Source organism: Neoarius graeffei, chromosome 1 (assembly GCF_027579695.1).
Source record: "Neoarius graeffei isolate fNeoGra1 chromosome 1, fNeoGra1.pri, whole genome shotgun sequence".
In the NCBI taxonomy this organism is placed as follows: domain Eukaryota; kingdom Metazoa; phylum Chordata; class Actinopteri; order Siluriformes; family Ariidae; genus Neoarius; species Neoarius graeffei.
In genome coordinates, this window is record NC_083569.1 from 97,608,900 (window position 1) to 97,673,325 (window position 64,426).

The window sequence follows — 64,426 nt, forward strand, 5'->3', positions numbered from 1 at the left end:
CTATTCATAATTAAGTCTAGATCTTCCGAACTTTAATGTATCATGGTGAAGAAAAAACTGTGATTTCCTGGCAACAAAATTGTGGCTAGTGAAAAGGCTGAATGGCTAGTGACTCGGGAAAACCACTAGCCACAGTGGCCGGTGAGCAAAAAAGTTAATGTAAAGCCCTGGTGCTTAGGGTTGTTGTCTTGCTGCATGACCCACCTTCTCTTGAGATTCAGTTCATGGACCGATGTCCTGACATTTTTCCTTTAGAATTCGCTGGTATAATTCAGAATTCATTGTTCCATCAATGATGGCAAGCGGTCCTGGCTCAGATGCAGCAAAACAGGCCCAAGCCATGATATTACCACCACCATGTTTCACAGATGGGATAATTGGTTCTTATGCTGGAATGCAGTTTTTCCTTTCTCCAAATATAACACTTCTCATTTAAACCAAAAAGTTCTATTTTAGTCTCATCCATTCACAAAACATTTTTCCAATAGCCTTCTGGCTTGTCCACGTCATCTTTAGCAAACTGCAGACGAGCAGCAATGTTCTTTTTGGAGAGCAGTGGCTTTCTCCTTGCAGCCCTGCCATGCACACCATTGTTGTTCAGTGTTCTCCTGATGGTGGACTCATGAACAGTAGCATTAGCCAATGTGAGAGAGGCCTTCAGTTGCTTAAAAGTTATGCTGGGGTCCTTTGTGACCTCGCTGACTATTACACGCCTTGCTCTTGGAGTGATCTTTGTTGGTCGACCACTCCTGGGGAGGGTAACAATGGTCTTGAATTTCCTCCATTTGTACACAATCTGTCTGACTGTGGATTGGTGGAGTCCAAACTCTTTAGAGGTGGTTTTGTAACATTTTCCATCTTGATGTGCATCAACAATGTTTTTTCTGAGGTCCTCAGAAATCTCCTTTGTTCGTGTCATGATACACTTCCACAAACATGTGCTGTGAAGATCAGACTTTGATAGATCCCTGTTCTTTAAATTAAACAAGGTGCCCACTCACACCTGATTGTCATCCCATTGATTGAAAACACCTGACTCGAATTTCACCTTCAAATTAACTGCTAATCCTAGAGGTTCACATACTTTTGCCACTCACAGATATGTAATATTGGATCATTTTCCTCAATAAATAAATGACCTAGTATAATATTTTTGTCTCATTGTTTAACTGGGTTCTCTTTATCTACTTTTAGGACTTGTGTGAAAATATGATGATGTTTTAGGTCATATTATGCAGAAATATAGAAAATTCTAAAGGGTTCACAAACTTTCACGCACCACTGTACATTATATGCATGGATGGGTATATACAGATATTTGTAGATAAGCCGGTATGTTGTACATTACCTTATTATATACTATATTATTATATACTGTTATAATGTACCTACTTAAATATTATACATACTGCTACTGTATATTTATATACTAACTTAATAATATATATTGTATATCACACTATTACATATACTATATGTACTGATATATACTTTAACTATGCCTATCATGTAATATACTATGCTTTTTATCTACCATATACCACTGAACACACTGCACATGTATGTAACTGTCCACAAAGTATTTGCACTGCTCATTACACTCTTATTTGCACTGTGACTGGTTACTGCCAACTGCACTACCTCACTACCTCCCACACTGAGAGCTGTATTCTATTACTTGCTTTTATTGGTAATGTTTTATTTCTTTGGTATTTTGTATTTTAGTTTTTTATACGACCTCCTTGTATAATGCTGTTTAGTTTTGTATTGATCTTGTGCAATGCGGAAATGTTACTGGATACCTTGAATTTCCCTCTGGGATTAATAAAGTATCTATCTAATCTGCAAACAAAATATACAAATCAAATAAAAACAACATATAAATAAAATAAAACAGTCCCAATGTATCACTGTCTCTTCTAAAATAAATCCTAACTCACACATTTACATAAACAACATATTTTCTACACCAACAGTAACATTTAACACTACATACATATGTTAGCGACAACATAGCTTTTCCTCTAAAATCTCTTCTGACCTTAAATCTGCTAAAATAACACCTATTTATAAAAAGCAAAGTAAAACTGAAGCTGGTAACTATCATCCTGTCTCGATTCTCAGCATTGTTAGTAAAGTGGTTGAAAAAGCTGTTTATCAGCAACTCAATCAGTATCTCACAGACCATAAGCTCTTATATGAGCACCAGTCAGGTTTCCGGTCCTTTCACTCCACAGATACCTGCTTAGCTCACTTAATGGATTATATTAAGTCAGAGCAAGATAAAGGCAATTTCACAGGTATGGTACTGTTAGGTCTACAAAAGGCCTTTGACACTGTGGAGCATAGTATTCTACTCAAAAAGCTGGAAGCCATTGGGCTTCAGAAACCTGCTGTAGACTGGTTTAGTGCCTACTTAGTAAATAAGCAGCAGTGTGTGAAAGTTGGTGGTGTCACCTCCTCACCTGCAGATGTGGTCTGTGGTGTTCCCTAAGGTTCCATATTAGGACCCTTACTATTCCTGATTTATGTAAATGACATGCCTGCAGCAGTAAAGTGCAAACTTTTGCTGTATGCAGATGATTCTGCACTCCTGACTGCTGGCAAAAATACTGCTGAAATACAGTAGTGTTTATCATTGGAACTTGAATCAGTCCAAGAGTGGCTAATTGAAAACAAGCTATCGCTGCATCTTGGCAAGACTGAATCAATCCTCTTTGACTCTAAATGTAGACTCAATGGTAATGAGTCATTAGACATCACCTGCGATGGTCACAAAATTACCAGTAAATCCTGTGTTAAGTACTTGGGCGTTGAACTTGACCAGTTGCTGAGTGGGAGCCAAATAGCTGACAATGTCATAAAGAAATCCAATGCCAAACTGAAGTTTCTATATCGACAGCCCAGATATTTTGATATGGAAACCAAGAAACTTATGATGTCGGCTCTGATTCAATGTCAGTTTGATTATGCCAGCACCTCTTGGTATTCTGGCCTTACCAAGAGACAAAGGAATCATCTCCAAACTACTCAGAATAAAGTTATTCATTTTCTTCTGAGTGCTTCCCCTAGAACTCATATAGGGTATGCTGAGTTCAGGCAGGTCAATTGGTTACCAGTGGATCTCCGTGTAAAACAACTCAACACTATCCATAACATTGTATATGGCAAAGCTCTTCAGTATCTAACATCTTCCTTTAGTATTCTTAATTCCTGCCACAACATCCAGTCTGGACCCCTGTCTCTGTTTGTTCCCCCAGTAAAGTCTTTTGGGCATTCCTCACTTAAGTACACTGGTACCATTGCCTGGAATGAGTTACCTAGTCGCATTCAGTCTATCGAGTCTAAAGGTATTTTCAAAAATCCTTTTATTATGTCTTAGTCTTATTTATTTTTTTATCTACTGTATTAATTTGTTTTTTGTTGGTCCATTTTGTGCTTATATTTATTGCGCAACTTTGTTCAAATTTATTATTATTATTTACATAATATCATTATGTATTTACGGGCGGCACAGTGGTGTAGTGGTTAGCGCTGTCGCCTCACAGTAAGAAGGTCCTGGGTTTGAGCCCAGTGGCCGGCGAGGGCCTTTCTGTGTGGAGTTTGCATGTTCTCCCCATGTCTGCGTGGGTTTCCTCCGGGTGCTCCGGTTTCCCCCACAGTCCAAAGACATGCAGGTTAGGTTAACTGGTGGCTCTAAATTGACCGTAGGTGTGAGTGTGAATGGTTGTTTGTCTCTGTGTCAGCCCTGCGATGACCTGGTGACTTGTCCAGGGTGTACCCCGCCTCTTACTCATAGTCAACTGGGATAGGCTCCAGCTTGCCTACGACCCTCTAGATCAAGATAAGCAGCTACAGATAATGGATGGATGGATGTATTTACTATTTACCCCTATTTTTGCCATTTAATTCTTGCTGGACCACAATGGAAATAAGTGTTATACACTTTCTTGTGTTATCCATGTATCTTAATGTATACTATATTTTTGTATTTTGTGCATCATTTTACTAAACTAAAATCAATCAATTCTTTGACCAAGTACTGGTAGTGCTAATTAGCCAACATGCTAGCGATTTATTACAGCATTCATAAACATTCTTAAACACTTCACAACTTCAATCAAATTGTATCTACACAATATTTATGCTCTTAGTTAACAAATTTAACCCTATTAATTTAAGTAGCTCATCTGCAAAATATGGTATTAAACAAGTCTGTGAAGAGTCTGTCATCCAGGTCATAGTAAACTGTGGGTGGTAAAAGAGAGTAACTGGACTTGCTTGAAGATTCTTGAAGACGTTTCACCTCTCATCCGAAAGACTTCTTCAGTTCTGTCTGACTAATAGGGAGCATCAGGTATTTATCCTCTCATGGGTGAAAAGCAATCCTAAGGTATTGTTGAGTCATCCTGTTGGTGTGGGTCACTGGGGGCTGGGTGTGAACGGCCTAGAGAGTCGTTGGGGTGATCAGTGGATTATTGGTTCCCTCTGTTCTGCTGTGAGTCACTGAAAACAGCTGGGTTTTGGTGTGCATTCAGGCTACGTTTACATTAGACCGTATCTGTCTCGTTTTCTTCGCGGACGCACTGTCCGTTTACATTAAACCCCCTGGAAAAGCCAGGAAACGGGAATCCGCCAGCGTCCACGTATTCAATCCAGATCGTGTCAGCTCCGGTGCTGTGTAAACATTCAGAATACGCGAATACGCTGTGCTGAGCTCTAGCTGGCGTCTCATTGGACAACGTCACTGTGACATCCACCTTCCTGATTCGCTGGCGTTGGTCATGTGACGCGACTGCTGAAAAACGGCGCGGACTTCCGCCTTGTATCACCTTTCATTAAAGAGTATAAAAGTATGAAAATACTGCAAATACTGATGCAAATACTGCCCATTGTGTAGTTATGATTGTCTTTAGGCTTGCCATCCTTCCACTTGCAAGTGGTAAGTGATGTGCGCTGGGATCACACACACAGCGGCTCAGTCCTGAATCATGGCTTGTTCACTTCACTCGCGCGCTGTGTGAGCTGCGCAGGGCCGGAGTGCGCACCCTCCAGAGGGCACTCGCTGTTCAGGGCGGAGTGATTTGGAGCGCAGGATGCCTGCGGAGCCGAGCGTATCCGCGTATTGGTGTTGCTGTGTGCACGGCTAACGGTTTTAGTGTAAACGCGAATCGTTTTAAGAACATTAATCTGATGATCCGCTGATTCGACGTAATGTAAACGTAGCCTCAGTTGTCTGGGAATTGTGCCAAGGACTGCATTGTAGGTGGCTGATAAATGGTTTCTTAGACCACCACCTCTGTTCAGTGATGGTCATTCTAGGTTGACAAAAATGGCTTCTTTAACTCCTCGCTCATACCAACAATCCTCTCTGGCTAAAATGTGTACATTGCAATCCTGAAATGAGTGTCCTTTGTTGTTAAGATGAAGATAGACAGCAGAGTCCTGGCCTGAGGAACTGGCTCTCCTGTGTTGAGCCATGTGCCTGTGAAGCGGTTGTTTTGTTTCCCCAATAAACGAGTCTGTGCATTCCTCGCTGCACTGAATTGCATACACTACGTTGTCCTGTTTGTGTCTGACTATAATGTCCTTAGGGTGGACCAGTTTCTGCTTCAGGGTGTTACTGGGTCTGAAACACGGGCGATTGCTCTAAGACAACGAGGGAGGCTCAGCCTCCTCTAAAAATGACGAATATCATGTAGGATGAATTGTGCTAGGCTTATGTTATAGCCGACCTTATAACATTGCTATTTCAGATCCAGAATCATAGAAATATATGTGCTCAACCCAACTACAGTGCGAAATCATTCCCTTATAACTTTCCCCAGTTCGCCTAATGTGTGCGTGAGTTTTTCCCCCTCGTGACAGCGCGATGCAGCCCAGCCTCAGTGGATTGGGAGCTATGTGCTTGTCAATCTCAAAATGCAAGATGATTATTAGACAAATACTGCGAAAACACCCGCCCACGGAGTCTCACGGACTCCCAGCCTCAATGGACTTCAATGACATTTGGGAGCTATGCGCTTTTCAATCTCAAAATGCAAGATGGTTATTGGACAAATACTGCGAAAATGCCCGCCCACGGACTCCGAGCCTCACATGGGAGGGACATGGCAGTTTCCGCGAGAAGACTGGTGATTGGTGAAAGCGGCTGGATATTTTCATTGATTGACAGCTCGTTTCAACTATTGAGGTTTTTCACCTGACGTCACAGGGTCAAGTGACGCCCCGGTGTCAGCCATTTTGAAGGTCACGCTAGCTAATGTCAACAACATCGTAGCTAGTATGTTACTGTAGCAATGTTTACGTTCAGTCATTTGGATGACTGTTAAAACCTTTCAGTCTCAAGTTTTTCCTTTACTGTATTTACTAGTTTACTGTAATTATGATCCGGCAGCTATTTACACCGGATCCAGTGTAAATAGCTGCCGGAGCGCGCTCCGGCTTGCTCCCCCTCAAATTAAGCAGCGCGCTCCGGCCGAGGTTCCGGAGCGCGCTCCGGCTTGCTCCCCCTCAAATTAAGCAGCGCGCTCCGGCTTGCTCCGGAGCGCACTGCTTAATTTGAGGGGGAGCAAGCCCGAGCGCTCCGGCAGCTATTTACACTGGATCCGGTGTAAATAGCTGCCGGATCATAATTACAGTAAACTAGTAAATGCAGTAAAGGAAAAACTTGAGAAAACTTGTCCATGTATATTGGACAGTAGGCTAATGGGCCAAAAGAACCTGTTATTTCACAGTTTGTGACCCTGCCAACAATCAGCCAGATCAGAGGCAAGAGTATGGGCAAAACTGATGTGTTTTTTCTTTTAAAATCTGGAAATATCGTAACCAACCAGCCTTCCGTGTTTGAAAGACTACCAGCCGCCACTGGTCTGAAATGTACCAGAATGTTGTGTTTGTAGAAGATCCTCCTGAGTTTCTCAGATAGACCAGAAATGTAGGGAATGACAGTGTTCTTGTTCTTCTCAATTGCCGCTTTTCCACTACAAACGCGGCTGAGTCGGGCTGAGCCGTGCTGTGCTGAGTCGGGCTGAGCGGGGCTGTTGGAGTTGCATTTTGACTACAACCACGCTGAACCGTGCTGGCTGGAAGTGGGTGGACACATTGGGTGGAGTTAGCGAAAGTGGGTGGATGTCACATGATGTCGTTAAACAGCGCAAACAGTGACATCAGTGATCTTTTAAGCGGTAGTCTCACAACCCGAATAGTAAACAATAAACATGGAGGACATGGAGTCGTTAGTGTTGCTGGTCTTGGTGCTGTGGCTTGTTGTCACCGACAACGCCAACAGATACTGGCAAGAGCGTATAGATGAGGCGAGGCGCATAAGGCTTCATAATTCTCGTAATTCGTAATTATTCTTCTTCTTCCGGGTTTACAGTGTTTACAGATCCCAGCGTGCTCGCGGGGCGTGTGTGGGCATGTGAGGACACTCCTCCTCACCAATCAGTGCACAAGGGAGTGTTTGCTCACGCCCCCAGCCTCACTCCAAAACGGTGCGAGTTTTAGGGGCTAAGCAGGGCTGAAGCGAGCTGAGTCGTGCTGTTCTTTGGTAGTCAAAACGCGAGCCGTGTCGGGCTGAAGTGAGCTGAAGCGAGCTGAAAAAGGGTAGTGGAAAAGGGCCAAATGTTCTTATGGTATTAAACAAGTTTACTACAGTCTGAGCAACAATCAGAAACAGTGGCATTATTACCACCTGCTGACTAACATTCGCAACTACACTCTACACCACATTTACAGGCAAACAGAGCTAAAGTAAACATAAAGAGTAAAACATATGAAACACTGGAAAATAATAAACTAAAACTAAAAATAAATTATTGCTAAACTTGAACTTAACTGGAATGCTTGAAAATTAAACAGACCCCTATTTATACATCTCACACTTATCCAACAAATGGTAGGAAAGTCAATACTTTTGTAGGATGAAGTGTTAGTATCCACATAACTGCATAGGTTGCGGTATGCAATGTCCAACTCCTGCTATGGCGCAATCACAGTTGCATTTTCTTTCAGAAATGCATCTCTAGTTTTCTACTTGTTCTGTTATTGCCAGAAAAAAAGTTTTTGACAATAAGATTAAAACATACAGTAATACTGGTAATATTTCTTTTCGTACAGTTGTCATAGATTGATAGCAGAGGGAGAACAAAGTTCTCAGTGGGGCAGGGAGGGTGGGAGATGGTTCCAGCCTGGTCTGGAGTGCGTGCCTCAAAAGATTTTGTCAGTGGACGCATGGCTTTGAGCCCTTTCAGCATGGTGCTAATCTATCCTCTCTTTCCCTGTAGTTCCCACATCAGGTGTTTCTTTTCCAGGAGATCCTCTTGATAGTGGAAGCAGTTGCCTGTTAGAGTAAAACATATGAAAACAAAGACTATGAACAAGTTCAAGTTCAAGATTACTTTATTTGTCCCATCAATGGGCAATTTAGTTTACAGCACAGTCTCCATCAGACAACAATAAATTAAAAATAATTAAGAGAACACAAGACATATACACATACATCCAATATACACACATCCAGTCAAACATCACACCCTACCCTGACAGTGATAGCCAGCATTTAATAAATCAAGTTCTCATTGGTGTACTCTATCCCTACCATCTTATTTAATAATCTAATACTTACAGGGATGAAAGAATTTGAGTACCTATTTGTTTTCGCTCTGACCGAGTAATAGCGCCTCCCAGAGGGCATTAAAGAAAACTGACCACTTAACACATGGTCAGGTTGGCTAATGATACTTCTAGCCTTTTGGACTGCCTGTTTGTTAAACAGAGCGCTCAAACCGTTAAGGTGTGTTCCAATAATCCTTGATGAGGTGTTAACAATACTACTAAGACTGTTTTTGTCTTTGACTGATAAAGTGTTAAACCAACATAAAAAAGAAAACGTTAAAAGACTTTCAATAAAAGACTGATAAAAATTACACAAAATGGTTTTAGAAACACTGAAGGAGTTAAGCTTCCTCAGTAGATAAATTCTCTGCTGTCCCTTTTTAACAATTGTCTCTGCATTTAAATGAAAGTTCAGGTCACTATCAAATATTGTGCCTAAGTATTTGTAAGAATCAACTATTTCAACTTCCCCCCCATGTATGACACTTGCCTTTGATTCGGCCTTCGCTCTCCTAAAATCTATTATGAGCTCCTTTGTTTTATCTACGTTCAAGTCTAGAAAGTTATCGTCGCACCACTTCACAAATGATGTCAGTGCTGGCCCATGAGTGGAATGTGGACCTTGGAACAGGGATAGCAGTGCAGTGTCATCTGAAAACTTAACCAGGTAGCTTCCTTGCTGGGAAGACCTACAGCTGTCTGTATATAGAATAAATAGCAGGGGAGAGAGTACACATCCTTGTGGCGAGCCAGTATTTGAAGTGATTGGTTGAGACAAATGACCATTTACTAAGACTCTCTGACTTCTATCTATTAAGAAATTTAAAATCAAAAGCAGTAATTGATTTGGTAATTGAAAGTCATTTTTCAGTCTCTCAATCAAAATATGCGGCTGCATTTTATTAAAAGCAGAAGAAAAATCTGCAAATAAAAGCCTGGCATGGGAGCCAGGTTTCTCCAAGTGTTTATATATTTTATCTAAAATAAAAAGTTTTGCATCATCCACACTTCTACCTGTTTGATATGCAAACTGTAGTGGATCCAGCTTCCCAGTGACCAAGGACAAAATTTCATTTTTGAGGATTTTTTCAAAATTCTTCATCACCAAGGATGTAAGAGCTACAGGTCTAAAGTCTTTCAGCTCCTTAGGTTTATTTAATTTAGCTAATGGTATTATAGTGGAGCTCTTCCATATTTGGGGAATCAGCCCTTTTGTTGCACACATATTGAAGAGGGAGGTGAAAACTCCACTTAGTTGTTCTGCACAATGACGTAGTGTGCGTCCGCAAACAGCATCAGGACCAACAGCTTTCCTAATATTGACCTTCTTAAACAGGGATGTTACTTGTTCCTGAGATATTATTAGGTCATGATTAGGAACCAGAGTGTTTCTCCACATAGAAATATTGTTACCAAAGTCATCGGATTCGAAACGTGAGTAAAATAAATTAAAAGCATTTGGAAGATCACATGACTCAACACCTTGGATAGTAATAGTCCTTCTGCCGTATTCGGCTTGTTGGTTTAATGATGCCATTGACTTTATTCCTCGCCAGGCGGCTCTAAGATCCCCTCCCCTGTATTGCTCTTCTACTTTTCTTCTATTTTTCATTTTAGCTTTCCTAATCTCATTTTTTACTTCTTTGCACACCGCTTTAATCTCCCAAATGTCACCAGTATAGAAAGTCCTCTTTTTCTTGTTAATGACAGATTTTAGTTCTTTCGTCATCCATGGTTTGTTGTTCGGAAAAGTGACGGTAGTCTTAGTTGGGATGACCATATCCACACAAAATGTGATATATGATGATACCGTGTCTGCAAGTTCATCAATGTTCTCAGACCCTTTCTGAAAGCACTCCCAGTCCGTACACTCAAAACATGCTTGAAGTGAAGGGATACTATCCTCTGACCAGAGTTTCACAGTTCTCTCATTGTGTTCTAGGCGTCTGAAAGAAGGTTTGTACACTGGCATGAGGTAAATACTGTTATGATAGGAAGCTCCCAAGGAAGGCATAGGTATGGAGCTGTAAGCACCGTCCACTGACCCATAGCACAGATCAATCAAGGTCATTTTCTGCGTTGTAGTACAAGTAACATATTGATCATAAGTTCTCATAGTCTTACTCAAATCACAGTGGTTAAAATCTCCCAAAATAAATTTAGGTGCATCAGGGCAAATTTCGTCCAGTTTATGTGTAGTGTCTGCAATCAGCTGAGCAGCAGCGGCTGCATTTGCGCGCGGGTGAATGTATACCAGTGTATAAAAAAGTTGTTGAAACTCACGCGGAAGGTAGAAGGGGCGTAGTGAGATGGACAGTAGTTCTATGTCGGCGGTGCATATTTTTTCCCTGATCGTAATGGTATTGCAATACCGCTCGTTGATGTAAAAACACACCCCTCCTCCTCTGTTTTTTCCTGTTGCCTCCGGTGACCTGTCGAGCCGAATTGGGCTTCCAAACCCAGTTATTGACAGATCCTCGTCCCGATCTAGGTCGGTGAGCCATGATTCCGTAAAAGCAAGTAAACACGACTCCCTGATTTCTGCTCTAGTCTTAGTCCATAATTCCAATTCGTCAATCTTGTTACGGATGGATTGCACATTTGATAACAATACAGAGGGGAGCGGTGGTAGCTTGCGGCGATTATCCAGCCGAAAAGTTTTCAATCTCCGGCGCAAGCCACCTCTCTTCCCCCTCTTCCGAGGTTTCAAGGCCGGTGCACACCACAGCGCCCTCGGGATAGTAGCAGGGATAACCCCGGCTGTTGAAGTCCGCAGCGAGAGGACAAACTCTCTGCTGTATGTTGCTCTCCCGGTAATTCCAAGTCCACCTGCTTCCCAACAGGTAGGCCTAGGAGCCCCCAGTAGCAACGATACCAAGAGGAAGATCACGAGGAGTTCCAAGAAAGTTCCAATAATATGCATGACTAAAAATCACTGACAGAATACATTCATACTCGAAAACAAAATTTTAAGAAGTCAATTTAAACAGCTACAACATTAAAAGATAGAGACGCAGGGTCGCACGCTAAGGAGCGCCCCGGAAGTGATGAAATGAGTCATGAAACATGACTCATAATGAACATGAAACAAAACAAACAAGAACTAGACATGCATTGCAAGAACGTGGTGGGCAAAATGATATACAATGCATCTGCAAAAGGCAAAAGCTTCACAATGAGATTATGCGACCATTACATTATTGTGCTTAAGTCAGGGATGTCAAACTAATTTTAGTAAACATTATACATTACACTCAGTCCAATGTCAAATGGGCCAGACTACAAAAATTAGTGTTCTAGGCCAATAACACATCAACTCCTTGTAAATGTTTTATTATAATTTGTCTGAAAGGTAAACTCAGAATACACAAACATCTGAATGATTTATTCCATGATGCAACAAATGTTTTCAATTGGTGAAAAGTCTGGACTGAAAAGCCCAGTTCAGCACCCATACTCTTCTACTATGAAGCCATGCTGTTGTAATAGATGCAATATGCGGTTTAGCATTGTCTTGCTGAAATATGCAAGGCCATCCCGGAAAAAGACGTCATCTAGACGGGAGTATATGTTGCTCGAGAACCTGTATATCCCTTTCAGCATTGATGGTGCCTTTCCAGATGTGCAAGCTGCCCATGCCATAGGCATGAAAGCACCCCCATATGATCAGAGATGCAGGCTTTTGAACTGAGCGCTGATAACAAGGCGGATGGTCCCTCTCCTCTTTACTCCAGGGGATGCAGCAGTTTCCAAAAATAATTTAAAATTTTGATTCATCTGACCACAAAACAGTTTTCCACTTTGCCTCAGTCTATTTTAAATGAGCCTTGGCCCAGAGAACACGACGGCATTTCTGGATCGTATTCACATATGGCTTCTTCTTTGCATGATAAAGCTTGAACCTGCATTTGTGGATGGCATGGCAAACTGTGTTCATAGACAATGATTTCTGAAAGTGTTCCTGAGCCCATGCAGTGATTTCCATTACAAAATCATGCCTGCTTTTAAGTGCTGCCTGAGGGCCCAAAAATCACAGGTATCCAGTATTGATTTTCGGCTTTGTCCTTGCACACAGAGATTTCTCCAGGTTCTCGGAATCTTTTAATTATATTATGTACTGGAGATGATGAGATATTCAAAGTTTTCACAATTTTACATTGAGGAACATGATTCTAAAATTGTTCCACAGTTTGTAAAACAATTTTTTTTGTAGAACAAAGTTTTTCGCAGATTGGTGAACCTCTGCCCATCTTTACTTCTGAGAGACTCCGCCTCTCTAAGATGCCCTTTTTATATCCAATCATGCTACTGACCTGTTACTAATTAACCTAATTTGTTGCAAAATGTTCCTCCAGCTGTTTCTTTTTAGTACCACTTACTGTACTTTTCTAGCCTTTTGTTGCCCCGTCCTGGTTTTCCTCAAATTGCTGATCGTGCAAAAAAAAAATTCCATCTCCGGTAACGAGCTGTCATCAGACAAGATCAAAGGGTGAGGGAGGTCTTTTGGTTGATTACTTAATCAATAATAACTGTTCTGACTGAAACTCACCTTTGTAAAATTGTTTTTTATTGGTATATCTGAAAAAGTGTTGATAATTATGGACTGTCAATAATTCTAGCCGCCGCTCTTTTTTTTTTTTTAAAGCACAGGGTCACCTCACACCAAATATTGACTTTGTTTCATTTATTATGGCTTTCTGCTGTTTACGGTATTTTTTAAAATGTTGAAAGATTTAATTTCATTATTTTTCAATCCATTATTTTTCAATCCATTTTACAGCATTTCTTTACATGTGCCAAAGACTTTTGCACAGTACTGTATATATGATTGTGTGTGAGTGTGTGTAAGTAATATTCTGAGGGAAAAGACTCAGAATTTCCAAGGATAAATTCATACATTTCCGAGGAAAATAAATGGATATTCTCAGAGAATATAAAGTCATAATTTTGTGAGAAAAAAAACTCAGAAATTCCAAGATTAAGAAGTGTTCCCAACACACAACTCTCTGTTAATGGACACTTGATATTTACTCTGTCCAGAATGAATCTAAAACACATTTAAAACAGACTATAATAGACCAAATGTAGGTGTCTTGAGCCAAACATTGAGCATTCTGCCTGAGGTAATGTTACTGGAGCAATATGACTAAAGTAGCTAATGCTTAGCAGCTGCTAAAAATCTTACTCCTTTGCTACAGATAAAAAAGATGCCAAAAGTTTGCAATCCATAACTAATTTAAATTGTTGATCTGATCTGAGTTGAAGGCAAATTAAAATTGTTAAAGTTAAATGGATTTCATAATAATTGATGCAGGTTAGCTAGTTAGCTCATGTTAGCTAGCAATTAATTATTGTTTTAGGAAGTTAACCACAGGTCATTTTCATCTCATCTCATCTCATTATCTCTAGCCGCTTTATCCTTCTACAGGGTCGCAGGCAAGCTGGAGCCTATCCCAGCTGACTACAGGCGAAAGGCGGGGTACACCCTGGACAAGTCGCCAGGTCATCACAGGGCTGACACAGACACAGACAACCATTCACACTCACATTCACACCTACGGTCAATTTAGAGTCACCAGTTAACCTAACCTGCATGTCTTTGGACTGTGGGGGAAACCGGAGCACCCGGAGGAAACCCACGCGGACACGGGGAGAACATGCAAACTCCACACAGAAAGGCCCTTGCCAGCCCCGGGGCTCGAACCCAGGACCTTCTTGCTTTGAGGTGACAGCGCTAACCACTACACCACCGTGCCGCCAGTCATTTTCATTTTACATATATTTCGATGTTAGTATTTTGTACTCAACAATAAGGCCCTGGTCATACTACAGCTTGCGATGGGTTTGCGAATACTTGCCAATGAAAGATTGGTAGTATTGCCACCAATCGTACAATGCACAGTGAATGTTCTCAGAGCTTCGCTAGTTGTTGAAATTTGAAATTTGGTGGTGATGTTTTTGATGGCAAAATACGCAGAAAAAACTCGCAGATGGGTTTGGGAATATTTCCCAAAACTCGGGGAACGTTCTTCAAGCCTCTTGAGATGTATTTGTCTCAAATCCATGTCCCTGATGCTCACGGGAGCCTCATCAACACAGTGGCTTGGCATAGCCTAACCTTTGCTGACACTTAAAAAGTGGATTTACATTCAGGGATCCTTCACAGCGCATTGTGATCGTGGATCGTTCAGAGCGCAACCAGCACATGCATATAAGGATGCTGTTTTCACAGATACTTCGCAAGTATTCTGTCAGGTATATGGCAGTAGACAGCTCTAAGTGCAGGAAGTGTGTTTATTAGCAGGTGTGATATTTACAAAAACACAACACAAATAAAACTGAAAGCAGAGTCATAAACATGGCTAGAAACAAACATGACAGTGATAATGAAAATACTTTGCAAAGCCTCTGTGTCCTTATATGTGCATGCTGATTGCACTCAAATCAGCATTAGTTGTCTGCCATAACAACTGGGTCCTGTGAGCGAGCATGGCTGCTCGAGCACGCAAAGGTATGACAGTCAAGTGTTCGCCTGCTGTGTGACCACAACTTTTAGCTTGCCTGTATATTGCCATGCATCATCAAAACACCTCATTTTCATCAATAACCCATCACAAAGCATCACAAGCTGTAGTGTGACTGTAGCTTAAGGGTATATTTAATTAAAGGGGACCATTTGTCATTGCTCACACTATGAGAATAGGTGTTGGAGGAGCTAAATAAGTTAGTTCAAGTGTGCAACAACTTGCTTGTATTATATTTCACATCAGTTCAAAAATTAAAAAAAGTATACCTCGCTAGGTTTAATTTATTTTCCAAATTTATATCAGATTATAGTGGGGTAAATTAACTAAATAAAGTATTTAAAATTTAAAAGATTTACCTGGACCTCAGCAGCTCCACGTTCCCACTTCAGTTTTTCACAGCATCTGAAATGGTGCCTAAGGTTATTTAAGATATTCTCATGCACTAACATCAATTTTAATTTTTTTTTATTTTTGTTTGTAAGAAGAAACAAAAAACAAGGTTACCATGTGTATGAGTAAGCTGATAAATAATGCTCACACTAACCCTAATAAATATTGTGGCCATAACTTGAATCCACTGCATAAATAGATGAATCAAGTTGGTGATGTGAGAGACATATTTCACACGTGTGAAATTTCTTGATGAGGGAATTTTTTTCTCTGAATAAATTCATTTCATTTAAAGTTAATAATGTACAAAGTAAGGAATTATAAAGTACCAAGGAATATCCAAACAATGTTCTCGGATAGAGAGGGGGGCTATAATTTTAGGGGGAAATTGAAATTTAAAATTCGCAGTGCTAGGACAACGTTAAAAATGTTCAGTATTTCTATTTGTGGAGTAAAGCCAGTGCTTAATTTGTGAAGTGGGAGGTCCCGGAACGCAGGAGGTGGGTGGGTCCGGCGACTCAAAAAAAAAAAAAAAAGGCGGGGGGCGGTTTACTATAACTTTACGCACACACGCCTATTGCATGACATTTATTGCAACAGCACCATTTATCAAATCCTGGACAACAATGGACAACGCTCAGAATGTTCTCCAAACAGGCACTCAAGTTCACTCTCGCTCTCCACACATACATTAAGGCAGGGGTCGGTAGCCTTTTTGGCTGAGAGAGCCATGAAAGCCACATATTTTCAAATACATTTTCATGAGAGCCATATATAAAAAGTGACGCTGAATACAACTAAAATGCATTTTTACGTATGACCAACAATTTGAGTGTAATATATTCTTTTTCATAATGAAGAGGCTCTTGACATGCCGTTTTCCTCCTGTCCCCCGGTGAATATTTTGACGCAAACATAGCTTGGCATGTTTCGAAGTGCCGCTTTATTTCATTGTTTCATCGATGCAATCTTGTCATTGTATAGGCCTATTGGACACAAAGCAGAACCCTCTCACCCCACAAAGGCGAATTCCTCTGTCCATTCCTGTTGAAATGTACGGTAGCCTACCTCATCCTCATTCCCTCAGACGGTTGCAGTTGGTGCGCTAACACCTCTAGCTTCACCGCCATCATCATTCTTCTCGTCTTCTTTTTGATCATTCCCATGGACTGGTACACTTGCAGCAGGTGCTGGTGCAGTGTCACTGTGTCCAACATCGTCCATTTTAGGTAGTTTAGGATCCGGCTGTCCTGGGACTTTGAAAAATTTTAGTAAGCTTTCTTGTTTTTTTTGCCATTTTTTCCACAGCGCAAGCTAATGGCTACAAAAAACCCGGTGTTCTATTGAGCAGAAGTATACACCCAATGTCCCCCCCCCTTCCCCTTTCACATAGATTTTGTGGGTGTCATAGGAGAGAAAACAACAACAGATATCAAAATCAAAACCGAACACTAAACAAATTTTTATTTACTTATTTATTTAATTTATTGTTTGATTTTTTTTCCCTTTGTGATGGTCACGGAGGTGATCTGATCCATTTAAATAGCTGCCGGAACACCGAATGAAATGAAAATAGCTGCCGGATCCGACGACGGAGGATACGGATCTTGTTCCGTCATGTTCCAGCTCAAATTAAGCCCTGAGTAAAGCTATGGAACAGTTTGAATGTGGAGCTCATGAAATGTACAACTATAAACCAGTTCAAAAAAAGGTATAGGGAACAGATCTTTGAGATATAGGGAGAAGGAATTACAATAACATTCTATTGATAATATAAGTGTATATATGTGGGTATGGGTACATATGGATATATATATATATATATATATATATATATATATATATATATATATATATATATATATATATATATAAAATGTGAGTATGTGTATATATAAGCATAATATGTGGATTGGGCGGCAGTCGAAGGCAGGGGCCTCGACGACCTGATCCCCGAACATAGCAGCTGGCTGTTGGGACATGGAATGAGGGAAAAGAGCATGAGCTTGTGCGGGAGGTTGAGAGGTACTGGCTAGAGATAGTTGGGCTCACCTCAACACTCAGCTTGGGCTCCAAAACCCAGCTCCTCGAGAGGGGCTGGACTCTCCACTTCTCTGGAGTCGCCCATGGTGAACGGCGGCGGGCCGGTGTGGGCTTGCTTATAGCTCCCCAGCTCAGCCACCATGTGTTGGAGTTTACCCCAGTGAATGAGAGGGTCGCCTCTCTGCACCTTAGGATCAGGGAGAGGGCTCTTGCTGTTTGTGCCTACGGGCCGAATAGCAGTATAGAGTATCCGGCCTTCTTGGAGTCCCTGGGAGAGGTACTAAGAGGTGCTCAGACTGGGGACTCCATTGTTCTACTGGGAGACTTCAATGCTCACGTGGGCGACGACAGTGACACCTGGAGGGGCGTGATTGGGAGGAACGGCCTCCCTAATCTGAACCTGAGTGGTGTTTTGTTATTGGACTTCTGTGCTAGTCACGGTTTGTCCATAACGAACACCATGTTCGAGCATAGGGGTGTCCATAAGTGCACGTGCCACCAGGACACCTTAGGTCGGAGGTCGATGATCGACTTTGTTGTCATTTCATCGGATCTCCGGCCCTATGTCTTGGACACTCGGGTGAAGAGAGGGGCTGAGCTGTCAACTGATCACCACCTGGTGGTGAGTTGGATCCACTGGCAGAGGAGGAAGCCGGACAGACCTGGCAGGCCCAAATGTATGGTGAGGGTCTGCTGGGAACATCTGACCGAGCACTCTGTCGGGGAGGTCTTTAACTCCCACCTCCGGGAGAGCTTCTCCCAGCTTCCGAGGGAGGTGGGGGACATTAAGTCTGAGTGGACCATGTTCTCTGCCTCCATTGTCGACGCGGCTGTTCGGAGCTGTGGCCACAAGGTCTCTGGTGCCTGTCGTGGCGGCAATCCCCGAACCCGGTGGTGGACACCAGAAGTAAGGGATGCCATCAAGCTGAAGAAGGAGTCCTATCAGGCCAAGTTGGCCTCCGGGACTCCTGAGGCAGCTGACCGGTATTGGCAGGCCAGGCGTGCTGCAGCTCAGGCAGTTGCGGAGGCAAAAACCCAGAACTGGGAGGAGTTTGTTGAGGCCATGGGGGAAGACTATCGGTTGGCCTCGAAGAAATTCTGGCAAACCGTCCGGCACTTCAGGAGGGGGAAGCAGTACTCTGCCAACACTGTTTACAGTGCGGGTGGGGAGCTGTTGACCTCGACTGGGGACATTGTCGGGCGGTGGAAGGAATACTTCAAGGATCTCTTCAGTCCCACTGTCACGTCTTCCATTGAGGAAGCGGAGGCTGATGACCCAGAGGTGGACTCGTCCATTACCCAAGCCGAAGTCACTGAGGTGGTTAGCAAGCTCCTTGGTGGCAAGGCACCGGGGGTGGATGACATCCGCCCTGAGTATCTCAAGTCTCTGGATGTTGTGGGGCTGTCTTGGCTGACACGCCTCTGCAACATCACATGGCGGTCAGGGACAGTGCCTCTGGAGTGGCAGACTGGGGTGGTGGTCCCTCTTTTTAAGAAAGGGGACCAGAGAGTGTGCTCCAATTATAGGGGAATCACACTTCTCAGCCTCCCAGGGAAGGTTTACTCCAGGGTACTGGAGAGGAGAATTCGGCCAATAGTCGAACCTTGGATCCAGGAGGAACAATGCGGTTTTTGTCCTGGTCGCGGAACACTGGACCAGCTCTATACCCTTCATAGGGTGCTCGAGGGTTCATGGGAGTTTGCCCAACCAGTCCACATGTGCTTTGTGGATTTGGAGAAGGCATTCAACCGTGTCCCTCATGGTATTCTGTGGGGGGTGCTTCAGGAGTATGGGGTTTGGGGCTCTTTGCTAAGGGCTGTCTGGTCCCTGTACGAATGGAGCAGGAGTCTGGTTTGCATTGCCAGCAATAAGTCAGACCTGTTCCCAGTGCATGTTGGACTCTGGCAGGGCTGCCCTTTGTCACCGGTTCTGTTCATAATCTTTATGGACAGAATTTCTAGGTGCAGCCAGGGGCCAGAAGGAATCCTGTTTGGGAACCACAGGATTTCATCTCTGCTTTTCGCAGATGATGTTGTCCTGTTGGCTTCTTCAAACCAGGACCTTCAGCATGCACTGGGGTGGTTTGCAGTCAAGTGTGAAGTGACTGGGATGAGAATCAGCACCTCCAAGTCAGAGGCTATGGTTCTCAACCGGAAAAGGGTGGCCTGCCCTCTCCAGGGTTTCTCCTTGGTGGAGAAACCCTGCCTCAAGTGGTGGAGTTTAAGTATCTTGGGATCTTGTTCACGAGTGAGGGAAGGATAGAGCATGAGATCAACAGGCGGATCGGTGCAGCCTCCGCAGTGATGCGGTCGCTTTACCGGTCTGTCGTGGTGAAGAAGGAGCTGAGCCAAAAGGCGAAGCTCTCGATTTACCGGTCGATCTACGTTCCGACTCTCACCTATGGTCATGAGCTTTGGGTAATGACAGAAAGAACAAGATCGCGGATACAAGTGGCCGAAATGAGTTTCCTTCGCAGGGTGGCTGGGTGCTCCCTTAGAGATAGGGTGAGAAGCACAGTCACTCGGGAGGAGCTCAGAGTAGAGCCGCTGCTCCTCCACATCGAGAGGAATCAGCTGAGGTGGCTCGGGCATCTCTTTTGGATGCCTCCTGGATGCCTCCCTGGGGAGGTGTTCCAGGCATGTCCCCCCAGGAGGAGGCCCCGGGGAAGACCCAGGACACGCTGGAGGGATTATGTCTCTCAGCTGGCCTGGGAACGCCTCGGTGTTCTTCCCGAGGAGCTGGCCGAGGTGTCTGGGGAAAGGGAAGTTTGGGCTTCCATGCTCAGATTGCTGCCTCCACGACCCGGCCCCGGATAAGCAGAAGAAGACGAGATGAGATGAGCATAATATGCATAATTATATGGGTGTCTGTGTACGTATGGATGTGTATAGTTATAGGTATGTGTATATGTATGTACAGTATATATGTATTGTATGTGTGTATATATGCATAACATAAGTATCTGTATATATGATTTGATTTGGTCGATATTATACCATGTTGGTATGTTTTGTTTTTTGTTGTTGCTTTTGTTTTCTTTTGTATATATAGTTTATTATGGCAGAAAGTGATGTTTGATTAGCGGTGGTATAGAGGGTTAGGATTTGATAAGTTATTTACTTCTTCCTAATCCTTTCCGAACATTATTATGTTACTGCCTTGTGGCTACACTATTCTGTTTGTTTATGACAATGTTTTGATTATTGCATTTTTTATTTTTATATCTTCTTTACTGTTCGGAATAAAGCAATCAATCAAAGTTTGGATTTTTTTTTTTTTAGTGTAAGATGAATCAACTTCACTAAAAGGTGGATTTTTTTCTAACCCTTTTTACAAATCTTTACAAAGAATGCCAATAATCAGAGAGGGCACTGTATGTATTAAAATAGAGTACCAGTCAAATGTTTGGACACACCTACTCATTAATAGATTTTTCTGTATTTTAACTATTTTCTACAAACCCCATTTCCAAAAAAAAAGTTGGGATATTTTCCAAAATGCAATGAAAACAAAAGTCTATGATTTGTTAATTCATGTTAACCTTTATTTAACTAACAAAAGTACAAGGAAAAGATTTTCAATAGTTTTACTGACCAACTTAAAAGATAGACTGCCTTTCAAATTGTTCAAGTGTAGGTCATAAAAAAATTTTCCCTGACACCCAATTATTTTTGTTGAGTGGATCAAAAGCTACTGAATTCGAATCACAGACTTCCAATTTTATTAGTTTTTTTTAATAGAACAATTAATAAATTTAGAGCCACATAGCCCAAAATTCTCCACTATTTTTTCTTGCTTCACTATGATGCAATACAAGATATTACTTCATGCATCACGTGCTGGGCTTTCCCTGTTCGCAAAAGGCATTGTGGGATACAAATTTGAAACAGGAGAGAAAAATGGAGGACCTGTGTGTGAATGAAACGTGAAAGACTGACTATAGTAACAGAAAGCGAGAAAAGACATTATGTTGCAAAGGAAAGGAAATGCAGGACCAAACTAATAAATATCGGCAGTCAGCAAGCACCTCAGTGCGATCAACTGTTTGTTTAGCAACAGAATGACATAATTGTCAGTGCACGGTCAACGTAAACCTGTAGATGGCGGTAATGCAACACTGGATGCCAGCTGCTGTAAAACCCTAAAGATGAAGAAGACGATGATGACTACTAAGATAAGCGTGCGCATACACACACAGACTTCCTCTGTCTGCTTGACTGCACGAAGCGAGCGATTTCATGCACATTATTTGCAAGGGAATCCCCTCAAATAACTTTCCAGCCACAGAATCATTAGTATCATGATTAGATATATGGTAAAAGGATCATGCACCAAAGGCTCAGTCTTTGCAAGCAGGGATGGGTTGTAGCTCATTCCTTTGTGCCAAAATTCATGAGAGAATTTTTAGTCAATTCAAAAAGAATTTCTCAACTCAAGATTGCACAGAATTTAGGTCTTTCAAAATCTACAGTACACAATATTGTGAAAAATTTCAGGGAGTTAGGGGACATCTTAGTGCATAAAGGGCAAGGTTGAAAACCACTGTTGAATGTTCATGACCTTCGAGCCCTAAGGAGGCATGAGAAACCATCATGCTAATGTGACAATTACTGTATAGCCACATGGGCTTGGGAGTACTTTGCAAAACTGTTGTCACTTAATACGGTCCACCGCTGCATCCAGAAATGCAACCTGAAACTGTATTACGCAAAGAAGAAGCCATTCATCAATTCCATGCAGAAACGATCCCAATTTCTCTGGGCCCAAACTCATCTCAAATGAACCTAAAGACAGTGGAAGCATATGCTGTGGTCAGATGAGTCTACATTTCAGCTCATTTTTGGGGAAACCACAGGTTGAGTGCTCTGTGCCAAAGGTGAACATAACCATCCAGTTTATTATCAGAGAAAGGTGCAAAAGCCAGTATCTGTGATGGTATGGGGGTGCATTAGTGCCCACAGCATCTGTGAGCTGCATGTGTGTGAAGCTCTGTGTATTAACACGGAGCCATGATGTAATCAAGGCGATGTCTCTTCTCAGGAAGTCCATGCTTATTTGAGCAGGACAATGCCAAGCCTTATTTTGCGCAGGCTACAACAGCGTGGCTTTGTAGACACAGAGTGTATGTGCTTGATTGGCCTGCTGTCAGTCCTGATCTGTCTCCTATTGAGGTATTTCACTCACGTGACCAAGTCATGTGACGCTGCCATTTTGGACGGCACGGCTCGAATCAGTTTGAATGCGAGGAAGGCGACAAACGAAAAACATAAAAGAAAAAGGAGCGAGATGCAGAAAACACCTTCACTATCCAGCGACGTAGGGCATTTACAGGGCGAGCAGAGGGAGAGGTATTTGCAAAAATTGAGGTTAGCAGGCTTAGAGAACGACGTTTACCTGCTTCCACCAGGATTGTTCACTGACGTACGGAAGTACACGAAGCCCTCGTCTTTACCTGACTTCGGCCCACATGATCTGTATACCTATGTCGTTAAAAACCCATCGCCATACACAGGTATTGATCTGAAAGCATATAAGAGTTTGGATGCCTACAAATATTTTGTGTCAGGCTGGGTAACATGCCTACATCAGCGGGTCGTCCCTGGAGCCGGTGGTCGCCATCTGATTACAGCTAAGGTTTGTTCACATTTTCATTTACTTTCGGTCCTCAGGATAAACAAAATGTTATTAAATGTCATTGAAATAACTTCTTAGTCTGTTGAGACATGGCCCGTTATAAATTTGCTGTTACCAGGCAATGACCAAGAACTGTATTATTAGGGTCGGTGTAGTTGTAGCAGTGTATTAGCAACTAGCTGTTAGCACTAGCTAATGTCAACAACAGTAACTAGTATGTTACTGTAGCAATATTTACGTTCAGTCATTTGGATGACTGTTAAAACCTTTCAGTCTCAAGTTTTTCCTTTACTGTATTTACTAGTTTACTGAGCTAGCACGCTCGGGCAAGCTGGGAGCCATCGCGCGCTCTCCGGCCGAGCCGGGAGCCATCGCGCGCTCTCCGGCCGAGCCGGGAGCCATCGCGCGCTCGGCGGCCGAGCCGGGAGCCATCGCGCGCTCGGCGGCCGAGCCGGGAGCCATCGCGCGCTCGGCGGCCGAGCCGGGAGCCATCGCGCGCTCGGCGGCCGAGCCGGGAGCCATCGCGCGCTCGGCGGCCGAGCCGGGAGCCATCGCGCGCTCTCCGGCCGAGCCGGGAGCCATCGCGCGCTCTCCGGCCGAGCCGGGAGCCATCGCGCGCTCGCTCAGTAAACTAGTAAATCCAGTAAAGGAAAAACTTGAGACTGAAAGGTTTTAACAGTCATCCAAATGACTGAACGTAAATATTGCTACAGTAACATACTAGCTACTGTTGTTGACATTAGCTAGCTTGCCGTCCAAAATGGTGGACACCGGGGCGTCACGTGACCCTGTGACGTCAGGTGAAATACCTCAATTGAGAATGTATGGTGCGTTATAAAGAGGAGAATCAGACAACAGCGACTATGGACTGTTGAGCAGCTGAAGACTTGTATCAAGCAAGAATGGACAAAAATTGCAATTGCAAAACTGGAACAGTTAGTCTACTCAGATCCCATATGATTAAAGTGTTAAAAGGAAAAGTGATGTGACACAATGGTAATAATGCCTCTGTCCCAACTTTGAGTGTGTTGCAGGCATCAAATTCTAACTTCGTTTATATTTTCAAAATACAATTAACTTGGTCAGTAAAATGATTGAAAATCCTTTTCTTTGTACTTTTCTCAGTTAAATAAAGGTTCACATGAATTAATAAATCACAGATTTTTGTTTTTATTTCCTTTTGGAAAATATCCCAACTTTTCTTGAAATGGAGTTTGTACACTGTAGAACAATAATGAAGACATCAAAACTATGACATAACAAATGGAACATAAAGAAATTATGTGGTAAACAAAAATGTGTTAAAAAAATGAAATATGTTTCATATTATAGATTCTTCAAAGTAGCCAGTGTTTACCTTGATGACACTTTGCACACTATGTTAACCAGCATTATCTTAACCAGCTTCATGAGGTAGTCACCTGGAATGCTTTTCAATTAACAGGTGTGCCTCATCAAAAATTAATTAGTGCAATTTCTTGCCTTCTTGGTGCATTTGAGATCAAACAGTAAATAGTAAATTATAAAAATACAGTAAATAGCCCTATTCCACAACTGTAGTAATCCATTTTATGTCAAGAACCGCTCAATGAAGTAAAGACATCCATCATTACTTTAAAACATGAAGTGTATTAATTCATAAAAATAAAGAAAAACCATTGAATTAGAAAATGTATCCAAACTTTTGACTGGCACTGTATATATGATGAAAATAGTAATAATCTAATAAGGTTATACACCAGAGCTGGAATAGGACAAAAATTCAGAGTGGGAGTCTCACACCTACCAAGATCACCCCATGTACCCACACAAGATTTTGAGGCAAAATTTTGACTCCTACTTAAATTTACACTCATCTACCAATTTATTATCTGCTCCTGCAGATCTGATCAGTCATGTAATTTTGTGTGCGATTTTTAATTACAACTACTTGGCTAATTTCATGCAAAATAATTGAAGGGACTCAACTAACCTGCTCCCTCTCATCCCTTTTTCTTGAGTTTCGCTTTCGTTAAGGTTTCTGTCTGTCCCTTTCTCTAGTCTCCTCAGCTTTATTTACTGCATAAAGACAACTGGCTACTATTGAAAACTAACAAACTAATTGTGAAACAGAACATGGCTTGTTCTAGAAATGATAAAAACTGTAACCCACAAACAATCTATTCTCTTGCTATTTTTAATGTGCATGCCATTTCATTTTCTCTACTGACCATTGAGTGGATCTGTTTCCGATGGAATGTTTTCATCAGTTTTCTTGTCTCCACCTTGTTGGAAAAGGACAAATTTTTAACCTCACTGCAATTCATGGGATTATAAATTTAAAATTCTAAATTTCTGACAGGCACATTTCCTTACTGCTTTTTTTTTTTTAATTTATAGAATTGATACCGATATCTGTTTGGCATGCTTGCAACTGGTACATGCTGGTTTGCTTGCTAATTGTTTAGGCTAGCTCTAGTTGTTGGTAATAGAGCCAGCAATCCAAGTTCATGGCAACCTCCAAACATGGCCACCAAGACTACAATTCCTAAGCACTGCAGTGCCCAGGGCCGGAGTGGGCCCCTTTTTCAGCCTGGGAGTTTCATGCCCAAACCCGGCCCACTTTTTCCATGGAGAAGGACTTTGAATAAATGAAACAGCAGCTAGCTCTTACAATGCCTTTTTATTGATTATAGTTCAGGCATACGTTGGTAAGTTAAGAGAAAGCACTTCACTTAAACAATATGTTTAATTCAAATTTAAATCAGATAAATATTTAAAAGGTAAAAAATGTGATAAAGATGAAAATGTATTTACCTTTGTACAGGAGCAATAATTTGTAATTAAAATAATTTGAAATTAAAATTGCATTTTTCTTTCTGCATATAGCATATAGGGCATATACACTGTGATCATGGACAGAGATAATTATTGATTAAACAATGTTTACCTATTTCAATTGAGCTGATTTTAAAGCATTTTCAGCATTCTGAATATCTGGGTACTGGGTATCATTTAGAATCTATCCATCACATCTGTTCTGTGTGCATTTTCTTACATAAAATAGTTTTTTTTAGTTGATTTTTATTCTCTTTACCTGTTGCCTCTGGAGTCCTGGCCTCTCCATGGCTAGTTGGTTCACCAGCATGATCAGGCGGGCTTATCAGCTGCTCTGAGGCTACAAAACATTTCATTAAAGGTTAGCCTATTTTGCTGAATAACGTAACATGCTTGAATTTTTTTCCCCACAATTTAGCTTATATTGTGATTATGTAAAATTGATCGTGATTTAGGCCATTTGTCTCCATTTGTTAAAATAAATTAGGCTATCATGCTGACATCTTTCTGAATGTCTGAACAATTTAACATACATTTATCATATATCTCTGTTATCTTTTACATTACAAATAACTATCCAAGTTTAAATAAATAACTGTTAGACCATCCTCTACCTGCCCCTTCAGTAGTCATGCCTCCTCGGGATCATCAGTAGCATCAGAAGGGGTTTGCGGCTCTGATGCTACAAAAACATTCCATTAATGAGATGCTATTTAATGGGAAATTTGGTCTCTGCATTTATTCCAATTGTGAATTAGTGAAATGCACACAGTGCACACACAGTGAAGTGTAGTACACACTAAATTATGTTTATTATTGTCAGCTTGAAACTGGATATTTGTGATTAATGGTGTGTATTGGGCTCTACAAAATAAACTATGCTAACGTTGCGCAATAGCCTTACACTGACAGTAGGCTACAAAATTATTTCCATATCTCTCTTTACCGGCTGCAACTGAGGTCTGTCCTCTGGAAAACAGGTCTGTTAATTTCGCACATTTGGCAGCATCTTCTTCCAATGCCTTTCTTCTTTTTGTCCTGGCCTTTTCGGCTCCACCTGGCCTCTTCCTGCCCTCCATCACCACTGACTGACGCTTCGCGCTATTCTGTTGCTATATTTAATTTTATCGCTCCAAAAAAGACGACTCGTGGGCGCAACCAACTTAAACATTTGGGAGGGGAGAATTCATCAGATGATAGAACCCATCTAATCTACTGCGCTGTAGGGCCTGCGCTGTCAGATGAATGGAGAATGAATGCATAGTTGAATGGAGAATGAATGCAAGAAGAAGATTAGATAAGTGTCAAAATTATTTTTTCTATCCAACCGGCCCAAATTTGAGATTGACATGAGCCGGCCCATCAGGAATCCTCCCGAATATCCCGTTTACCCACTCCGGCTCTGGCACTGCCCTCCCTCTCCTGAATTCTAATAATTGTCTCTCTTTATTTATTTATTTTATTCACACACAGTAAAAATAAATAAATAAATAAACCAAGTAAAGGTACAAAGTACAAGCTGGGAGAGGGCAGGAAACCTAAATGGCTTATAATTGGCTCTCCCCTATCTAACATACATACATACACACACATACATATACATATATATATATATATATATATATATATATATATACACACACACATACACACACACACACACACACAACAACTGGCTTCTATTGAAAACTAACAAACTAATTGTTAAACGGAACATGGCTTGTTCTAAAAATGATAAAAACTGTAACCCACAAACAATCTATTCTCTTGCTATTTTTAATGTACATGCCATTTCATTTTCTCTACTGACCTTCAGGTGGGTTTGTTTCCAACAGAATGTCATCAGTTTTCTTGTCTCTCCCTTGTTGGAAAAGGACAAATTTTTAACCTCACTGCAATTCATGGGATTATAAATTTAAAATTCTAAATTTCTGACAGGCACATTTCCTTACTGCTTTTTTATTTATAGAATTGATACCGATATCTGTTTGGCATGCTTGCAACTGGTACATGCTGGTTTGCTTGCTAATTGTTTTGGCTAGCTCTAGTTGTTGGTAATAGAGCCAGCAATCCAAGTCAATGGCAACCTCCAAACATGGCCACCAAGACTACAATTGACTGTGCGCATGCGCCAGAGGTTAACGACCCCGGTTTTTACAGCTCCGTAACTATCAACAAAAAAAAAGAGAATTTTTACAACTTTTTCTTAAACTAACAAGACATCCTTGTAAGTTGGACATTCACGGACCACGGAGATCGTCTTCAAACTGTCATTTGATCAATCTGGCCAATTTGAAACGACTTGAAGCCAGTTTTGTCCCAACAACTAGTGATCGGCCTGGCGAGCCCGACAGCAAGTTGTCTACACTTCTATTTCACGTGGATTAACCATAGCGGGCTTAAAAGGAGCCCCCGCGGTGTGGTGTGTCCATCCCCACTCCCGCCAAATTTACATCGGATTCCGCTAATTAGATCTACCCAGGTAGGAATTGTGTGATCTCTAAATTCCCACATGCCGTCGACACCATGCCTACTCGAGGACAAAAACAACAAAATGATGAGGACGTAGTCACTCTTGGTACCCTGAAATAAATGCTAGACCAATAAAGGGCAAAATATGAGGACCTGTTGATGAGACAACAATCCACCTTTCAGTCTTTCATCGCAACAGTAATGGATACTAACAACAAAAGAATGGACAGTCTCATCCGCGAGGTGCAGGAAATAAAGGACAGTCTACAATTCCCCCAGGCGGAAATCCAAGACGGTAAAGCAAAACAACATGACCAGAGCCACAATATCAAGGAAGTTGAGACAAAAATAGATCGTCTAGGAGCTGACATCAACACGATCCTTCATAAATCCGATTACTTGGAGAACCAGTCTCGTCATAATAACATTCTGATCGACGGCATCCCTGACAACAAACAAGAGAACTGGTACCAATGTGAACAGAAGGTCAGAGAAATCCTCAAGGACAAACTCAAGCTCGACCCACTTAAGATTGAAATCGAACGTTCTCATCGTAATGGAAAATTCCAGGAAGACGGCCGGCCACGACCCATTGTTGCGAAACTTCTCCAATACAAAGACAAAGAAGCCATCATGCAGAGAGCAAAGTACCTCAAAGGATCAAACATCTACACCAACGAAGACTTTTCGGAAGCAGTACGCCAAAAGAGGAAAGAACTCCTACCGGAAATGCGGGCAGCAAGAGAGAGAAGAAATGTGGCATACTTTCGGTACGATTGGCTGGTCGTGCACCCACCGAGAGACACACCAAGGAGGGGCAACACATGAAGAAACCAGACTCGACTAAGTCATCGCCGGTAATCAAACCTCATGAACTCCACTACTGAACAACAGCCATCTCTACCTTCAAAATCAAGTAACAGTGACTTAAGTACTTTAGTTTTTAACCCTTTTGACTTAAATGAAAATGTTTGTGAATCACACTTTTCATCTCTCGACCCTGATTTAAATTTATTTAATAACCTACTATAGTTCTTCTAAGAGCACCTCACAGTAGTACAACACTGACTCATTCATCAATACATGCAAATTGAGAAAAAGCAATTCTCTCTCTGTTTCATTTAAATGTAAGGAGCCTTCCGCGCCACTTCAAGGAGCTCAATGAATACCTATACTCTATAAAACATAGGTTCTCAGTAATTGCTCTCACAGAGAATTGGCTAACTGAAAATACACTCCACAATTATAACATACCCGGGTATAAAAGCATTCATCACTGTAGACTGAACAAGGTAGGTGGGGGGGTTTCTCTATACATAAGAAATGATTTATCTTATATAGAAAGAAATGACTTGGAATTTGTAATCGATGAATCAGGCACGCAGTGTATTTTTGTTGAACTGTTTTCAAATGGTAATGAGGGGAAAAAAGTCATCATTGGCTGCGTATACCATCCTCCTAATACAGACATCCAACAGTTTTAACCAATTGAGAGAATGCCTGAATAATATCAACAAAGAAAAGAGTACTTGCTACATTCTTGGAGACTATAACATAGACTTACTTAAAACCTCGCATTCCCCTACTACTGATCACATTAATAACATTTTCTCTAACTCCTTTTTCCCTCTTGTATACAAGCCTACCAGGATTACCCCACACTCTGCTACCCTAATTGATAACATATACACAAACACACTTAACATCAACTACACGGCTGGGATTATGGTAACAGATATATCGGATCACTTTCCGATATTCCTTATATCTGATTTAGTGGAACCAACTAGGAAGACAGACAAAATATCTTATTGTCTCATTAACATGACAAACATTCAGAAATTTACAGAATCCCTATCAGGTATTGTTTGGGACGACATACTTAGTGAGGTGGACACAGAGAAAGCTTACAATCAGTTTCTTGAAACGTATGGATCTTTATATGAAAAATGTTTTCCTAAGAAAAACGCAAAAATTTTCAACCATTCTTGGAAAAAACCTTGGTTAAGTAGCGGAATATTAAAATCAATATGCAGAAAAAGCAAACTTTATGCTAAGTACTTCAAGAACCCTACACCCCTTAACCACAGTGTCTACAAAAAGTACCGAAATCAGCTAAATCATCTCCTTAGAACTGCAAAGAAAGAATACTATCACAGAAAGTTTACTGAAGCAGCTTCTAATATAAAACAAACCTGGAGAATGATAAATGACGTCTTAAATCGTGACAAAATAAAAACACCCGGTCCAAACAAAATTCAAATTGGAAATAAAACTATCGAAAATAAAAAACTATGTGATTAATTCAATGATTTTTTTGTCAATATTGGGCCTTCACTAGAAAGCAAAATACAAAAAGGACCACAGGACCCTCTGAACTACATTACCTTACAAGTAGAATCTAATTTATCGACCTTTATACCACCAACTAATGCCAAAATCACAGACATCATCAAAAACCTAAAAGATTCAGCTGCTGGGCATGGTGAAATAAGCACTAAAGTTCTAAAACTTTCCCTGCCCCATATCATTGCCCTTCTTACACACATTTTTACTCTTTCCTTGCAAAATGGAGTTGTTCCTCACTCACTAAAAGTTGCAAAGGTAACTGCCATCATTAAAAGTAATGATCCGCTTAATATCAACAATTATCGACCCATATCTGTCCTCCCCTATATATCTAAAGTTCTCGAAAAACTAATATATAACTGTCTTCTGAAATATTTAGATCATAATAACATCCTATACAAACACCAATATGGCTTCAGAAAGGGCTATTCCACCTCTATGGCACTGATTCAGTTCATGGACAAAATTTCCTCAGCTATAAAAAACAAAGAGTACACCATAGGGATTTTTCTCAATTTATCTAAAGCATTCGACACAGTAAATCATTCTATTCTACTAAGCAAACTAAAACAATATGGCATAAATGACTGCATTAAAATGGTTCTCTTCTTATCTATCTGACAGACAACAATATGTAACAATTAACAACACTAAATCTACACTTAAAACAGTACAATGCGGAGTACCACAGGGATCAATTTTAGGACCTTTACTATTTCTAATTTACATCAATGACCTTGCACAAGCTTCCACAATCATCTTCTTTATCTTATTTGCAGATGACTCCAATCTTTTTCCTTTCACACTCAAACTTTAATACTCTAATAAAACTAGCTAATCAAGAATTAGAAAAAGTTATCTGGTTCGAGGCTAACAAATTATCTGTCAATGCCAAAAAAATAAAAATACTTCCTTATTTTCTGTAATAAAAATAAAACCTACAATAGAAATAACGGAAAAATCTTATTAAAAAGTATGCCCCTTTCTCAAGAGTGTCAAGCTAAATTCTTAGCCGTAATAATAGATGACAAACTGACCTGGAAACTACATATAGCCATGTTATGTAATAAAATATCTAAAACTATTGGACTTATGGGAAAAATCAAACATCTTCTTACTCAACAAACCATTATCACCATATCTGACCTACGGAAATATTGTATGGGGATGTGCCTAAAAAACTACACTACAGCCCCTAATACTACTCCAAAAAAGATTTGTTCGTATGGCCACCGGATCCAGTTTTTATGCCCATTCTTTACCTCTATTTACAAAGCTTAAGATTTTAAATATTACTGATATCAATAGACTTCAGCTAAATATCTTTACTTTCCAATTTATTAGAAATTCTCTTCCAGACACGTTTGATAGTTTTTTAAATCTTAATTCCCAATTTCATGCTTACCAAACTCGACAAAGCGACCAACTACATACCCCCCTAGTGCGAACATCCCTAGGTCAAAAGAGTGTTCAATACAAATGTGTAATTGAATGGAATAACCTCCCCCTCCACCTTAAAAGTTTTACGTCCATGATTAGTTTTAAACGTAATCTCAAAAACCACCTATTCTCATTCCCCAGCCACACTTGACCTTTATCTTAAAGTTCAGTCTTGGATCAAACTGTAAAATATTACACTACACCATGTACCAGGCTTCTGTTATTAGTACAATATTTATTCACCATTTGAAATCAATCAATTCCACTTTTTTTACTTTATGTATAGATCCTAGGTTACATTTTATTCGTTTCTTATTTTCACTCATTAACTTATATTTTGTTATCTGCAATTGACATTTTTGTTTATATTTGTTATTTCAGTTATGATACCAGTTACAGTTTAATGTATAATTTTGTTATCAATTATTATATTATCATTATTTTTTATTATTTGTTATTATTTACTATTGTTAATAGAGTTATTCTCTAATTTGTTAAATTTGTATTAATTACTTGTTAATTTAAATGGGGGAAGACTTAGAACAAGCCATTGTGCTTTTTTCTTCCCCCAGCACGTTTTCTGTTTTTGTTCCATTTATGTTTATCTTGTAAATTTCTTTTATCATGTGCAAATAAATAAAATAAAAATAAAATTCCCAAGCACTGCAGTGCCCTCCCTCTCCTGAATTGTAATAATTGTCTTTCTTTATTTATTTATTTTATTCACACATAGTAAAAATAAATAAATAAATAAATAAATAAACCAAGTAAAGGTCCAAAGTACTTATAATTGGCCCTCCCCCATCTAACATATATATATATATATATATATATATATATATATAAGGGGCGGCACGGTGGTGTAGTGGTTAGCGCTGTCGCCTCACAGCAAGAAGGTCCTGGGTTCGAGCCCCGGGGCCGGCGAGGGCCCTTCTGTGTGGAGTTTGCATGTTCTCCCCGTGTCCGCGTGGGTTTCCTCCGGGTGCTCCGGTTTCCCCCACAGTCCAAAGACATGCAGGTTAGGTTAACTGGTGACTCTAAATTGACCGTAGGTGTGAATGTGAGTGTGAATGGTTGTCTGTGTCTATGTGTCAGCCCTGTGATGACCTGGCGACTTGTCCAGGGTGTACCCCGCCTCTCGCCCGTAGTCAGCTGGGATAGGCTCCAGCTTGCCTGCGACCCTGTAGAAGGATAAAGCGGCTAGAGATAATGAGATGAGATGAGATATATATATATATATATATATGTCAATATTAAAAACAATAAGTGTACAAGCAGTAAAGTTAAAGTAAGCAAAGTAAAAGATTAAACATATACTAATTAAACATATCTGAGTAAATAATTAAGTTAATAGATACTTGGGTAATACAGTAAATAGTTTTTTTATATAATAATAAATAATTCAATAATTGCTACAGCTCTTCCTTATTACCTTCACTACTTAAGGACCTTGCTCACAAACACCCAGTGTGAAGTATCATTCTGTGTACTTGTACCTGATCATACCAAGTTGTTTGCTCCTCGAATCTGATTTGGTGGCCTGATCTCGTTTTCTGTTTATATCCGGACTCAACTTGGTTTATTGTCTGACACGTTGTTTATAAATCGCCTGACCCTTTGGTCGACCCTGACTCTGCCTTCAATCTCATGTCTTGGATTTGGCTGCCAGTTTGCAATGCACCCGGCCTCCCCTACAACTGCTTCTGTAAGTGCCTGCACCCTGACAGGATACTTCACCACCATGGATGCAGCAGCGGAGGCAAAGCAAACTGCTCTTAATGCGCTGGGATGACTGTTTGGAGAACACCAGCAAATGTTAAGTGAGCTGAACACTCGTATGTTACAACTAACTGCTGTTGTCTCGCAGGCCCTCCTGACACATATCACACCCCTGCAAGTGCTGCTGCAATGGTTCCTCAACCAGATAATTTTTCCAAGGAGGTATCTGAATGCAAGGTTTCCTTATCAAGCCTACATCATCATATGATTGCTTCATTGAGCTGTTCAAACGGGTTTTTGACCATCAACCCAAGGGCATTTCAGTAGGAGAGAAACTACTGATGATCTGGCAAGGAGAGAGGAGAGTGGCTGAGTATGCTCTTGAGTTCCGCACACTAGTGGCAGGCAGTGAGTGGAATGACCCAGCACTGAAAGCAACATTCCATCAAGAGCTAAACCCAAATATTTTAACAGAGCTTGCATATCAGAATGAACAACTCATGCTGGACTCTCTCATTGACCTGGCCATTAGGCTGGACCATCTTCTGCATAACAGGCCTTCCTTGCAGCACACTCCAGTTTATCCTCAATCTCCCCAGTATCTCACGCCTATGGAAGTTTCCAACACACCCATGCCCTGTTCTGAGAGGGAAAGAAGGCACCGGGAGGGGCTGTGCTTCTACTGTGGTGAACATGGTCATCTATTGGCATAATGTCCTGTTTGACCACCCAACCTCAGAAAACAAGATCATCTCCATAAAGAACCCAGCTCTACCAGCCCGGTGAATCACAAACTTGCTTCTCCACATTGATTTCTTAAACTCCATGTATTGTTAAACTGCTCAGACTCATTCCATGTTCTTTCTGCCCTAAGAGACTCCAGGGCAGAGGGGAATTTCATCGACCTCCAGGTTGTCCAGAGGCTCCAGTTGCCTACCGAGGAGCTCCAACCACCAGTGAGCCTGAAGGCGATAGATGGTGGACCCCCTGGGGAGGGGTTCATCACTACTTACACCACACCAGCTGAGATTCAGGTTGGGGCACTTCATAAAGAATGCATCTCACTGTTTGTCACCTGCACTACACATCTCGGCTGTGACTACCTGGCCCACACCCAGTACTGTCAAGGAATTTCAACGTGTCCTAGGATTTGTGAGTTTCTATCACTGGTTCATCAGAGGTTTCAGTGCCATCGCCGCCCCCTCACCATTTTGCTCAAGACAGATCCCAAGCGTCTCCAGTGGAACCAGGCCACAGAGGATGGTTTTAATCAGCTCAAATCAGCCTTTATCACAGCACCAATTCTCAAATATCCAGATCCTTCAAAAACATTCACTGTGGAGGTAGATGCTTCTGAAACTGGAGTGGGAGGGGTGTTGTCGCAACGCTTTGGGGAAAAGCCCAAACTACACCCCGTAGCCTTTTTCTCTAAGAAACTCTCATCAGCTGAACAGAATTATGATGTGAATCGGGAACTTCTCACAATAAATCTAGCCCTAGAAGAGTGGAGACATTGGCTCAAAGGGGCCACACATCCGTTTGTTATCCTCACCAACCACAAGAACCAGCTAAATGGTTGAATCCACATCAGGCATGATGGGCACTCTTCTTCACACACTTCCAATTCACCATCTCCTACTGTCTCAGCTCCAGAAACACTAAAGCTGATGTGTTATCCAGAATTCACACATCCACAACCCTCAACCCACTCCTATCCTGCCACCCAAGTGCTTCATTAATGCCATCACATGGGAAATTGCCAAAGAAATAGCAGAAGCTCAACCTCACAACCCACTGGAAGCTTGTCTTCCTGTTCTCATGTTTGTCCCACCACAGTTCTGAGGCTGACTCATTACCTGGGCTCACTCATTTCCTTCCACTGGACACCCCGGTAGTCAATGCTCATCTGAACTAAGTATTGGTGGGAGAACATGATGTCCGAAATCAACAAGTATGTGTCCTCCTGTTCCGCCTGTGCCCAAGCCAAGGTACCCCGGGCTCCACCCATGGGTAAACTCTTGCTGCTGCCTACACCCCAAAGACCCTGGTCCCATCTGGCTATAGATTTTATCACAGATCTGCCCAAGTCTCAGAATAACACAGTTTTCTCAAGTAAATGAAATTGGATCGTATGACAGGTCAGAGTATCATGTGTTTTATCATAGGTCTTTCTGATAGAGAATTCTCATTTGTTCCTTCAATAAATATAACATTTATTTATATTTTTAAATATCATTAATTATTACTTCATTTCAAATTATTGTAAATAAATGGTGTTTGCTTGTCATCTTGGTGACTTTTGTCAGTTGTCACACCTGTCATGACACTGAGACTTATCGTCGTACATAAGAACATTTAAATGCATTTTTGTGTAAGATGAAAACAGGGGAGTTGTCTTGCTTAACATGCTGTTTGTTCATGCAAAAAGCCCTATGGTAAAGTTTGCAGTTAGCTATTTGCAATTCAGCAAGATATATAAACATTGTACATGGACTTTACTGAGTTCAATCATCCCATGTATCATCATCTAATAATTTAAATTAATTTATTCTGTACCCTTCTTTCCATGTGTAAATCATTATTATGGCAACCATGTCAGAACATATTGTCATGTTGTATAGATAGCCCTTTAACAGTGTACTGTATGAAAATCAGCACACCCAAATGCCAAAATACCATAAATAGCCCAAAAATATGTTTTGAACTTAATTTTTTATTTGTGAAATTGATAGTTTTTGGCTCAGTGCCAACATCTTTTTTCAATTGTTCCCAATGAAGAGAGAGCTGCCTAGAAAAAAAAAAAAAACAGCACTTTGAGCCCCCTCCTAGAACTGCCACCTTATTGTGGTGGAGGGGTTTGTGTGCTTGAATGATCCTAGGAGCTATGTTGTCGGGGGCATTTTGCCCCTGTTAGGGTTTCCCAAGGCAGACAGGTCCTAGGTGACAGGCCAGACCAAGAGCAGTTCACCAAAAACCCCTATGGAGAAGAAATCCAGGACCGTGATGTCGCCCAGTACGATGCAGCCGGGGCCCCACCCTGGAGCCAGGCCCGGGGTTGGGGCTCGTAAGCGAGCGCTTGGTGGTCGGGCCTTTGCCCATGGGGCCCGGCCGGGCTCAGCCCGAAGAGGTGACGTGGGCCCGACCTCCTGTGGGTTCACCACCCACAGAGGTAGCAGTAGGGGTTTGGTGCAGTGTGGATTGGGTGGCAGTCGAAGGCAGGGGCCTCGACGACCTGATCCCCGGACACAGCGGCTGGCTGTTGGGACATGGAAGGTCACTTCGCTGGGGGGGAAAGAGCCTGAGCTTGTGCGGGAGGTTGAGAGGTACCGGCTAGAGATAGACGGGCTCACCTCCACGCACAGCTTGGGCTCTGGAACCCAGCTCCTCGAGAGGGGCTGGACTTTCCACTTCTCTGGAGTCGCCCGTGGTGAGCGGCGGCGGGCTGGTGTGGGCTTGCTTATAGCTCCCCAGCTCAGCCGCCATGTGTTGGAGTTTACCCCAGTGAACGAGAGGGTCGCCTCTCTGCACCTTCGGATTGGGGAGAGGGCTCTTGCTGTTGTTTGAGCCTACGGGCCAAATAGCAGTATAGAGTATCCGGCCTTCTTGGAGTCCCTGGGAGAGGTACTGAGGGGTGCTCAGACTGGGGACTCCATTGTGCTACTGGGGGACTTCAATGCTCACGTGGGCGACGACAGTGACACCTGGAGGGGCGTGGTTGGGAGGAACGGCCTCCCCGATCTGAACCCGAGTGGTGTTTTGTTATTGGACTTCTATGCTAGTCACGGTTTGTCCATAACGAACACCATGTTCGAGCATAGGGGTGTTCATAAGTGCACGTGGCACCAGGACACCTTAGGTCGGAGGTCGATGATCAACTTTGTAGTCATTACATCTGATCTCCGGCCCTATGTCTTGGACACTCGGGTAAAGAGAGGGGCTGAGCTGTCAACTGATCACCACCTGGTGGTGAGTTGGATCTGCTGGCGGAGGAGGAAGCTGGACAGACCTGGCAGGCCCAAACGTATGGTGAGGGTCTGCTGGGAACGTCTGGCCGAGCACTCTGTTGGGGAGGTCTTTAACTCCCACCTCCGGGAGAGCTTTTCCCAGCTTCCGAGGGAGGCGGGGGACATTGAGTCTGAGTGGACCATGTTCTCTACCTCCATTGTGGATGCAGCTGTTCGGAGCTGTGGCCGCAAGGTCTCCGGTGCCTGTCGTGGCGGCAATCCCCGAACCAGGTGGTGGACACCGGAAGTAAGGGATGCCGTCAAGCTGAAGAAGGAGTCCTATCGGGCCATGTTGACCTCCGGGACTCCTGAGGCAGCCGACAGGTATCGGCAGGCCAGGCGTACTGCAGCTTGGGCAGTTGCGGAGGCAAAAACTTGGAACTGGGAGGAGTTCGGGGAGGCCATGGAGAAGGACTATCGGTCGGCCTCGAAGAAATTCTGGCAAACCGTCCGGCACCTCAGGAGGGGGAAGCAGTACTCTGCCAACACTGTTTACAGTGTGGGTGGGGAGCTGTTGACCTCGACTGGGGACATTGTCGGGCGGTGGAAGGAATACTTTGAGGATCTCCTCAATCCCACTGTCATGTCTTCCACTGAGGAGACTGAGGCTGATGACTCAGAGGTGGACTCGTCCATTACCCAAGCCGAAGTCACTGAGGTGGTTTGCAAGCTCCTCGGTGGCAAGGCACCAGGGGTGGATGAGATCCGCCCTGAGTATCTCAAGTCTCTGGATGTTGTGGGGCTGTCTTGGTTGACACGCCTCTGCAACATCGCGTGGCGGTCAGGGACAGTGCCTCTGGAGTGGCAAACTGGGGTGGTGGTCCCTCTTTTTAAGAAAGGGGACCGGAGAGTGTGCTCCAATCATAGGGGAATCACACTTCTCAGCCTCCCAGGGAAAGTTTACTCCAGGGTACTGGAGAGGAGAATTCGACCAATAGTCGAACCTCGGATCCAGGAGGAACAATGCGGTTTTCGTCCTGGTCGCGGAACACTGGACCAGCTCTATACCCTTCATAGGGTGCTCGAGGGTTCATGGGAGTTTGCCCAACCAGTCCACATGTGCTTTGTGGATCTGGAGAAGGCATTCAACCGTGTCCCCCGTGGTATTCTGTGGGGGGTGCTTCGGGAGTATGGGGTTCGGGGCTCTTTGCTAAGGGCTGTCCGGTCCCTGTACGAACGGAGCAGGAGTCTGGTTCGCATTGCCGGCAGTAAGTCAGACCTGTTCCCAGTGCATTTTGGACTCCGGCAGGGCTGCCCTTTGTCACCGGTTCTGTTCATAATTTTTATGGACAGAATTTCTAGGCGCAGCCAGGGGCCGGAAGGAATCCTGTTTGGGAACCACAGGATTTCATCTCTGCTTTTTGCGGATGATGTTGTCCTGTTGGTTTCTTCAAACCAGGACCTTCAGCATGCACTGGGGCGGTTTGCAGTCGAGTGTGAAGCGGCTGGGATGAGAATCAGCACCTCCAAGTCCGAGGCCATGGTTCTCGACCGGAAAAGGGTGGCTTGCCCTCTCCAGGTTGGTGGAGAAGTCCTGCCTCAAGTGGAGGAGTTTAAGTATCTCGGGATCTTGTTCACGAGTGAGGGAAGGATGGAGCATGAGATCGACAGGCGGATCGGTGCAGCCTCCGCAGTGATGCGGTCGCTTTACCAGTCCGTCGTGGTGAAGAAGGAGCTGAGCCAAAAGGCGAAGCTCTCAATTTACCGGTCGATCTACGTTCCGACTCTCACCTATGTTCATGAGCTTTGGGTAATGACAAGATCGCGGATACAAGCGGCTGAAATGAGTTTCCTTTGCAGGGTGGCTGGGCGCTCCCTTAGAGATAGGGTGAGAAGCACAGTCACTCGGGAGGAGCTCGGAGTAGAGCCGCTGCTCCTCCACATCGAGAGGAACCAGCTGAAGTGGCTCGGGCATCTTTTTCGGATGCCTCCTGGACGCCTCCCTGGGGAGGTGTTCCAGGCATGTCCCCCCGGGAGGAGGCCCCGGGGAAGACCCAGGACACGCTGGAGGGACTATGTCTCTCGGCTGGCCTGGGAACGCCTCGGTGTTCTTCCCGAGGAGCTGGCCGAGGTGTCTGGGGAAAGGGAAGTTTGGGCTTCCATGCTTAGACTGCTGCCTCCGCGACCCGGTCCCGGATAAGCGGAAGAAGACGAGACGAGATGAGACGAGCACTTTGAGCCGCTCTTTTTCAGGCAACCAATCATAAAGTGTTATGTTTCAAAATATTTTTTTTGTCACTGAAACAAAACCAATACATAGCATGGGAGTGCTTTTTAAGTGAAGCACTGGGATGAAGTGCTCCCCAGCACCCTGTTATCAATTTTCTGCCTGGGGGAAAAAAAAAAACATGATATGGACATGCCCTTATGGTCTTCAGGGGGAAATGAAACCAAAATGAAATCAAAGCCGATTTTATGTGCAAATCTCTTCTGTTTTTGTTCGTGTTGCATTGTTCATTGTAGTTTTTATTTAGTTTTGGGTTGTTTGTTTGTTTGTTTGTTTGTTTGTTTGTTTGTTTGTTTGTTTGTTTGTTTTTGAAAAACTGTCATTTTTATTTCAGTTAACAAAATTGTTTCATTGCTAGTTTCAGTCTTAGTTTAACTCCAGTATCAGTCAAAAGTTTGGACACACCTCGCCATTTTCTTATTTGTTGTGGAGTCTGCTCTCTTGTGTCTAGGAAATGCAAGTCTGAGTCTCACCTTTGATCGGACCATATAGTAGTCTGTTGAGCATTCAGCTCCTCATATTACTTTTGCTGACAAAATCTCTTTCATGTTAGCTCTGCAAGTCACGACATAATCAAGGAGATGTAAGTGTTTCGATTTTGGGTGGCACCAGGTGAAGTAATTTTTGTCTGGTTGGTGAAAGTAGGTATTAGTGATGCATAGTTTACGTCGAGTACAAAAGTTGAGCATTAGTTCACCATTGGCGTTCCTATTGCCCTTGTCAAATTTCCCAGTAGTTACGTGATCATTACCTACTCTTGCATTGAAACCTTCCAGGAGCAGAAGCTTCTCTATTTGAAGTACCCTGTCTACCACATCAGTTAATTCGTGATAGAAGGCTTCTTTTTCTTCATCAGGATAGGTCATGGTAGGTGCATACACATTGATCAGGTTTAGGTAGTGATCATTCCCTGTGGGTACATGTAAACTTATGATTCGCTCAAATATTCCCACTCGTAGTGATGGCAGTTTGCCAGCTATCTTATTCAAAATAGCAATCTAGTTCCTTCGCAATCAGAACTGTTCTACACTCAAGTCTCTGATCATTGTTCAACATGGTGGGGATAGTCCAAGTCCCAACTATCAATTTCACATTATTCACCTTTCTACCACTATTATGGAGACCTGCTGGCCATGGGGAGCCAGCCAGGTAAGGACTGGGTAAACTTTCTTTACCCCACTTTTTTCTAGGGGCTTCCCTTTCCAGGACAGGCTCTCCCTAAACTCTCCCTAAATAGGGCTGTCTGGACACCGGTAATGCTGCCTCAGCCCGCTGTTACCCAGAACTTCAGCTAGGCTGCGACCATCAAATGCAAGCTGCCTGTGTGTGATGTTTCTGCTAGTAATTTCCAGTTCCTCAGACCTGCTGCCATCGCATTTATTCCATCACCACAGGGCTTTCCTATTCTCCTCTCCTAACGAAGCACCTTGCACAGTAAGGTAAGGCAAACAATGTCATGCCCCCATTGTGTTGTCTCTCTGGATCTCCAGACCTGATGCCAAGTGGTGCACAAAAGTGCCACAGACCTGATGGGTATGGAAGTTGCCCTGTAGTGACAACTGACAGGCCGAGTGATGTCATCCATTGGCCATTTGAGTGGCTCTTCCGCACACCATCTGGTGGTGTGCTATGGACCCTGTTGGGTTCATCTGCCACATTGCACAGAAAAGTGCCCTGCTGCCAGTGCCTCATTGGTGATGTACTATTTAAATTTAAATGTATTTAAATAGCTGGAACCCAGGCAAGTGCTACCACTCCAGGTCAAAGCGGACTTGGGAGCAATGGTGATTAAGGGGTAACTCCACTTTCCCCAATACTCAAGTCCTCCTGGACCTGAGACACACCACCGGTTGCAGTTTAAAGTCATACCCAGGATGAGGAATGATTTATTGTTATTTAAAATACCAATAAATTGCCATCATTAAGAATTTTTGCAGATCGTATTTCCCCAATTTTATTCCCCAGAGTTGTCATTTGCACAAACAGATTTATTTTCATGCTTCCTTGAACCTTTTCATTACATCTTATTGCGGCAAGTTTCTCAGGTGTGTCCCTCTGATATTGCTCATATTCTTCTTCCTCACTTTCATACCTCTCACTATTGTACTTTCTGACTCTTATTTCCTTTCCCTCAGTTCTCCTTAATCCAGCCCCTCATGTCCTCCTCACATTCTCCTTCAAAATCCATATCTGCCCACCTGCCTACTTCTGATCCATTCACGGAGCAGTCGTGCTCAACCACTGTACTGTTGCTGATATTACTGAAGTCTATTATTGAATTTTCATAAATGCCTCTGCCTCTCAACAGTGACACCATGCCGCTAGTCAGTCTCCTTAACCAAAACTCCAACAGAGTAATTAATCCACTTTGTTCATGTTCTTTTACACCAGAGACTGAGTCTGTAACACGCCTACTGGTGACATATTATGGAAACGTCAGAAAAATGAGTTAGAATATATCAGTCCATTGGAGAGCAAAACTACGGGGGCATGTCACACTGTTATCACATAACACGGCTGTTGCTGATTGGCTGCATGGACCTACAGCAGACAGTCTCCCTGACTGCAGCACAGAAATCAAATATACCATACACTGAGAGGCTCCGGTTGAAATTATGGATTCTCTGAGGTGACTGTTATAGTACTATTTTGTGAGGGGTGCAGCCCTGAAGAAAATAGTACTATGCCAGTCACCGAAGAGAATCCATAATTTCAACCGGAGCCTCTCAATGCATGGTATATTTGATTTATATCCCACTTCAAAAAATTCCCAACTAAAAGTGTTAAAACTAAATCTCAGCGTAAACTCACTGGAGGCAGCCATGTTTGTTGTTTACATCGGAGAAACCTTTGACCTGCGCATGTGAAATGTACCATGCTATCACCTGCCTCACTAGGCATGATCCTGATGCGTAGATCTAAACACACACACAAATGCTCGTGGAGCCACTGCTGTCACAGTCACTCGAGTCGGTCGTATAGCTTGAATTGTGAAGTCAGTTCATGGTATATCTGGGACATACCATGACTGACTCACACCATATCTATTTTTTTTGACATCATGAGATACTTAATCAATGGTGAAACTATTTTATGTCACATGAGCCATCCTTGGTCAATCCCTGCACAAGAACTTTTTGATGACATATATTAATGTGAAATATTCAGCTAGTTACAGTTTTATTTGCTAGATGTTAATATTGTACTTAATACAGCCTAATTAAATACTGCTCTCTGTGTGTTTGCAGATTAGACTGACCTTTTAAAGTTACTTTAAAAAAGTCCTTTCTTTTGCTGCATATCCTCTTGGAGGGCTTCTTTTTGTGGCCTTTCCCCATCTGCTTCTTGCTTCTGTCGATATTATTTTTTACTTTCATCTAATCTAATTAGTCATCTAATTATGACTAATACTTTTGCAAGACTCGTGTGACCAAACATAATTTCTAGGAACTGCAGGACTTGCTAGCCCCTTGGTTTCATTCCAGGCAAAAAGAAAAAGAATCTCCTGATGGTCAAGCTGGTCCTGCTATATACATCTATATTTTAAACCACTTCAAAGCATGATGTTGTAAATCTCTCACCTTTGTATTTGTATCGGAAACCCAAGCTCAGCAAGAATCCAAGGGCGACTCCAAAAACCAGTGCACAGAATCCTACAACGACTTTTTCATCCGACCTTTTACAGCATATTTTTGAGTCTTCAGGCTGAGTGCTGTTTCCGGGTGCTTCTGACAAAATAAGACATGTACAGTTGAGGACAAAAGTTTTTATACACCAAGGCCAAAAACATTTAAACTAAATTTAAATTTCATGATACCATACATTTCCTGAGTTAAGTCAATTATGGCAACTATATTTCCATAAGAGGCCATTTCAAAACAAGAGTTCAGCTTTTATTTTCTATATCAGGTTTCCGGTGGGGGGCGGCATGGTGGTGTAGTGGTTTGCGCTGTCGCCTCAAAGCAAGAAGGTCCGGGTTCGAGCCCCGTGGCCGGCAAGGGCCTTTCTGTGTGGAGTTTGCATGTTCTCCCCGTGTCCGTGTGGGTTTCCTCCGGGTGCTCCAGTTTCCCCCACAGTCCAAAGACATGCAGGCTAGGTTAACTGGTGACTCTAAATTGACCGTAGGTGTGAATGTGAGTGTGAATGGTTGTCTGTGTCTATGTGTCAGCCCTGTGATGACCTGGCGACTTGTCCAGGGTGTACCCCGCCTTTCGCCCGTAGTCAGCTGGGATAGGCTCCAGCTTGCCTGCGACCCTGTAGAAAAGGATAAAGCGGCTAGAGATGATGAGATGAGATGAGATGAGGTTTCCGGTGGGTCAAAAGATTCAAGCTTCAAGAAGTTTATTGTCATATGCATAGTAAAAACACGGCGGTTCAGACAATGCAATTAAATTCTTTCTTTGCTGCTCTCCTTACACACAACAATAACACATACACTCAAACACATGACAAAAAGGTGCCCAAAAAGGGAATAAAAGTAATAAAAGTGTGCATACGCTTCGTTAGAATTTGGTGTGATTGCAACAAAATACTTTCATTGAACTTGAATGAAACTCTTGTGTTAGCCTTCCACAAGTTTCTCTCTACTTTGTTCGAATTTCTGCTTGTTCCTCCTGAAAGAACTGGTGTAACTCAGTGAGATTTGTGCGCCTCCTTACTTAGACATGCTTTTTTTCAGTTCAGTCCAGAAAATTTCTATGGGATTTGCATCAGGGCTCTAATGCTTTCAATTTAAGCCATTTTGTTACAACTTTGAAGGTATGCTTAGGATCACTGTCCTGCAGGAAGACCCAGTTGCAACCAAGTTTTACATTTCTGGCTGATGTCTTGAGGTTTTGCTTCAGCAATTTTACATAATCTGCCTTCCTCATGATACCATTTTCTGAAGTGCACAGTTCCTTTTCCAGTAAAACACCTGTATAGCATGATGCTACCATCCCCCATGTTTCACAGTTGGGATTGTGGCTTTTACTGAATGTAAGATAACAATGTCTTATTACGATGACTTACTACAATGTCTTGCAAAAGTATTCATCCCCCTTGGTGTTTGTCCTGTTTTGTCACATTACAAGCTGTAATTAAAATGGATTTTGGGGGGGGGGGGGGGTTAGCGCCATTTGATTTACACAACATGCCTACCGCTTTAAAAGTGAAAATTGTTGCTTTAAAAGGTGAAAATTGTATGTTTCTATTAGCTTAGCCCATCTAGCCACTGGGATTTTTGCCCATTCCTCAAGGCAAAACTGCTCCAACTCCTTCAAGTCAGACGGGTTGTGTTGGTGTACAGCAATCTTCAAGTTATGCCACAGATTCTCAATTGGATTGAGGTCTGGGCTTTGACTAGGCCATTCCAAGACATTTAAATGTTTCCCTTTCAACCACTCCAGTGTAGCTTTAGCAGTATGTTTAGGGTCATTGTCCTGCTGGAACGTGAACCTTCGTCCCAGTCTCAAACCTCTGGCTGACTCAAACAGGTTTTCCTTCAGAATTGCCCTGTATTTAGTGGCATCCACCTTTCTTTCAGTCCTGACCAGCTTTCCTGTCCCTGCAGATGAAAAATATCCCCACAGCATGATGCTGCCACCACCATGCTTAACTGTAGGAATGGTGTTCTCAGGGTGTTGGGTTTGCACCACACATGGCATTTCCCATGATGGCCAAAAAAAATCAATTTTAGTCTCAACTGGGCAGAGAATCTTTTTCCATGTGTTTGGGGAGTCTGCCACATGTTGTTGGGCAAACTCCAAATGTGTTTTCTTCAGCAATGACTTTTTTCTGGCCACTCTTCCATAAAGCCTTGCTCTTAAAGTGGTCCTATGGACAGAGACTCCCATTTCCACTGTGGATCTTTGCTGCTCCTTTAGTGTTATCTTTGGTGTCTTTGTTGCATCTCTGATTAATGCCCTCCTTGTCCAGTCTGTGAGTTTTGGTGGGCGGCCTTCTCTTGTCAGGTTTGTAGTGGTGCCATATTCTTTCCATTTTGCTATAATGGATTTAATGGTGCTCTGTGGGATATTCAAAGTTTGGGATATTTTTTATAACTCTACCCTGATCTATACTTCTCCACAACTTTGTCTCTGACCTGTTTGGAGGCTCCTTGGTTTTCATGTTGCTTGCTTAGTAGTGTAGCAGAATCAGGGTCCTTCCAGAACAGGCTGATTTATACAGACCACATCATGTGACAGATCATGTGACACTTTGATTGCACACAGGTGTATCTTAATCAACTATTTATATGATGAATTAAGTGAATTGGTTGGACCAGCTCTTATTTAGGGGTTTCATATGAAAGGGGATGAATACCTATGTACACTCCAGATTTCTGTTTTTTTCATCTTAATTATTGTTTGTGTTACAATAAAACAATAATTTGCACCTTTAAAGTGGTAAGTATGTTGTGTAAATCAAATGGTGCTAACCCCCCAAAAATCCATTTTAATTCCAGCTTGTAATGTGACAGAACAGGACAAACACCAAGTGGGATGAATACTTTTTCAAGATACTTTTTCAAGGTTTCCTCTTTACTCCAGGTATGGAGGAAGCTCTAAATCAGTGGGTATGTGATATGTGTACCAATGACATGTTTCACTACTTTGATTCCCCAAAATACCACCTAATTTAAAAGCCTGGTGGAGCCACCTGTCTTCCTGACTAGAAATTGAGTAATGACTCACTCTGTGCTGGTAGTGAGGTGAAAAGGGAACATAAAAGGGAACACAATGGTGAAGATAATTTACTCATTTTTCTGGACAAAAACAAGACAGCAGTTGTTCAATTCAGCTTTGGTTCTGAGGTCATGGACCCAGTCATACATGAAATAGCTGTAAGCCCTTAGACTCTTATATGCCTTCATCTGGTTAGGCATGTACAAGGAGGTTTGGAGGATGAATCATTTGTAATGTCAGTCGCCTCTACACTGGGCAAATCAGTCAAGTTCATCACGTGCCAAGAAAATGTGTTTTTCTTAATTTTACATGAATCACATCAAATATGTGTTTTAATTTTCTGATTGTAAGAATGACTGCAAACAAATTGTATAACAAATTGCATATTTTATTCACTTATATAGTGGATATAAAAAGTTTACACACCTCGTGAAAATGATAGGTTTTTCTGATGTGAAAAAAAAAGAGACCACAATAAATTATTTCAAAACTTTTCCTACCTTTAATGTGGCCTATAACCTGTACAATTCAATTGAAAACAAATAAATCTGTTAAGGGGGGAAACATTTTTTTTTAAAATGTACAATAAGCTGGTTTCATAAGTGTGCACACCCTTAAACTAATACTTTGTTGAAGCACCTTTTGATTTAATTACAGCATTTAGTCTTTTTGGGTCAGAGTATCAGCCTGCCACATCTAGACTTGGCAATATTTGCCCATTCTTCCTTGCAAAAGCGCTCCAAATCTGTCAGATTGCGAGGGCGTCTCTTGTGCACAACCCTCTTCAGGTCACCCCACAGATTTTCAATTGGATTTAGGTCTGGGCTCTGGCTGGGCCATTCCAAAACTTTTTTGGGGTCATTGTCATGCTGAAAGATGAAATTCCTCTTCATCTTCAGCTTTCTAGCAGACACCTGAAGGTTTTGGGCCAAAATTGACTGGTATTTAGAACTGTTCATGATTCCCTCCACCTTGACTAAAGCCCCTGTTCCAGCTGAAGAAAAACAACCCCAAAACATGATGCTGCCACCACCATGCTTCACCGTGGGTTTGGTGTTCTTTTGGTGATGCGCAATGTTGGGTTTGCACCAAACATACCTTTTGGAATTGTGGCCAAAATGTTCAACCTTGGTTTCATCAGACCATAACACATTTTCCCATATGTTTTTGGGAGAGACAATGGGTTTTTTTTGTGTGTGTGTGTGTGTGTTTTTTTTGCTAAATTTAGCCAGGTCTAGATGATGTTTTTTGACCCTACTTCATAGTATAAACATATGGAGAATATGGGAAATTGTTGTCACATGTAGTACACAGCCAGTACTTGCCAGAAATTCCTGCAGCTCCTTCAGTGTTGCTGTAGGCCTCTTGCCAGCCTCCCTGACCAGTTTTTCTCTTCTCATCAATTTTGGAGGGACGTCCAGTTCTCGGTAATGTCACTGTTGTCCCATATTTTCTCCACTTCTTGATGACTGTCTTCACTGTGCTCCATATCTAATGCCATGAAATTTTTTTTTGTACCCTTTTCCTGACTGATAACTTTCAACAATGAGATCCCTGTGATGCTTTGTAAGCTCTCTGTGAACCCTGGCTTTTGCTGGAGGATGCAACTGAGTAAATGTCTGAACTTTATTTGGGGTTAATCAGAGTCATTTTAATTGATGGCAGGTGTGAACCCCAAAAGACTGAATACTGTAATTAAAGATGCTTCAACAAAGTATTAGTTTAAGGGTGTGCACACTTGTGCAACCAGCTTATTGTACATTTTTTATTTTTTATGTCCCCCCAACAGATTTGTTTGTTTTTCAATTGAACTGTACAGGTTATGGGTCGGGCGGCACGGTGGTGTAGTGGTTAGCGCTGTCGCCTCACAGCAAGAAGGTCCTGGGTTCGAACCCCGGGTCCGGCGAGGGCCTTTCTGTGTGGAGTTTGCATGTTCTCCCTGTGTCCGCGTGGGTTTCCTCCGGGTGCTCCGGTTTCCCCCACAGTCCAAAGACATGCAGGTTAGGTTAACTGGTGACTCTAAATTGACCGTAGGTGTGAATGTGAGTGTGAATGGTTGTCTGTGTCTATGTGTCAGCCCTGTGATGACCTGGCGACTTGTCCAGGGTGTACCCCGCCTTTCGCCCGTAGTCAGCTGGGATAGGCTCCAGCTTGCCTGCGACCCTGTAGAAGGATAAAGCGGCTAGAGATAATGTGATGTGTGTGTGTGTGTGAGGTTATGGGTCATATTAAAGGTGGAAAATTTTTGAAATCATTTATCATGGCCTCATTTTTTTACATCAGAAAAACCTATAATTTTAACGAGGTGTGTACACTTTTTATATCCACTGTATTTATAAGTGAAAGTACCAATAATTATGGAGTGAATAATGCTTAAATTGCATCATGGTTTAAATATGATTAGGTATGCTTAGGTATGGGTTCTTCAAGTGTTTCCAATAAAGAGCATTCCTGCTGCAACAGTACATTTCTGTCATGTCAAAGCCAGAGGTCACACGACAATCCCCAAAATATATCACAGCCTTTAAAGATAATCACTGCAAACCACAACTTCCAATCTGCATTGTGGCCTACAAAAATGGCCTCCACAGACTACAACATTGAACAGACACGAACTCTATCACATTCTCAGTCACCATCGCACACCTCAATGTTATCATAGACACTTCTAAATGAACTTTTTACCTGACATCACCAAGCCTTTTATCTTTTGTGTTTTTGATATCCTGGTTATTGAGCTGGTTTCTGGTTTTTGATTCTCATGCCTTGCCTGACTCAGTCTGTTTGTACATTAACTAACACTTTTGTGGTTATGTGCCTGTTTTGTGACTATGATGTTGCCTTAAGTTGTGGATTTGTTTTATGCATTATAAATAAATTATATATTAACAAACAACACCAGCAACAGTAAGCACAGCTCATTTATGCTACTCAGCTATCAGTTATCTTTAGTTATTCATATTAGTATGAATAATTTACTGTAATCTGGTTATCCCTAAATGCATTTGCAAACCTTTGATAAACATGGTAAACATACCTTTACACGTCACATTCTTGCTGCATGATTGGCTGCGATTGCCAGCAGCAGCGATGCAGGAGAAGGTTACTGTCCGGTTGCGTTTGACAGTTGTCCAAAGCACTGATTTGCCAGACTCTGCAGGAGAGTCCCAAAAGGGAGTGTCATTGAAATTCTCCGCTTTCCAAGAAAAAGAAATTTGTCCATTCTCTGATGTTCTCTGACATTCAAGCGAGATCACACACTTCTCTGCATCCAGAATGTTGTGCAGCAGACGTATACTTGGTTTACCTAGTTGTTCTGAAATTACAACAAAATTGCTAATTATAATGAAAGCTCAATAACCAATATTTAATAGTTTTATATTACTGAGAAAAATAGAATTATAGGTTTTCCAAAACCAAAACTCTATCATCAATTTAACACTGAAATACTACAGTTTATGAAATAAAATATCTGTAATTGCTTTTTTTGCAAATAGATTAATTTTTAATAATTTTAAATGATGCATTTAAAGTAAATAACAGTTGATTTCTCACCCTCAACAGAAAGCTGAACATAGCTGGTTTTCCTTTCGTTGTTTTGGCCTAGTAGTTCCACACTGTATCTCAAAGCATCTCTGGATGATACATTTTTAATAGTTAAATCCCCTGAAGTCTTATTCAGTTCAAGGCGTTTGGTGAATAAGGGAGAACGGTCAACACTCTCTTTACCGTTTTGAAATACTGCAATATATGTTACATTCTCATAGATAGACCAACGAATTCTCTTAAGAGTCCATGAGGAGTCAGCACCTGATGGCAAGACAACCGATTCTTTAGTGTAACCTGTAACACTCCGGACATCCTCACCCCCGACTCCTGGGAAAGAAAGAAAAAAACTCAATAACTGACCCAATTAGGTTATCCTGACCAATTGCAAACCATAAAATTACTGATTCAAATATGCAGAAACCCCAGAATTATTGCCGCCCCTCATAAAAATGAGCAACAATTATTGTAGAAAAACATAAAAGGCAAATTTCACTGAATGCTGAAAACACAAGATGAGGCAAAATGGAATTTCCCAGAAGTTATTTTCACTCGTGCGTATGGCAGTAAAATGATGTTTCAAAATCTACTTGCCAATCTAAATCTATTATTCAGAAGCACAAACATACTTGGCAATATGAATATCTGGAGAAAAATGACAGAAAATGTGAGTTAGGTGAAAATGAAATGGTTTGACAAGAAAACAGAGTGGACAGTAGAGAGCTACACTGTAGTCAGGTGATCACAGACAATAAGCACACACAGGGAAACTGCTGTCATTAGGCTAATTGTTTTGTTATGCCAAGTGCCTCTGCGACAGTCAATCAGAAGTCTCTCACTCATCAATGTACACCCTCTGATACTGTATTGGAAAAGCAGAAGGGAATGTGCCTTAGGCTACGTTTACATTACATCGAATCAGCAGATCATCAGATTAATGTTCTTAAAACGATTCGCGTTTATACTAAAACCGTTAGCCGTGCACACAGCAACGCCAATACGCGGATACGCTCGGCTCCGCAGGCATCCTGCGCTCCAAATCACTCCGCCCTGAACAGCGAGTGCCCTCTGGAGGGTGCGCACTCCGGCCCTGCGCAGCTCACACAGCGTGCGAGTGAAGTGCACAAGCCACGATTCGGGACTGAGCCGCTGTGTGTGTGATCTCAGTGCATATCACTTACCACTTGCAAGTGGAAGGATGGCAAGCCTAAAGACAATCATAACTACACAATGGGCAGTATTTGCATCAGTATTTGCAGTATTTTCATACTTTTATACTCTTTAATGAAAGGTGATACAAGGCGGAAGTCCGCGCCGTTTTTCAGCAGTCGCGTCACATGACCAACGCCAGCGAATCAGGAAGGTGGATGTCACAGTGACGTTGTCCAATGAGACGCCAGCTAGAGCTCAGCACAGCGTATCCGCGTATTCTGAATGTTTACACAGCACCGGAGCAGACACGATCTGGATTGAATACGTGGACGCTAGCGGATTCCCGTTTCCTGGCTTTTCCAGGGGGTTTAATGTAAACGGACAGTGCATCCGCGAAGAAAACGAGACAGATACAGTCTAATGTAAACGTAGCCTTAAAGAGGATGTGCCATACACTTTTCAGTTATTTTATTATTCCCTGAGATGTTTTTGTAAAGTCTGCAAGTTTGTTTTTTTAATTGAAAAAAAATGCCTTAGTTCTTTTTATCTCGTATCGTTTATCTAATCTATCTAATCTAAGTCATTTTACCAAAGAATGGTTAAAGAAGAATAAAGTTAATGTTTTGGAATGGCCAAGTCAAAGTCCTGAACTTAATCCAATCGAAATGTTGTGGAAAGACCTGAAGTGAGCAGTTCATGTGAGGAAACCCACCAACATCCCAGAGTTGAAGCTGTTCTGTACGGAGGAATGGGCTAAAATTCCTCCAAGCCGGTGTGCAGGACTGATCAACAGTTACCGCAAATGTTTAGTTGCAGTTATTGCTGCACAAGGGGGTCTCACCAGATACTGAAAGCAAAGGTTCACATACTTTTGCCACTCACAGATATATAATATTGGATCATTTTCCTCAATAAATAAATGACCAAGTATAATATTTTTGTCTCATTTGTTTAACTGGGTTCTCTTTACCTACTTTTAGGAATTGTGTGAAAATCTGATGTTTTAGTTCATATTTATGCAGAAAAAAAGAAAATTCTAAAGGGTTCACAAACTTTCAAGCACCACTGTAGAGACAAACAACCATCCACACCTACAGTCAATGTAGAGCCACCAATTAACTTAGCCTGCATGTCTTTTGGGGAAAACCAGAGAACCTGGAGGAAACCCATGCAGACACAGGGAGAATATGCAAACTCCACACAGAAATGTCCCCGTCAGCTGCTGGGCTCAAACCCAGAACCTTCTTGCTGTGAAGCAACAGTGCTAACCACTAGGGATGAGCGAGTACAGCATTATCTGTATCTGTTAACCATATGAATTATCTGTATCTGTATCCGTACTTGGAGTGGGCGGGGCCTACCCCGGAAGTGGGTCTGGTTGTCTTGAAACGGGTGGGGCTTTAACCAGTATGTTATTTTAAGCATGCAATTGATATGGGTTGATCAGAAATTTTTATATTTATTGCTGATTAAAAAACTATTTACAGGACAGCATCAGCATTGAGCTTCAGATCAATGGTTTTGATCATGATAGCAAACGAACTATTTACAGAACAAGTTTTGCAACAATGAATACAACACATGCGGTTGCAATTATGAAATGAAATGTAATGAACAAGAGTTTTCATACTCAACATAACGTTCTTTTTTAACTTTTAATTTTTTTATGATCAGTGTGATTTTTTTCCCCACACCAGGTGTGTGTGTGTGTGTGTGTGTGTAGCTTAATTTGTAATATTATTTATACCACTACTACCTAGAAAGTGTCAGACACTCAGTGCATGAAGTAAAATAAAACTGGTTAGAGCCAACTGACAGTTTAAAAAAAAACTCGGACGACCGGCAGAGAGAGAGAGAGTGTGTGTGTAGCTTAATTTGTAATACTTATATCACTACTACCTTTATTTTTACATGAATTACAGCAAGAAAGTGTCAGACACTCAATGCGTGGAGTCAAAAAAACCTGTTTTTAACCGAAAAAGAAAAAAAAAATCTCTGACAGGCAGAGACGCAACACGAGTTGCTTTCTACCAAGCACCACGTCTGAACGAACCCACGTTTACCAGAACTCTACTGGTTATAAGTAAGTACAAACTGAAATAAAAACAAACTTGAAGCTGAAGAAACTCGAAACGTTAACGGAAAAGAGCCGTGAACCTGAGTGACTGAGGGAGAGACAGAGACCTGTTCTCTGTGTGAGTGAGCAGAACGGTGTGTGTAGGGGAGGGGCGCTGTGACGCTGTGTGAGGATTTTCATTCAGGCCGAGCACAGATATTGACTCGTATTACTCGTATAATACTCGTACTCGGCAAAAGTGCTTTATCCGTACCGGATACTCGTTTCAGCCGAGTATCCGGCTTAACTCTACTAACCATGACACCACCATGCCGCCCTTAAGGGATTGTGTTTAATAGTAATTAGATGGACAGCTTCAGTGTCCAATCAGAGAGTGAGCTGCAAGGCAGCCAGGTCAGAACTTACAGAAAGAGTTCAGATGTAGAAAGACCTTTTCATGTGCTCTATGTGTCATACACAGAGTTAATAAAGTACCAAAGTTGTGTACAAATAAACTGTCTTCGCCAGCAGTTTTATCTGACAGTCACCATTATCACAGCAGACCATTATTCAGGTCTCACTGTAGTAGGGAAATCCCTGTGTATTGTATGTGTTGATTGGTTGAGAAATTGGATTCCCCAGGATTTCCTACAATGTAATTTCGATAAGCACAATGTTATTTTATGTTGATTACGGTTACACATCTTTCAGTAAATATTCGTGGATAAAATGCAAATTTACCTGTGTTCAGGATGTTAGTCATAAGTATTACTTACAGTGGGGCAAAAAAGTATTTAGTCAGCCACCAATTGTGCAAGTTCTCCCACTTAAAAAGATGAGAGAGGCCTGTAATTTTCATCATAGGTACACTTCAACTATGAGAGACAGAATGGGGGGAAAGAATCCAGGAAATCACATTGTAGAATTTTTAATGAATTAATTAGTAAATTCCTCAGTAAAATAAGTATTTGGTCACCTACAAACAAGCAAGAATTCTGGCTCTCACAGACCTGTAACTTCTACTTTAAGAGGCTCCTCTGTCCTCCACTCGTTACCTGTATTAATGGCACCTGTTTGAACTCATTATCAGTATAAAAGACACCTGTCCACAACCTCAAACAGTCACACTCCAAACTCCACTATGGCCAAGACCAAAGAGCTGTCAAAGGACACCAGAAACAAAACTGTAGACCTGCACCAGGCTGGGAAGACTGAATCTGCAATAGGTAAGCAGCTTGGTGTGAAGAAATCAACTGTGGGAGCAATTATTAGAAAATGGAAGGCATACAAGACCACTGATAATCTCCCTCGATCTGGGGCTCCATGCAAGATCTCACCCTGTGGGGTCAAAATGATCACAAGAACAGTGAGCAAAAATCCCAGAACCACACGGGGGGACCTAGTGAATGACCTGCAGAGAGCTGGGACCAAAGTAACAAAGGCTACCATCAGTAACACACTACGCTGCCAGGGACTCAAATCCTGCAGTGCCAGACGTGTCCCCCTGCTTAAGCCAGTACATGTCCAGGCCCGTCTGAAGTTTGCTAGAGAGCATTTGGATGATCCAGAAGAGGATTGGGAGAATGTCATATGGTCAGATGAAACCAAAATAGAACTTTTTGGTAAAAACTCAACTTGTGTTTGGAGGAGAAAGAATGCTGAGTTGCATCCAAAGAACACCATACCTACTGTGAAGCATGGGGGTGGAAACATCATGCTTTGGGGCTGTTTTTCTGCAAAGGGACCAGGATGACTGACTGATCTGTGTAAAGGAAAGAATGAATGGGGCCATGTATCGTGAGAGTTTGAGTGAAAACCTCCTTCCATCAGCAAGGGCATTGAAGATGAAACGTGGCTGGGTCTTTCAGCATGACAATGATCCCAAACACACCGCCCGGGCAATGAAGGAGTGGCTTCGTAAGAAGCATTTCAAGGTCCTGGAGTGGCCTAGCCAGTCTCCAGATCTCAACTCCATAGAAGATCTTTGGAGGGAGTTGAAAGTCCGTGTTGCCCAGTGACAGTCCCAAAACATCACTGCTCTAGAGGAGATCTGCATGGAGGAATGGGCCAAAATACCAGCAACAGTGTGTGAAAAACTTGTGAAGACTTACAGAAAACGTTTGACCTCTGTCATTGCCAACAAAGGGTATATAACAAAGTATTGAGATGAACTTTTGTTATTGACCAAATACTTATTTTCCACCATAATTTGCAAATAAATTCTTTAAAAATCAGACAATGTGATTTTCTGGATTTTTTTTTTCTCATTTTGTCTCTCATAATTGAGGTATATCTATGATGAAAATTACAGGCCTCTCATCTTTTTAAGTGGGAGAACTTGCACAATTGGTGACTGACTAAATACTTTTTTGCCCCACTGTATATGCAGACGATACAATTATATACAGTACTGCCAGATCTCCATATGAGGCACTAAACAAAATGCAGGATACTTTCACAATTTTACAAAAGAATCTATTGAAATTAAAACTGGTGCTTAATTCTAAAAAAACAAAATATATGCTGTTTACTCACTCTAGTAACATGCAGGATTTACCTCAAATTGTCACTCTACATGGTCAGGAAATTGAAAAAGTAGCATAGTATAAATACCTGGGTTTTTTACTGGATGAAAAGCTCTCATTTAAACTCCATGTAGAGAACTTGGTAAAGTTAAGGGTTAAGTTAAGTTTTTATTACAGAAATAGGGCTTGTTTTAATTTAAAAGTAAGGAAGGAACTTGTGGCTGCTACCTTTTTGTCTGTTGTGGATTATGGAGACATTCTTTATATGCATGCAGCAAAGTCTGTATTACGCTCACTGGACTCTGTTTATCATTCTGCCTTGCACTTTGCCATTAAGGCTGAGTATTCTACACACCACTGTAGTTTATACAGTTTATCACCTTAGCCTCCACTCTCAGTTCGTAGACAGCATCACTGGCTTATTTTCATTTATAAGGCAGTGATAGGATTGTTGCCCTCTTATTTATCAGTCTTCTCTCAAATAGAAAACAACAGGTACAATCTGAGGTCTAGCAATAGCACTCTTTTTACTACACCTCCTGTACGATCTGAATTTGGTAAAACTGCCTTCCGTTACAATGCTCCTTCAACCTGGAATGCTCTGCAGAAACAGTTGAAGCTAAGCACTTTTATTTCACTTAATGAGTTTAAATTGTATGTTTCAGAGGCCTTCAGCCATAAGTGTGATTGTATGTAGTTTACTGTTCTGATCTTTTGTTTTTTTGTCTGTGGTTTCTTATGCTGTTTGTTGTATGATGTTTTGGTTGTTGTATTGTTATATTCTTGCGTTATATTTTCTTTACTGTATTTAATTTTTGTTCTGTTAGGTGTTTTTGTTTTATGTTGCTGCGTAATGTGGTGTGATTTGTGTGGTGTTTTTGTGTAATATGGTGTGCTCTGCTTTTGTGTTCTTATGTCTGTATTAATTGGTATTTGTTGCTGTTTGTGTGTGTGTTTAGCTTTGTTTGATGTTGGTCTATTTGTCTTTTTGTAGATGAGGTTTCTCTATTTTTTTTTTATTTAAATTTTAAAGTGTTGCCTTTCTTGGCCAGGGACCATTTGAAAAAGAGACGATAGTCTCAATATGACTCCCCTGGTTAAATAAAGGATAAATAAAAATAAATAAATAAATAAATAAAAAATTCTCGAAGCAGGATTCCTCTAGGGCGGCATGGTGGTGTAGTGGTTCGCGCTGTCACCTCACAGCAAGAAGGTCCGGGTTCGAGCCCTGTAGCAGGTGAGGGCCTTTCTGTGCGGAGTTTGCATGTTCTCCCCGTGTCCACGTGGGTTTCCTCCGGGTGCTCCGGTTTCCCCCACAGTCCAAAGACATGCAGGTTAGGTTAACTGGTGACTCTAAATTGACCATAGGTGTGAATGTGAGTGTGAATGGTTGTCTTTGTGTCAGCCCTGTGATGACCTGGCGACTTGTCCAGGGTGTACCCCGCCTTTCGCCCATAGTCAGCTGGGATAGGCTCCAGCTTGCCTGCGACCCTGTAGAACAGGATAAAGCGGCTAGAGATAATGAGATGAGATGAGATGAGATGAGGATTCCTCTAGTTTAAAACGGTACCAAATACGTCACTATGGCACACTATGTTTTCTTTGAAAATTGTGTACTGGTTTATATTGAATTTATCACAAAGTTACTTAGGCGGCACGGTGGTGTAGTGGTTAGCGCTGTCGCCTCACAGCAAGAAGGTCCTGGGTTCGAGCCCCGGGGCCGGCGAGGGCCTTTCTGTGTGGAGTTTGCATGTTCTCCCCGTGTCCGCGTGGGTTTCCTCCGGGTGCTCCGGTTTCCCCCACAGTCCAAAGACATGCAGGTTAGGTTAACTGGTGACTCTAAATTGACCGTAGGTGTGAATGTGAGTGTGAATGGTTGTCTGTGTCTATGTGTCAGCCCTGTGATGACCTGGCGACTTGTCCAGGGTGTACCCCGCCTTTCGCCCGTAGTCAGCTGGGATAGGCTCCAGCTTGCCTGCGACCCTGTAGAAGGATAAAGCGGCTAGAGATAATGAGATGAGATGAGACAAAGTTACTTAGTCTGAATGGTATTTCTTATAGACAGTTATACAGCAGTCTGTATATGAAGTTACACAGTGATGAAAGAGCTAATGATATTATGCACCATAGAGGGTGAAATATCCAAATCCCTTCCTATCTTTCTTTGAGGAACATTGTTTTTAAATATTTCAATTATTTTCTCACATCTGTTGACAAAGTGGACATCCTCGGCTCATCTTTGCTCCTTAAAAGCTAGGCCTTTCCTGGATACTGATTTTGTACCAAATCATGATTACAGTCACATGCTGACATCACCTGTTTCGAATCACATCATTATTTATTTTTACCTCATGATTACCCCCCCCCCCCCCTTCCTAATGTTTATTGAAATGTGTTGCAGGCCTGAAACGCAGGAATGGACGTATATTAACAAATAAAATGAAGTTGACCAACAAATAATGAAATATCTTTGGATCATTCTGTCTGCAATGAAATATAAGTCAAAGTAAATTTAGAAAATCACTGCTTTCTTTCTTTAGCCTGCATTTTACATACTATTCCAACTTCTTCTGATTTGGGGTTGTATAAGCCAGCTTTCATCTTTTAAAAAATCCTCTGAAAATCCAGTCGATCCTAAACATGTTATGAGCTAAAAGTGGTGGTGTGCTTGCTAAATGCATTGGTTTTCTGCGACCAGCCTCCGCTCTGTTTCAACAGCAGTATTTCTTTTGTTATAATTGAATTACTGGTCTTATTTGTCTTAATTTATGGAGTTGTGTTGATTGATTTCTTTATATTTTTGCATATTTAATATTTCATTAATCATATGAAATAACAGTTTCAAATTTAAAACAATCCACATTTAATTGAAATAAATAAGCTATTTAAACTTGATAACATGAATCAGTATATAAGAAATTCAGTAAATCCTGCAAATGATACAATTTGAAGTCAGTCACTCTCTTTATATGGAAACACACAAATTCAGGAGCTCTGATTGGATACAAATGTTTTTCCAAACTAACAGGGTATACTCTGATGAATAATTTAGGAAGAAATTTGTTCGTATCATGTGTGATAAAGTCCAAAGTTTTACATTGATCATGTCAGTCTCCATATTTGAACCTGTGTTCTGAACTGAAAAAGGATTTTCCGATTATTATTATTATTCCTTTTTTTTCTGTAGGCGTTAAGACATTCACTACCATTATTCACTCCAGATCATGTGTCATTAAAGGTATAATACACAGTCTGAAGTGTGTTGTTCCATTTACACCACAGAGATTTCTCAATGATTACAGTGTTTAATTTATTCATGAAAACACGTCAAGGAATTTAACGGTTTACAGTTAGATATCTCGCACAAAAACTGCGAGGATGGTGTTTGTCAGGCTTTTGTTGGGTGGGGCCATAGTTTAGTGGTTATAGTAGCACAACTTTAAAAAATTTCAAATAAAACTAAACCCATATATTTTATCTCACATTTTGCACCTTTTAATATATTTATATTCTGATTTTTGTTCATGAAGGGTACGAGTAATTCTAGGGCACATTTTACGCTATATGTTATACTTTCGGCTATATGTCAAAGATACAGTCAATTCTCTAAAATGGAGTAGCATTTTCTGATCAGGCACATCCTTACAGATCTCTAATAACTGATGCCGCTCATAGTATTGTCTTTCTACTATAACATTTTGTCTTTTAAAGTAGTTATATTTCACAAATATATTTATTTTTTGTGTCTACATAATTTATTTAGTACATAATTAAAGTAAACAAAAATCCTAGTTAAAGTTTTAAAAGAAGAAGAAGAAGAAGAATTGAGAAAAATGGCCACGTGAGGCTGTTCGGTTACGGAAGAAATGAGTCTTATTAGGAAAACATGATAGATTATTTCTTCATTATGTTGATAAAAATACATTTAAAATAATATTATTTATAATGTTGCACCTACCTTGGTGAAAAAACACCACCAGACACATTACTGGAATGGAAACACACTCAAGCTTCATTTTTCAGTAGGAAGAAGCGTTATGCTTCAAAATGCCGCTGCTCATAATGCTTGAGTGAGGACTTGTTGAAAACGTCATTTCCAAGCAAAGAGGATGTGAAAAGACACCATGAATTAAATGTGATAAAGCCACAAAATACGTCTCATATTTGAAGTGTAAAGACAAGACATTAAAGACAATGTTTATATTTATTTATTTATTTATTTATTTATTGAAAACCTATTCAAGCAGAGGTTTAGACTGTTTCAGTGTGTGATGATTGGTTTTTGTTTTTTTACTAAAATGGAGGAAGTAGCCTGGGGAAGTTGTATTTTCCTATCAGTGAGTAGAGTTGAGTTTACATACAGTGACATGAATGTCATCTTGGATATGAATGTCATGGCAATATTTGGGCTTGCAGTAATTTCTTTGAACTGTTCTTTTTCTGTAGCAGAATGATTGTACAGCATACAGCTTTAATTAAAAAAAACACTAGAATTTGGTGCACAAGTTTTAATTTTCTTTGGGTTTTCTGAAATCAACACAGGGTCAGAATTATACATACAGGGTCAACAATATCCATACAGCACACCTAATATTTGGGTAAAATGTCTCTTCACGGGCGGCACAGTGGTGTAGTGGTTAGCGCTGTCGCCTCACAGCAAGAAGGTCCTAGGTTCGAGCCCCGGGGCCGGCGAGGGCCTTTCTGTGTGGAGTTTGCATGTTGTCCACGTGGGTTTCCTCCGGGTGCTCTGGTTTCCCCCACAGTCCAAAGACATGCAGGTTAGGTTAACTGGTGACTCTAAATTGACCGTAGGTGTGAATGTGAGTGTGAATGGTTGTCTGTGTCTATGTGTCAGCCCTGTGATGACCTGGCGACTTGTCCAGGGTGTACCCCGCCTTTCGCCCGTAGTCAGCTGGGATAGGCTCCAGCTTGCCTGCGACCCTGTAGAAGGATAAAGCGGCTAGAGATAATGAGATGAGATGTCTCTTCACAAGATTCACCTTGACCAAACATTTTTGTTTCCCATGAACAAGCTTCTGCACAGCAAATTCCTCAGTGTTGAATTAACACTTTCAGAGTTAATTTGTGTCCAATTGGACCTATATAAACACAGTAGGGTGTTAAATCAACACTCTGGGTGTTAATTCAACACTGGGGATTTTGCTGTGTGGCAGAATTCTGGTTGGATATTTCATGACTCTTCGTGGTAGAATTGACAGAGTTCAATTAATTTTTTTTTTCTTGACATTGACTCGACTTATAAGCACGGTCCATATATTTTCAATAGAGTTGAAGTCAGAACTTGTTTTAAGCTTAATATTAGCCTACTTTATCCTCCACAACCAGCTCTGATGCGTGTTTGGGTTCATTGTCCTGTTGGAACTCCCAAGTCCCGAGTCATGTTCAAGCAGGGCTCTCAAGTTTTGAATGCAGGCAAGAGTGACACACACACACACCCGTTGGGGGGGGGTGTTGGACGGGTCGCAGGAATGGGGGTCTTTCATTAATAATATTATTATTAGTGTTGTTGTTATTAATAACTGCTCAGACTTGCAAAAGAAAGGATAACACCCGGCACTGACAATGCAACCAAATACAAATGGGCCTTTTCCACTACCCTTTTTCAGCTCACTTCAGCTCACTTCAGCTCAACACGGCTCGCGTTTCAACTACCTCAGAGCAGCACGACTGAGCTCACTTCAGCCTTACTTAGCACCCAAAACTCGCATGGTTTTGCTGTGGGGCTGAAATGAGCCAAACCGAGCCGAGTGGGGCTAGAGGCGTGAGGAGACACTCCCCTGTGCACTGATTGGTGAGGAGGAGTGTCCTCACATGCCCACACACGCCCCGCGAGCACGCTGGGAACCACCATCTGTAAACACCGTAAACCCGGAAGAATTACGACAAATTATGCGCCTCGCCTCATCTATACGCACTTGCCAGTATCTGTTGGCATTGTCGGTGACAACAAGCCACAGCACCAAGACCAGCAACACTAACGACTCCATGTCCTCCATGTTTATTGTTTACTATCCGGGTCGTGAGACTACCGCTTAAAAGGTCACTGATGTCACTGTTTGCGCCGCCTAACGACATCACGTGACGTCCACCCACTTTCGCTAACTCCACCCAATGTGTCCACCCACTTCCAGCCAGCACGGTTCAGTGCGGTTGTAGTCGAAATGCAACGCCAACAGCCCCACTCAGCTCGACTCAGCACCGCACGGCTCAGCCCAACTCAGCCGCGTTGGTAGTGGAAAAGCCCCAAAAGTCTTTATTCAATTTCCGTGTATTGAATAAGTGTATGTGTGCATGAGAGAGAGCAGGGAGAGAGAGAGAGATTATGACTGGTGGTGTTTATTGTAAGTGTTTGTTGCCTTTTTGGAGTCCTTCATCATCTGTGTTGTTGGCTCCCACTTAAAACAGTTCGGCTCAAGTCCAGCCATTTTCAGGGTCATGATAGAGGCCAATGTCCCATCCAGAGACGAGCTGTTTCGGGTTGAGGTTTTGTTCAGACTGACCATTGAAAATACCCTCTCGGCATCAGCATTTGAATGAGGAAGCACCAAAACCAAGGTTGTTATCTTTGATAGCCTCCCAAATTGGTTCAAGCCAGTCACCTTTGAAAAAGGAACCAAGGGCCTTTATTACTTTAAATGTTTTCCTTTTATCTTAATAATGAGCAAGTCATGTTGTGTGCAAAAAATTTCTTACTTTGTTCTTTTTTGAGTACATTCTTCCCCAAAGCTCCTCAACGTCAAAGGATGTTGGGTCCTGTAATCTGTAATAGTTGGACTTTCCTCTTCCCTATATCTTCCCCTGGAGTCACACAGTTTCTATATTATGAACAATAAAAACTTAATCTTTCACAAACGGGTCTTTCATAACTGCTGACAAATTTAAAAAAAAATCTTCACTCTTACTGGTATTCACATGCTGCTTTAAACACACGTTAGTGTCGCTGTTATTATTACTGACCAGTGTCTGTTATTGCCTGTGAACAAGTGGAGCTGCTCGCCAGGGGATCATTTAAACAGGTGCAATACAGCTCAGCTCCTGTAAACCCTTACCATGCCCATGCTAATTATCTGGGCAACATTCTCTCACAGCAGGCAAGTTGTCATTTCTTGTGTCAAACAAGTTGTGAATTTGTTGTAACATTAAAACAGGATATGACTTCCTCTGGTCTCTGTGCTGCTCAGAGCTCATCCTCATGGCGTCCACTGAACAAAACTTTCAGAAGATGGTTGTAGCAGAATCACGTGAACAATTCCCGGGATAACAATGCTGTTTTCATTGGTTGTTGCGTATCGACCCAGATACAATAGCGCTTCTGATTGGCTATTGTGTAGCCCCGCCCCTTTCCTTTTTCTGATTGGCTGGTAAGTGGCAGGCTCGACTCATGGGAGATGCGCTTGTTTCCTGCCGTTTCCATAGAAACGCACCAGAGAAATTTACGTCACTGTGGTAACCAGTTTTAAGGCCGAGGCCTTTTACAGCTATAGACCAAAGTCATATCAAGAAAAATTTATGGCGAAAGTAAGAAATAGCGTAGATAGACTTGCTCAACTAAGGCTGATTTGACTGCATTGATTGTGGGTTGACTCATTAAAACAGGATAGGTGTTATAAGTTATGCAACAGACATGTACATGCATACGTTTTCACCAGGGGTGATTTCTCAGAGACAAGGGAAGCCGAGCTTCCCCTAAAATTCTCTCCCCAAACTGCAGCGTCTACGACGTTGAATTCTCATTAAAACAATAACTTGCATAACATAATATATGCCCAAGATTGTATTTATGTTCATAACTATCCTGTAACTTATTTGAGTGATGTCTGACGAACTTGCAGTTCGCTACGAGAATCACCTTTGCTGCCAGGCTGTAACCTTTCTTATTTCAATGGGCTCTATGGACTGGCAGCAGTGTTGCCAGATTGGGCAGTTTTAAGTGCATTTTGGCGGGTTTTGAACATATTTTGGGATGGAAAACGTCAGCAGTATCTGGCAACACTGACTGGCAGCCGGGTATCCGTTGCAGTCTACGAGACGGCTCTGAACAGCCAATTTCGGCTAGTTGTTATTGGTTAAAATCAACAAAATCGTCACTTCCAGGGAAGCCGGGCTTCTCTGGGACTAAACGAGACAGTGGGAGGGACAAGAAGCCAGGCTGATGAAGGATTATTGGAGGTAGTGTTTGAAAGACATGAGGAGGGCGGTACTTCAGTGAGGAACACGGA

At 41.9% G+C, this 64,426-nt stretch overlaps 1 protein-coding gene across 11 annotated transcripts; it reads right to left on the reverse strand.

Annotated features, from left to right (window-relative positions):
• Window positions 1-7,629: 7,629 nt before the first annotated feature.
• si:cabz01074946.1 (uncharacterized) lies at window positions 7,630-60,250 on the reverse strand. 11 transcript variants are annotated; one of them, XM_060910673.1, is made up of 10 exons: window positions 60,145-60,250; window positions 50,463-50,783; window positions 49,945-50,223; window positions 43,824-43,967; window positions 27,842-27,892; window positions 26,291-26,371; window positions 25,425-25,478; window positions 16,605-16,792; window positions 15,503-15,548; window positions 8,304-8,344 (listed from the first exon to the last, which is right to left on the reverse strand). In XM_060910673.1, exons 1-8 carry the CDS (start codon window positions 60,200-60,202, stop codon window positions 16,620-16,622), a joined length of 1,161 nt encoding a protein of 386 aa, XP_060766656.1. In that variant the 5' UTR covers window positions 60,203-60,250; the 3' UTR covers window positions 8,304-8,344; window positions 15,503-15,548; window positions 16,605-16,619. The 11 variants fall into 11 exon arrangements, with proteins under 11 accessions (XP_060766972.1, XP_060767189.1, XP_060767042.1 ...); XM_060910595.1 differs by having other exon boundaries at window positions 43,824-43,970; XM_060911059.1 differs by lacking the exon at window positions 16,605-16,792 and having other exon boundaries at window positions 8,257-8,344; window positions 43,824-43,970.
• Window positions 60,251-64,426: the final 4,176 nt, after the last annotated feature.

Bases quoted from the DNA above. Each gene is read 5' to 3' on its own strand.
- si:cabz01074946.1 (XM_060910595.1), bottom strand. From the start codon at position 60,202: ATGAAGCTTGAGTGTGTTTCCATTCCAGTAATGTGTCTGGTGGTGTTT. The intron at 50,224-50,462 runs GTGAGAAATCAA...TTGTAATTTCAG, and splicing joins TGTTCAGCTTTCTGTTGAGG to AACAACTAGGTAAACCAAGT. The intron at 27,893-43,823 runs GTGAGAGATTTA...TTTTCCAACAAG, and splicing joins TTTCCGATACAAATACAAAG to GGAGAGACAAGAAAACTGAT.